Genomic DNA, 60,948 nt, shown 5'->3' with positions numbered 1-60,948 from the left:
GGAAGAGGAGTGTGCAGTGGCAGGAATGTGCCGGGCACTCCAGAGATTCCAGAATGCCCACACCAAGGGCTGGCTGCAGCACCTGCCTCTCACTCTTAACTCCCTGTTGAATTAAGGTGAACTTGACCTGAGCTGGGGGAGTGCTGATGTGGACCCTAAGCCATGTCACCCCAGAAACACAGAGGATGAAATACAGTCGACTAAAAGCCCTGTACTTTTATTCCCATCCTTCAAGCCATGATTGCTGCTGACAGTCCCTGTGCCCGTGCTCAGCCTGCGCTCAGGCTTGGTGAGCGTGCGTTATCCATGCTGGACCCTGGGAGCTGGTTACCAGCACACTGGCTGCTCTCTTCCCAGCAAACATAGCTGAGGAACAAAGTGGAGATAAAAGTTTAATCTTCCACAGACTGTAAAATCCTTGGGGGGAGGAACGTGGCTCAGTGTCACCGGCACCCTTTCCGCTGGCTCCCAGCCTGTGGCATGCTCCTACCCCAGCTGCAGGCTGCATGATGCTGGAGTCTGGTCCATCCCTCCACTAACACAGCTGCTTTGAGGGCAGGTCCTCAGTTTTGGGGGTGACCTATTGCATCAAGGCCTCTGTGCACCTTGTCAAGATCATGTCATGTTTGGACACTACCAGATTGCATCAGCTCTCCACAAGCAGCTGGTGGAACTGCTCAGCCCATGAGCCAGAGACCCCCTGGGGCAGACCCTGATGGAGCCCAGCACTGTCACCCAGGGTGCTCAGCAGCAGAAACACCACTTTCCTCCCCGCCCCTCCCCGAACCAGTCACGAGAGGCAGATGAATACAAGAGAGCTGGAAGGGAGGTCAGACCACAGGGCTGGAGCTGTGCTTCCTGCGGCACGGCTCGGGGGGGCACTGGGCTGCAGCTCGGGGAGAGCACCCCTTCCCCTCCCACACCATCAGCTGCAGTGAACTGAAAAAAATGAATTTAACAAACAAAAAAAACCCTGAATCTTTATTTCTTTGAGATGCCTGCTCCCGTGGGAGCTGCAGAACGTGTTCTATAAAGGAATCTACATAGAAATAAATAAGCAAGAGCTCCTCCATGAGCTGTCTGCTGCCACTTCCTCCTGCTTGTCGCCATCTCCAGGCTCAGCTTTGGGTACGTTTCCACACACATTGGGTTTGTCACCCCCAGCTGTCACCTCTCCACCCTCAGTTGGAGAGCGGTGCCACTTGCCATCAGCCACATGTTCCTTGCAGTGGGAGAACTGGAAGTACCTGAAAAGTCAGAAGTTGGTGTTCACATGGGGACAGTGGCCAGGAGTGGTTTTTAGTCAGGTCCCAGAACGACTGCCCAGTGAAGAGCCCAGCAAGGTGAGCTCCACAGAGATGGGGCCGTGGGGGTTATGCTTAGCTGGGTTGTACCCATGGATTTTTGGGGCTACCCTCCTTTTCCAGGTCAAGGTAACTCCTCACATTGGTGCTACTGGTCGCTGCTGCGTGGCAGATCTGCTAGAAACAGCCATTTCAGTAACCACTTGGGAGCAAGTGTTGTAAAAGGGTGATGTAAAGTGCTTGTGAAACCAGGCAGTGGCCCCTCCTGAGCCAAGCGGGAAGGGGACAGGGACCTGGTTACATATGGTGGGAAGAGGGGTTGAGGCCAGCCTGGCTGTGCTGAATCCTTGCAGAACCACAAGTGCCTCCATCCAGGCTGAGCCCGTTTGCTTGAGTACAGCTGCTCTGCCTGTTGTGGTGGGGATGCAGAGAGGTAATGGTGTTAGTGCAGTGCCCTGGGATGTCTGGGACACACGCTGATGCTCAGGTGTTCCCATGGGTGAGGCCAGGTGCCGTGTCCCTTCCTGCAGCTCCCTGCAGTGACACGTTACATTCCACATCTCCAAAGGTGCAGGCAGTGCAGCACAGCTGCCTCTCTCCAGGTACAGTGCATCGATGGGGATGGCGTTGGCAGAGGTTTTAACGAGTGACAGGCAGTGATTCCTGCTTCCAGGGCTTCCGCTGCCATCAGACACTGAGGTACAAACATGGACAGGGACCTGGGCTGCTTCCAGCGGGGCAGGGGGAGCAGGGTAGGTCATGCCCAACTCCCAGCTGAAGGAGGAGTGAGGGAGGGGACCTTCCCCCTGCTTCACCCGGCCAGGGGCTGAGCAACCCCTATCCCAGCACCCGGCCCAGCACCCTGGGGATGTTTCCCTCTCGACAGGAGGATTTCCCTGCCCGCCAGCATCACTTCCGAGAAGTTCGGAAATACTTAAAGAAACACCATAAAGGGCGCGGAAAGAGCCGCGTTCGGAGCGGACCAGCCTGGGCTGCAAAGGGGCGGCTGCCGGAGCTGGTGGGGGGGGTCCCCACTCGGCTTTTCACACCCCCCCTCCCAGAGTCCCCGGGGCTGCCCCGCGGAAGGCGGCGCCGGGCGCGGCGGCCCCGGGGGAGGCGGGGGAAGCGGCGGGCAGGGCGGTGCCGGCGGGAGGAGGCGGGTCCGGCGGCGGGGTGCCCCTTCCCGCGGCGGGCGGAGAGGTGCCGAGGCAGCGCCGTGCGAGCGGTGCCCCGTGTGCCCTCCGTGCGACCCCCGCCGAGCATCCCTTTCCCCCCCCCCCCTTCCCCTACCCCCGCCCCGGGCCGCCGCCGGGGCATGGAGGCGGCGCACAGCCTCCCGGTGCTCGACGTCCTCCGCCGCTTCGGGGTAACCGAGAGTTGCGGGCTCAGCGCGGAGCAGGTCCGCCGCAACCGGGAGAAGTACGGACCCAATGGTTAGTGCGGCGGGACGGCACCGGGGGCGTTCTGCGGGAGGGGGGGAACCGGGATGGGGTGGCCTGACGGGGCACCGGAGGGGACCCTTCCGCGGGGACTCTTCCTGGCGGGACCGGGAAGGGCTGGGATGCTGCTCTGGGACACCCCCCCCGCCTTCCCGGGTCTTCCCTCTCGCCCCGCGGCTTGCGGAGGAGCCGCGGGACACCTGTTGATGAGGGGAGCGCTGCTGGTGTCCATTGCGGGGCAATTACTGTGGGTACGGGCGGCGCGGGCAATTAGCGGGGTGTTAATTCCTCTGGCGGAGCGTCTGAAAGCGGAGGGGGGGCTGGATATGTCGCCGGGAAGGGGGGAAGGGAAGTTTCCCCGTTGCCTGTGGGTGAAGGAGGGAAGCCCCAGAGTCGGGGCAGGGGGTGTCGCGGTGGGGGGGCCGCCGCTGCTGGCTCACCGCAGCCCTGGGCAGGCTGTGGGTGCTGTGGCGGATGAGGAAGGGGTGGCCGGGCGAGATAGGGTGTAGTCAGGTCGCTAACTCTGTGTGCCGGAACTGGAGGGTTTTAGGGTGAGTTTGGTCCGGTGCTTTGGAGCAGCAAGACCTTTCCTGAAGTTGTTCAAGGAGCTAGATGTGTAAACTCTCCTGGGTTGGAGCTGCTTGTGCCTGATTGTTGCTCACAGCTGAGGCTAAGGAAAACCTGATTAGATGCTGGGGGGATTGCTGTGTGCATCTTTATTCGCTGGGCAGCTGTTCGATGGGGTCAGAAGGCTCAGCCTCCTCCAGACAGGCTCTGTAGGCAGCAGTCATCTGTGCTGGGCTGTGCTCAGGGTCCCCCTTCCCACCAGTGCTCCCTGTACTGGGCAGCTTCTGCTCTGTTTGCTGCATCAGCACGGTCAGGTCTGCTCTCAGGAGTTCTTGCCCTGGAGCACTCTGCAGAAGGTGTAAGTGATGGAGCATCACACCTGCCCTTGTTTGACCCGATGGAGGAGGGCAGCTGGGGACCTGCCTGGTTAGCCAGGAGGGGAGCGATCCCTCTGCTTTGGGAGGCTGAATGCAAACCACATCCGTAACTGAGAGGGATGCCTGTCTGGTTTCAAGGTGTAATTAATTGCTCCCAACACTTCTGCACCGTCCCTTGGCCCCGTGGGAACGCGTGGCCGTGGGGGTGGTCTGCACGCACAGCAGCACGGCTGCCGTGGGGCTCGCAGCGCTCTCGCCCTCCTGTTTGCCCAAGTGAATCACTGTCGCTGAGTCAGGCACGTTGGCTGCTTGGTGGCATCAGGCTCTCTGCCTTGAAAGAGGGAGCTCAAACGGATGACGTAGGTGTAAAGCAAAGGGTTAGTGGTGGCGATTAGTTTGTCTTTTTACTCCCTCCCCATCCCCCCCTTCCTCCTTTCCCTTCCTTCAAGCAGTGGCACACCTCTCTGCAGCCTTGCTTCCTGCAGGGTCTGTCATTCGATCTCTTGTTGTCTGTTGATTTGCAAGAACTTCTGACTTTGGGATGTCCCGTGGCTGTTGCCTCCGGGTCTCCTGTACAACACAGCTCACAGCAATGTGCACTTGTTGGGAGCTGTCATGTGGGCAGGGCGACCATCAGCAGAAATGCAGTGGAAGATTTTTAAGATTTCTCATCTTTTGCAGTTTTTGTGCCCTTATCTGTATTTTTCTCGTGGTGTGGATGAGGTACAGACAGATTAGCACAACTTAAAATCGCACAGAATGGGGTTTGTTTGGTTTAAAACCTTAATGTTTAGCAAACAGCCTTATTTTTCCAGCCTGGTGAGAACTTGCAGGTTGTGTGGTGGCAGCAGGAGCTGAGCTCCCCCAACACAGTGGGGAACCCTTGGGTGCCCCGTTTGGGAGAGCTGCAGGGCAGGGGTACTGCAGCGTGGCACGGCAAGCTGGGCTTGCACCAGAATGCAGGTCTTGGGAGATGGTCTGGCTTAAACTGCATTTTAATTCAGACTGGAGTTCAGCCCCAGCAGCGGAAGCACAGGGCAGTTTGGGTATTTGCTTGAGCTTGCACAGAAGGGGGAAGAAAATTCAAATCTTGCGTGGCTTGAAGTGCAGAGCAGACCTCAGGCTCCAGCTCGTTTCATTTTCACACCCTCCCATCTTGCTTTCATTCATTTCCTTCTCAACCTGAAATCAAACTGCCAGTGTGGCCATGAATCACAATGTAAAATACATCATCTGTCTTAAAAACTGCCTCCCGATGTACTTCAGAGAGCTGCCGTCTGCTGCTGCTTTATTGTGTCAATGCATCTTAAGAAGAAAGAGCTGCAAGGAGCCCCAGCACTGGGTGAGAAGCAGCAGCCCTTGTTGGGGTTTATATCAGGAAAAAACCCCAAGAAGCTTTGTTTTGGCAGTGTATTCTTTTGCAGCCTAAAATTGCTCGTTTCAGTCCCAGTGCTCACATTTACATTTGCAGGAGGAAACAGAGAGCGATACTGATGAAATAATGCCTCCAGCTCGTGGCTTGGCAGCCAAGCAGTGAGATATAGATTACTAGACTGGAAGAAGATATTTCTCCATTAGGAAGAGCTCTTGTTTTAGTTTCAGATGTGTCATCGGCGCTGTCGGCGCGGCCGCTTTATTTGCCAAGGAAACTGGAGACGCCACAGAACGTTTAGGTCTCACCATGGTGATTCCTAAAAGGCTCCTGTATCTCCAAAGTCGATTTTAAACTACTAAATGCTTTGGATGCTCCACGTGTGCTGGGCGGGCACTTCCCAACCACTCCACAGGTTGCTTTGACACTGCAACGCTTAAAAAAATGAATAGATAAAGTATAAAAGCACAAAATGCACATCTTTTATAACAGGCTGAGGAGGGGCACATGGGGCTGTAAACATTCTTCTTCCTAAATGTGAACCCAGGGGCAGCTGAAATTATGTCTGTTTTGCCAAGGAATGATGGATGTCAATGTGCATCACCCCACGGATGGTCAAGTGATCTTTCTGTTTTACCCAGAGCTCTGATTTCTCCCTTCTAAATGGATTTCCATGTGTAAATGAGCATGCATTTCAGGCAGGAGATTGCCAGCGTTAATGCATATGCATAACTCTATTTGCTTCATCGGTAACCTAAATGGACTGTGAATGTCAGTGGAGTCAAGTGCTTGGCTGGTTGGAGTATAGGGGCGGTTGTCTCCTCTTGCATTTCATCTCCTCTGGCTCTAAAGCACAAGCCCCGCTGCCATGTGCAGTCAGCAACGCTGATGAGCAGGGTAGGACCCTGCCTGTCAGCCCTCCTCGGGGGCTTGCCCATCCTCTTCTTCACCTTTACAGCTCCTAGGTGGTACCCGATGCTGTTTGGAACCCCCCGTGCCTCACCGTGAGGCGCAGTGGTAACGGTGTTTATGTGATGGCTGGTGTCAGTGTTCCCAAAACCAGGAGTAAACTGGCTTTTCTTCTACAACGTGCCTTCCTACATCTCCCTGAGTGCTTCCTTTCAGGATCTTGGAGCCCTGGTGTGTATTTCACCCTGCATGTGCCCGAGTTTGCCTGGGCAGGAGGAGGTGATGTCCCCAAGCCCGAATCCAGCCTGTGATGTGTTCCCGCTCTCCCCAAATCCATCCGGGCTCATTCATGAGAAGCTTTGCCACCCTTTGGTGTGAGCATTGCAGCTGAGTCTCTGCTTTGCTGGAAGCAGCAGAAAACACCCCCTGACAGATTCTTTCTTTCCATCCCCATGCCCAGGGCAGTGTGTAGAGATGCACACACCCCTGTGCGTACGCTAATTGTGGCGCGTTACTTAACGTGGGGTTAGCTGCTGGCGGTTGCTAACCAGCCAAGGTTACACTCCAACTCTCTCTTGACAATCAAAATAAAAAAAAAAAATCAAATTTCTCTTCCATGCTGAAATATCTGAGATGGAAGGAGAGGAAAGGCAGTATTTTCTGACTCATCTAACTCTGCTTGCTGTTCTTCTGCGCATCGCCCACCTTTTCCACCCCCGAAACACACGCTTAACAGTCTGATTCACAAACATGCTATGGGGTTGGTGTGGTGGTGTGTGGTTTTTTTTTTCCCCCTTCCTCCAAATCCTTTTCCCTTAGGAGAAATGCTGAGGCATTAAAACCTTTGTGAGCGCCTTGAAATTTGGGGAGAGACTAGAGAAAATGTTCCTAATTGGGCGAGAGGAAACTCGGGGTTTTCATCCCTGTGCCACGCTCTGAGGTTACCCACTTCCCACCTACCTTTCAGAAGAACTGTGAATAAAAAGCAGTGTTTGGGAAAACTGATGGCCACTCTCAAAACGCTGCAGGAGCTGCAGAGGGAAAATTTCCAGGGTGAGGAGGGGCAGGGGCTGCACGGTCGAGGAGGGGATTCTTCGTGCAGGTCTCGTGCGTGCTACCAGGGCTGGCCTCCTGTATCCTGCAAGTGTTACTTCATTAGTATTTTCATTTCGTTGCTGGTTTAAAGCTGGGGGTGGTGCAGCTGGTGCTACAAAGCCCTGATTTGAGGAGGGGATGGAGGCGTTGTGGATACCCTGCTGCCAGCCTTGGGTGCGCTGTTTCCCGGGAGGGCTGCAGCGGGTCATCCAAAAGCACTGTTAGCAAAGTAACATCCCCTTCCCCTCCAGCTAATCCTCTTCCCAGGTATTTGGGGTGCCTGCTGTGACCTCCCTGCTCCAGCCACATGGCTTTGGCCAGCCTAGTGCAGTTCTCCCCATCTCCACATAGCCACATGGCTGCTCTTTGCCTTTCCAGTGGCGTTGGTCTGGTTGGCTGTTTTAAGCCTTCTCCAGTTGCTGGATCTGATTTGAAGCTCTTGAGTCGTGTTTCTGTGGTCACATCCCTCCAGGGAAAATCCCCTGAAAAACACTGTTGATGTTTATGTTGCAAGTAAGTTTTCTTTTTAAAGCTTCCCTTCACACCCATTTTGCCTTGAGTGAAAAGCAACCCCCAGTGCCTGGTGTTGCATTTGCTTTCTTCCTACCAAGGAGAATTTTGATTTTTGAGAAGTGTCCAAGTCATTGCCTTTCCACTCTGTGTTTGATCTCCTCATGCAGAGATGATGGTGTGGAAGCAGGAGGCTTCTGGCTGCTGTTAAATCACCCCTGTCCTGTGGGTTGGGTCTGTGTTGGCACATCCACAGCCCTGGCAACACTTCTGGCATGGACCTCCACAGTAAATCCATGCTGGGTGCCCACACTTGCAGATGCTGGTGTGAAGCTGGGCTGAGTACAGGCAACTATGAGCAGATGGTGGTTGTTTTATGGTGGTGATAGCTGCCCTGTGCAGCACTTGAGAGCTGGGGTGAGCACAGCTGACCTCTGCCTTCCTGATGCACGAAACCTGCCCCAAGAGCTGCATTCCCCTGGCTCTTCTGCCATCCTCAGGGGGAATCTCAACTGGGTGTTGAAAGATGTGATAAACCTCATGAGGCTGCACGCATCCCTGAGATGCTCCTTTTCCTGGTCCTGAAGAAATAATGTTACTTGATGCATCTTCCAACATTCAGACCTCTGGAGGAGCCAGCTTGCTTTTCCTCCAGCACACAGCATTTGCAAGTGGGTGGGATGCTGATGCTGCTCAAAAAGGGGGTTTAGGGTTCCTTTTTTTTGTAAGCCTCAAGCCAGATGTTGAGTGTTTGCACCCTGTGCCTCTCACCCAGCTGGTCCAGCCCTGCTTCTGGGGCCTGTGGGGCATCTTCACCAGCCACAAAATCCTTCTTGTGGAGCTCACTTGGTGGGTCAGTGGGTGCTGCATCCCTGTTACTGTTTTGGGGCTGTGCAAAGCAGCATTAAGATGTTATGAGCAACACCTCCATGGGGAATTAGGGAAGTGAAAGCAGAGTGGCACATCTGCTTTGGCAGGTGAGGGTGAAGCAGGGTGTCTGCGTGCTGATACTGCAGAAGAATTCTCTAAATATCCTATTTAATTTTCTTTTCCCAAAAAAAGCTCATGGAAGTGCTTGGGCAGCTCTGGCACACAGGGCAGCACTCCTTGCCCAGCTCATTACTCTCTGCTGACCAACCAGCAGTGGTGGGAAGGAGAGGATGTGTTCTCCTGGGCTGGCTGGTCTGATGGGGGTCAGTTGAGTGACTGGCTGGCAGAGTGGTCCAATGGGGAGGCACTTGGGAGCGGGATGGGGACCAGCATGGACCGTGCTGGTGTTCACGTCTCAATTAGCAGGGAGGAAGTATTAAGGCAGGCTGTGATTGTCAGGAGAGGGATGGGGTTTTGTCCCTCCTATTTTTATATTTTCTTTAACTTTTTACTTCCTCCTTCCCCCCCATTTTTCATGTTTTTTTTCCCCCCTTCCCTGGGTTCTCACCCAGCGTTCATGGTGATCCCCACTGTACCTGAGTGGGATGAAGCCAGCAAAGGCAGCCTCCCCACCCCATCAAAGCGTTTGCCTTGGCAGGAGAAACAGCTGGTACTGGGGAGACTGGGAGGACTGGGGAAGGTGGAAGGGATGGAGGAGAGGGGCTCATGGCTGCTGTGGGAGGCCTGGATGTGGGGCAGAGCAGGACCAGTCTGTCTGGGGCTCAGTCCAACCAAAACCCTGAAAGCACCAACACCCCATCATCCCATCTCCACCTATTATTGCATATCTCATTTTCTTTTTTTAATTTTTTCTGGCTGGTGTTGTGACTCATGATCCTTTTTTGTATCTCAGTGTTGGTAGTGCCAGAGGTAGAAAGTATAACAGTAACCTCTATTAAAGAATAATATATATATAAACTACCGACTGCTGAGTCGAGCTGGTGTCTGTACCAATCACCTCCCTGGAAAACAGGTAGCAGAGAGCAGGGCTGGTAGTGCAGAAGTGTTGAAGCACCAGAGCCAAAAAGCAATAGAGAAAATTGTGGTTACTTGAGTATTTCCATGACGTGAGCATGCGCCAGAGGCTCCTCCGGGGGCGGTTAACCCCTCGCAGGCAGGGCTGCAGGCAGCTGCCTGCTCCACCAGCAGCAGCTGTGCAGGTAGTGGTGAGCAGTGCTGGGACAGGAGACTCATTATTCCTGATAGGATTAATGGAATTAATGCTATTGGGTCTTTTTCAAGCCTCCCTACCCAGGGGCGTTCTGGAGTCTCCATCTCTGGAGAGCTTCCAGCCCCGTGTGGACGCCGCCCTGTGCAATATGAGCTGGGGAGCTGCTTTGGCAGGGGGTTGGACCCCAGGAGCTCTCCAGGTCCCTTCCAACCCCTGGGATTCTATGTCTTGGTGGGTGATTTGACAGAGTTGAGCCACTCATCTCGAGGAAGGAGGGTTGGGTTTGAGTCCAAACTGTTGCTCTCTTGAAGAGAAGTTGAATTAATCCTTGCTAGCAATTGGCTTCATGTATTTGCTGGGGTTGTTTTTGTGGGAACCTCCCAGGTTTTGAGGTTTGGCTGCTCATTACCACTCCATAAAAGCCTTTTCTCTTTCTTACCCACTGAGGTGGTAAGTCCAAGGTCAGGCTGTGGTTTGGTAGCCATCCTGTCTACCTCCTGGGATGGAGTCCGTGCCCATATGCCACTTGGTCCAGCACGTCCCCAGGCATGAGGCTTCTTCAGGGCACGCAGTGGCATCTCTCTGTGACCCATGGTGGCTGAGATCTGAAATTTTGTACCTCTTTTTGAAGTCTAGGGATATAGTACCCCCAAATGCAGGTGTCTGCTTTGATTATCAAAATCCTCCTACAATTTAAATGGTTAACAAGTGCCAACAGAGCTTCCTTACCTGTGCTCTCCCATGAACCCATTTGAAATTGTGTGTGTGTGTGTGTGTGTGTATATATATATATATCCCATTTGAGATTTTATATGTACCTATCTCCTATTTCAGACTTTATATGTGTGTACATACATACATACATATATATATATAATATATATTTATATATATAAAAATTCCCCCCTAACATTTGCAAGTCACCTTTGGATAAAAGTTCCCTTTGTGGAGAGGAAGCAAATCCCAGGCACTGAAAAGCTGTGGGGACCTGATGGATCTGAGAGCCCATCTCCCCCTCTGCAGGGTGAAGGCACTCGAGGACGAGTGACACCGCGCTGGTGGCCCGGCCCAGCGCGGCGGGAGGGTCACCGCCAGCTTCGGAGGTGCAATGTTTTGGGGAGGAAATCCGCTTCTTGCTCTTGCGTGTCCCCTGTGCCCCAGGGTTCCTGTCGGCAGTATTTTTGCTTTGGGTGTTTCCTGCTATTTAGCCAGCGTGTGTATTTTAAACTGGTGTCGGAGGGGGAGGTGGGGAAGGGCTGCGAGTTAATTCGGATCAAAAGGAGGGGTTGTGTTGGGTCTCCTTGGCTGGGCAGCTGCAGGAGCAGTGGGGGACACAGTGCCAAGGGCAGCCCTGGTGCTGGTGGGTTTTGCTCTGTCCTGCTGAAACCACCTTTGGCACATCCATGTGATCCCCTAAACCACAGGCCATGGCCATGCTGCTTCTAGGAGCTGGGTGGCAAATCTGTCCAGCTGTCCCTCACACTGGGACCAGTCCCCGTGGTGAGACCCTTCCCCAAAATGCCTTTTTCTTCTTTCTTTTCTCTTTTTCTTGCCCCCCATCTTACCAGAGAAGGTTCCTGGGGCCTTTGCAGAGCCACCCTCTGAGGGCTGTGTTTTCTATGTTAGATATTTGCTTTATTGTATAGGTTGGCTTTTGGTGGTGGTGGTGGGACTTTTTTCTCCTCCTAGTTTGTAAACAGCCTTTCTTGCATTTGTTGCTGATAAAAATCAGGGTGGTTTTGGGTTGTTGTTTTTTTTTTTTTGAGCAGGGTGTGTGGGTGGGGGACATTCTCTCTTCTGCTTCCTTCACAATGGGGCAACAGAAGCACAGAGATCCTTGAGGAGGAACTCAACCCTCGAAGCAGCAGCTCTGGCCCCTGGGGTGGCCACGATGGCCCAGTCTCTGGGGATTTGCCCTTTAAAATATCAGCTCAGCTGGGTTTTGCTGAGCAGGTCAGCATAACCCTCCCAAACTGACACTTTACCTGCCTGTTTGCACTCGCCTTTTTTCCACTCTGCAACCTCCAAGTCAACAGAAGGTCTAAAATAAGGAAAATGTGGGGAGCCAGTGGAAAAATGAAAATAAAAAAGGCCAGCTCAGCAGTGTGGGGTGAGAGAGGGGCAGGGCTGGAGCTGTGTCCCTGGCCCTCTGGCTCCAGCCACCGCAGAGGGTTGCCCAAGGGCCACCGCATCCTTTTGCAGATTTTTCTGGGCTTTGGCATGCTTTGGAGGTCAGGAACCTTGTGTTGCAGGCAGGTAAAGGGAAACCCCATCAGAGGAGTGTTTTGATCCACTCCACAGTGGAGTGGAGTCTTGCAGTGACCCAGGAGGTGACAGGGATGCTCTGTCTATATAGAAAAGATAAAATTATCCTTTACCTGTAAAAGCCTAATTCAAATTATTCTTCCCTTTTACACGTGTGCTTGACATGAATTTATATAGGTATCTGTATGTGCCTATATAAAACAAGATTTTATTCTTATACACAAATGTACATAGGAGTGTGTGTATATATATATATATAATATTTCATCCTAGTAGATGCACACACAGATATTATGCAGTTAGAAGGAGATTATGGAAAAAGCCTAAATGGGATTCATGTTTCCAGGGATCTCAGTGTCTTGCTCAAGGAAAGGAATTGCTTCAACTCCACAGGGATGTGTGATTCCCCAGAGTTCATCATAAAAAGTATTAATTGTCCAACTCACCCCCTTTTCCCATCCAGAAGAACAGATCTTTTCTATCCTACAGAAATTTTTTTCTTCTGATATAATCTAAACTAAGGGCAGCATAGACTTGATTTTCCATGAAACCCCATCCAAGAGGATTGCTGAAAATAGACCCTGCTCTGAGAACAGATACCAGAAAAAGCAAGTGTGTGTGTTGGAGGGGGGTGGGGGGAACCACACACACGCTGGGGCAAAGAGTTCTGGCAAAAAAAAAGTAGTAATAATGATAATCATCATCTTGGTTTGAGTTAATTGAGTTGAAAAGCAGCTCATCAGTGCCCGTGTGGGTTGGGGCCAGAGGATGCACCACCCTGCGGATACACTGGCCGCGGTTTATCAGCCTGAGTTTAGTTAGCAGCAGATGGGAGATGGGCTGAGACACCGTAGTCAAACATTGGAATTCCACAAAGGTTTGCCGTGGCAGAGGCATTTCCTCCAGAAAACAAACAAGTAGAAAAAAAAACCCCTCCAAACCATCCCCAGACCTCTGTGCTTTCGGAATGGAGTCGGCTCCATTGGGCTCCAGGCTTGAGGCAGGGTCTTCTTCCAACCCGCCATGCCAAGTTTGGGTTCTGATCCATAAATACAGAGCCCAGCTCTTGTGCTGGGATTTGGCTACAGGTGGCAGCAGGATCTATTGAACTAATATCTATTGGGATATCTACTGAAATAGCAGGTTTTGGAGCAGAGTGAGCGAGCAGCTCCCTCATCTTAGTGGGGAAGTGTCGGGGAAGGCAGCAGGCCTGGCGGCGGCCTAGCTCTCTTCACCGAAGACACAGGCCCTGACAATATCCTCGTGTTCCCATGAGGCAGAAAAGGTTCCTCATGCTGAGAGGATCTTAATAATCACATTCTCAAAGCACAGCAGGCTTGGAGACAGGGGTACAGGCTGCCCTAAACCAAGAAGTTGTTATGGGAAGGTACTTGGGAGTAACGGAACATGTTAAGAAGGAGCCGTAATAAGATGGTAAAAGCAGACGGTGTGCAGCTGCTTTTAGGCATCAAAGGTAAACTAAAGATATTTAACCAATTCGGTTTCCTAATTTGGGGCTTTGCTTTTGGAGGGGTTCATCTTGCAGTCCCTGGTGGGTTGGCTCTTAGGAGTTTGTCCCAGGAGTTGGTGGTCATGGGACCAGTTTCAATTCAATCCAAAGCCTGACATGTGCAAGATGGTGAGCGGGGAAAAAAAGGTGGTAAAGCAAATGGTTTGGTGGGCTGTGCTGTGAGTGCTGCAGAGCGAGCCCCTTTCTGGGCAAAGGGAGGAAGTTTTGTCTTGTTTTGTGCTGGCAGGTTAACGTGGGAGGTGGGTGGGATGTCAGAGTGCTTCCTCTCCCGCCAAGGGCAGGTTTGGGCTGTGAGGGTTTGGTGTCAGATGCTGAGGAGGGCACCGTATGGCGAGGATAAAGCCAGGGTTACACTGGGGGTAGGAGGTAACCCCTTCCAGCTCGTGTCTTCCCAGGGCAGTGGCTGCTGGGTGTTGTGATGCCCAGAGTCCCCAGGTTGGCTGCTCCTTGAGCCCTGTGGGATGGTGACAGAGATGTCCTCTGAGCAGGGATGCTACCAGTGGGATACACCTGAGCTGCTTGGCTGCTGCTGGATCATTAACCAGGAGCCACCCGTGCTTTCCACAGCATGTGCCTGGCAGAATGCTTTAGTTACATATATTTTCATCATTTGCTCTTTATTGTTTTAATTTGCATGCTGTGCAAGTGTGACATCCTCAGGGGCTCCTCACAGAGGCACTCAGCTCAGCATGAGCACTCATCTGATCCTCGGGGAGGCAGTTTTGGGGGACTCTGTTCCCCAGCCTGAGCCACAGCATCCCTTTGCTGTGTGCTGAGCAGCATCTCTCCTCCAGGAGCAAATGAATCCAATGTTGAGAATGCCTCCTAGTCTCATTCCCTTACTTTTTTAGCCCCAATATCCCTTTCTTTTCCTACTTTTTAGGAAAAGAACCCCAAATACAGTCCCCTCTTGCTCTTTCCCAAGCCTTGCTAAGTTCAGCTGAAAAGTGCAGCCCAATTTTCGGTGCTGAAATTCCTCACCCAGGGACATTTGAAGTCTCCTGGGGCTCTGCAGGTTTTCCTGGTGCTGGCCAGGAATGGGCAAGCTGACCCAGCAGCATGGGGCATCGCCAGGGCTCCTGGCACTGCTGTCTTTGCACATCCCTGTGTTTGCTTTCCTAAACTGTTCCCTGGTGCTGCTAGGAAAACGTTTTCAGATGTTCTGTTGCTGGATGTTGGACTCGCTGTGAGTGGCCTATTTGTGGTGGAGTGTGGCAGTCCAGCGTGCCTGGAGGGGATATAAAGTCACTGGAGCATCTTACCCTGTCCTGGCTGATGCTTTTCTGCCACCGTGCTGGGTCAGAGGAGTTTTGGCTCAGGGTGTGTGTGGCATCACGTCTGGCTTGTGATGTGGGGGGCAGCTGAGAGCTGAGAGGGCTGGAGGCTGCAGTGGAGCCCAAAAGGGTGGAAAAAAATCCCTGGGCAAAAATCCTTGGTTTACTTAATGCTTATTACCACTGGTGTCAGTGGGAAGTTAGCTGAAAAAGTTGTTTTAGGACAATAAAGGAGGAAATACAGTGCTACCTGCAGGGTGTAAGATGAGGACATACCAAAATTGCAACGTGCCCCTTGGTTGGGGCTGTGGCAGTTCTGGCAGAGGGTTCCTGGATGTGGGAGAGTTGGTCCTGTGCCTCTCCCTGAGGTTACAGAGGGGGTCTGCTTGAACCAGAAGTAAGGAGAAGCTTAAAAAACCCAACATGACCCAAACTAAAAAAAAAAAGCCAAACCTAAACAGCAAAACGCCCCAGCTTAAGCTTTGTTTTCTTCAAGCTCCTGTAGTGTGGTTTGTTTTTTGGGGTTTTTTTTATTCTTTTTCCAAAACCTGTTACTATTTAAATGCAGATTTTTAGCTTTTCCACCCGGGAGCCGGAGCTGGAAATTCTTTCCACTGCGTTGGTGCAGGAGGGAACAAACCGCTGCTTTTAGTTTGCTCAAATAATCCATCCCAGTCTGGAGCCACGGGTTTCCTCCACCCCGCTCCCTCCCACTCCCAAACTGGTCCCAGGGATCTGCTGTGGGTGCTGACAGGGATGAGGCTGATGCTTGCAGCTCCCAGTTTTTTTCCCCCCCTAGATTTCCCCAGACTTTATTCTTGCAAACACCACACAGTCCCTGGAGCTGCTGAGCCTGAGCGGTGGCTTCATTTTGGGGGGCAAAATCTTTTCCTCTTATTTTCATAGTGTTAAGGAGAGGAGGTGGGTTATCAGCAGAGAATCAATTTGCTTTTCACTGCTGCATGGGAGAAAGATGCTCAGGGCCCACCAGTCTTCAGGACCACCAGCAGCATGGTGGGGGGAAGCTCGTGCTATCCAACATTTAAGGGACAAGCCATTTCCAGGAATAAAGGAAGGGAACTTTGGGGTGGAATGGGCAAGGTCTTCCTTATTTCACACTGGTCCTTGGACCATCGGTGTGATGCTGTGCTCCCTCCTCCATCCCTGTTCCCCTTTACCTGGACACCAGGATGTGGTGGTGGTGGATAATCTTTTGGCATGGGGACGTGCTGATTTTTCTGGTGAAAAGGAGATACCGTGGGGCCAGATTTCCACGGTGCTTCACTGCTGTTGAGGGGCACATCCAGGATAACTGTTTCTTGTCCCCTGACCCACTGAGACAAGCTTAGCTGGCCAGAAAAGGAACTACTGAGCCTTTCAGCTTCCCCTCCCCAGCAGTGGGACTGTGGGTGTTTGAATGTGCCTGTTCTCCCCGGGGACCCTGTCACCACCCTGGAGGGACTGGTGGTGTTGGGCTGGACTCAATACCGAGGCAGCCTAAGGGTAGGATGAGCAGTTGATCCAGAGTCCTCTCTGCCGTGGGAAGCCCTGTGACCCAAACTAGAATTTTTGGGGGGGCTGATTTTTATTTCCAGCCAGAAAACCAGTTGGGTGGTTTCACCCTAGAGCATCACCTGGAAAACAGCAAGGACGTTTCTGGCCCTTCAACCTCTGCTAACCATGCTCATGTCTTGCCTCACCAGCCCTTGCCAGCCCTAGGCTGCCACCAACCCCAGTGCTTCCTCCAGCCCTAAATTTGCTTATTTTTGGGGCTGTGGAGGTAGCCAGGAGGGGCCCTGGGCTTTTGCAAAGCATGGGGCAGGGCTGAGCACGGGGGAATTACAGGAACAGCAAACCACCCGTGTTTGCTATGGGAGGGGAGGGGGGGAACGACGTTGTATCTTGTTCCTTTCATCTCTCTGCTGCCTTGCGGAGCAGCCCTGAGCTGGCGGCTGTGGCGGGCAGCCAGCGTAACCAGAACTCACCCGCTGCGCAGGAAGGAGCAGCTGCGAGGCGGTAAGCAAATAAGGTGCCGGGAGCCGGAGGTGCTTCCCCTGCCTGTGGCACACCCGGGGTCACCACTGCCTTTCGCTCAGGAGGGAAAGGCTCAGGAGGAAAAGCACCCATGGATTTGGGGCCAGCGCCTCAAGGGCGATGGAGGACACGGGGAAGAGCTGGGCTCTCCTGGAGAGGGTTGTGGTGCAAAGAAGAGCTCTGCCATGGTTGCCGGGATGAGGAGGGGGATGTTCCAGTTGCTGTCCCTGCACCCAGGAGGGGCTTTGTACTTGCTCTTTGCCTTGGGTTGCAGGAGGTGCTGGTTGCTGCAGCCCAACAGGCTCACGTGCCGTACACACGCACCCGCCGCAGCTGCACCCACTCAGGGATGGGATTTCCGTACGTGGGTGGTTGGGGTGTATGAGCTGCTGCTCTGCCCCCTCCCTGCACAATGAGCCCACTGTCACTCTGCCAGCCCTGTCTCCCCCTGCACAACGAGCCCACTGCCACTCTGCCAGCCCTGCCTTTGCCTTGGCCCCTCTGGTTGAGGTTGGGGCCAGCAAGCATCCCCGTGACTGGGGTGCCCGCGGGGCGATTCGGATGGGTGACTCCTGGGGATTGTAATCTGTGGGGCTGCTTTGGTAAACAGCGTGCTCAGTTCTGCAGCAGCCTGATCTCCCTGTCTTGCTGCACAAGCACATGGGGTCTGTGGGTCTCCTGCAGCCAGTCTGGGCTCCAGCAAGCAGAGTGGTGTCTGGGGAGGGGGATGCCTCAGCCAAAGCCTGGCTTGTTCTGCAGAAGAAACCTCAGAAAGTCCCTTCAGCTGCATCCTGAATGGGACCGCATCCTGCCCTGGTGCATGGTCAGAACCTGGCTGAGACAGGAGGTGCAGAACCATCTCCAGGATGCAGCAGCATTCAGGAAACTCAGGTGTGAAGTTGCATGTAAAAGCAAAGCTGTGTGGGTGCATTTAAGTAATAAGCATCCGAGGCCTCTAGATGACTGTGCTTTGCCCTCTGCAAACATTGGGTGGTGTTAACACCATTGGGCTTGGGCTGCTTCTCATCCCAGATAAAGATGACACACCTGGGATTAGTTTGTAACTGCTGGGTGTTTTTATGCTTCTGCAGCTCGAGTGGGCCCATGCAAGCTGATGAGCAGCATCTCCATCCCCGGGTGGGATGTACACCGAGCAGGTGATGGGCTGAGCTTGCTTTCAAACATCCCAGCAGAGCCTTTCCTGGTTGTGCAATCTGGCAGGAGCCCCAGGGATGTTCAGTGGTGCTGTCACTGGAATGAAGCAGAGCAGATGTCCCTCCAGGACGGGATCCTTCCAGCGCTGCCGGTCCTGGGAAAGGCAGCCAGTTAAAATAACAATTTATTCTGCCTGGTGTCTTGCGGGACAGTGGAAGGATCCCAGAGTAGCCCTGACGGTGTTCCTGCTTAATGTCACGGGAAGGGGGCTGCTCTCCCAGCTGGGGATGCTTCAGAGGTTTTTGTACTCTTTTTACTGTGTTCTTGGGCCCTTTTTCCTGCCTGTTGGCAAAAGTTGGGATTCAGATGTGTGTCCATCATTTTGCCCATCCGTTTCCCCTTCCTTGCACGCAGGAAAAGGAATTAAAAGGGGGTGTGTGTAGGGGGGTATTATGTTTATGACATAGAGATGTGCTTGAAGGAAGCTGTTACTTGTAGCAGAGAGCTGGCTGGACCTGGGCATGATGCTCATCATTATCCCCCTCGGTGGGCGCTATGCTGTCACTCTGCCCACATCACTTGGTGGCAGAAGCATTTCCCATAGGCAAGATCTGTTGGTACCCTGGGGAAGCTCCTGAAACGGTGGGGGAAACAGCATTTCAGTGTTCACCTTGCAAGAAGTGTGCTTGGTTTGGGTCACACGCCGGGCCAGCTTGTGCACTGGGGTTTGCTTGGCTGTGTGCTGGCCTGGGAGAACGTGTCACCTCGTGCCTCAGTTTCCCTGAAAGCAGGGTGGGATGCAGGACCTCAGCACGTGATGGAGAAACGCTGGCTGCTGCAGAGCTGAGCTGCTCTCAGGATTATTTTTACAGTGGGAAAAACTTAACTGTTCCTTAAAGCAGCCCCAGCACCAGCCTGTTGCATTTTGTTTGCTTGCTTTGGCCCAGCAAGCGAGGCAGGGTCTCCTGGGGGGGACACAGGCTGTCGCAGAGCCCCAGGGCAGCAGCCTGCACCCTGTGCCGCGTCGCTCGTGGGTGGCACCCGTGTTTATTTACCTTGTCACCACCTGATTGCCCTGCCCTGCCATGCTGCAGGCGCCAGCCCGCGCGCTGCCAGCGCTGTTTGAGTTGGCAGAGCTGGAGATTAACCTCTGGTTAAAATAGCCCGACGCCAGCTCCGTGTCTGCGCGGGGTGGCCGGGCTCACCCTGCCCTTAGAGCATCTCATCTGGAGCCAGGGCTGCCTGCACTGCTTGGTAATCTGGAAGACAGCACGCTCCTCCACTGGTGGGAATGGTCTCCAGGGGTTACCACCAGGCACCCATCACCCTCCTTTTGGCTCCGCTCTCCAGAGCAGGAGCAGAGAAACCGCATCCTGGGTACACGTCCACAAGCTGCAGGTCCCACACTAGGGCCACTCAGCTCAGGAAGCTGAAAATCTCTGGTGTGAGCGGGCAGCCCCGTTTTGGGATGCTCTGAGCAACCCATGGTGCTGTGGCTGCAGTTGTCTTCTGGCCACGTCAGGGTGCTTGGGCACAGGATCTCTGTGCTGAGCTCTGAGCTGCTGACCGAAGAAAAGGGCTATTCAGGTGCCAGCCAGGAGTTTCCATTTCAGCCTGTCTGCCCTCATCGTGTTGTCCCAAGGAAATTGCAGATTTGGGCTTCTGCTGGTTCCCTGCCCGTGACGGGTTCCCCAGCCGGGTGGGACGTGGACGTGCCGCAGCTTGGCGGAGCGGTGCCAGCTCTGCTGCCCTGCCTGGTGCCACGGGGCTGAGTCACATAGAGCTTGGGTTTCTGGCAAGTGGCAAACCTTCTCATTTCTAGTGAGGCTTTGGAAGTGAGAGAGGAAGGCTGCAACCCCCAAATGTTCCTGTTTTCTGGCGGCTTTGATTCAGAGCCAAAAAAGTGAGTGACTTTTTTTTTTCCCCCTGCCCTTTTTCTGTGGGTATTTGGTGCAAAACGGGCACTGAGCTGCCACATGAAGGGTGTTGGAAGGATTCACGGATAGCAGGGGAGGTCTCTGGTTCTCGGGGGATCCTCAAAATTGGGATTTTTCTGGGGGAAGGCGCTTGCAAGCAGCACTGCTGAAATTTGGGGCCGGGTGCATGGTGTCACCGTGCCACCCGCGGCATCTTGGCTGGCTGCCCCACCGCACGTGTTTCCTCCTGAGCTCACAGAAACCCGTTCTCATGCTTTAACCAAGGGCTCATGCAAAGTCTCTGCTGTGCAGATGGCGTTGCTGCCGCTCTTCATGCAAACACCATGAGGGAGAAGAGCTAAGATGACCGCGGCGTTTCGGTGGCTGCTTGCGCCACAAAGTCACCCCCGGGCACCCCAGCAGAGCACCCCAGCAGAGGGGCCTGCAGAAGCCCTCATCACCTCCCTCGCTTCCCCTTAACCTGCTCCCCTTGCACGTTTGCCCCCTTAAAATGGAGCCAGAATGGAAATAGCAGCGGCTGATCTCTCCTACTTTTAATTTTGGTGGCTCTCTGGGCTGGGGAGAGGAAGCCGGGGGTGGAGAGGAGCCGGCTGCAAAAGGGCGAAGAGCCACTTTCCTTCTGACACGCTCTGCGGAGAGATTCCAAACGTTGAAGCTGCTCCAAGATTATATATATATATATATATAAAATTATTTTGGGGAATTTTTTTTTGCTATAAGAGTAATTATAGGCATCGTGTACTGGCCTGTCCATTTCTCAGAGGGCATCAGAGGAGCCTTGTCTAGGGGGGACATGGGTTTAAAACAGGTTGTTGTCAGAGTGTCTGTGAGCACAGAGTTGCTGATGCAGTTTGAAGCATAAACACCTTCAGGCTCCTTGTTTTCACTGGTTTGTTCAGCGAAGGTAGGTTTGGCTTTGGGGTTCTTTTTTGTTGTTGTTGGGTTTTTTTTTTTTTCTCTTTTTTTTTTTTCATTTCTCTGAATGAAAATAGATGATGGAAAACAGCCAAGCAGGTTTCGCTTCCTGTTCTGAGAGCTGTGTGCTGGGGTGCACAGAGACAACCCCAGCTTTGGTCCAGTGACGAGGCATCAAGCGTGTCTGCCTGGGGCCAATTCCTCTTGCACATCAGCTGGTGTCTTATGCGCTGTGCTGGTGCTGTGTCACGTTGGTGCTGGCACCCAGCTGTCCCCTGCAGTGGTGCACCATGCCTTTGAGCCACCAGTGCAGCTCTCCCCAGGGTTGGGGATGCTGATGGCTGTGGCTTGGGTTTCCCCGTGTCCAGTGAGCTCTGCTGCATGTGGCAAATCCGGGGTTTCCTTTCCTGTGAGGCAGCTCTGGTGTCTGTGTTTCCCTGCCTTGGGATGCTGGCAGAGGTTTTGGCCTGGCTGCCAGCTCCCCTGGGAGCAGCTCTGCAGGCAGCCAGGGGATTCACCCCGGATGCAGGAACAGCGGGTGCGAATGGGGATGAGCCCCCATCAGCAGCCAAAAGCAGGGGAGTCACTCCTGAGCCCACTCTGGGTGCAGGACCTCGCAGTCCTTGACCAAACCTTGCCCACAGCAGGGCCTGCACATCCTTTGCTGTGTGGATGAGGAGGCAAGAGCCATGCCCTTGGTGGGTACCAGGGTTTGTGCTTTGCCAGGTGGCTGTGGGACCCTTCGGTGCATGCAGCATGAGAAGGTTTATGGTCATCCCATGGGGATGTGGAGTCTTGGGGAGGCTCCCCCAAGCAAGCGTTTGGGAGCCCTTGGGGGTTTTCAGGTTGTGCAGGTGATGGGGTCCTGTGTTTAGCTGGGACCACTGGGGATGGAGGCTCTGCACCCACCAGCACAGATTTGGGAGGATGGCTTGGACCAGCTGAGCTCTGGCTTTGGATTTCTTTCCTAGATAGAGCATTGCAGGCTGTAAAGCACAGCTGATTAATAGCCAAGGTGGGCTGAAAGTTACAGTCCCCAGCAGGTCCATGATGGGTTTCTGGCAGGGCATTTTACTCCTGGGTGTGAAGGGGGCAGCTCATGAGGACTATGTTGAGGGCAGGCTGAGTGCAAGAATAAATGTTGCTGGAGCCTCTTGCAGCAGGGAAGTGATGTTTCCCCAGGCATCCAGTGCTGCTTCCTTTGTGCCTGGCTGAGAAGTTGGAGGACAAGCTCTCTTGATGTGGGAAGATGAGCAGAACAAGTTGCACTTTGGGATAGTGAGTGGACTGCTGGGGTGTAAGGGAAGGGATTGCTCGTTTGGGCCCAAATCACTAATTAATCTTTCTATTATCTCTTTGTTATGCTTGCTGGGCTGCCAATGAACCACCCCAGAGCTCCCTGCAGAGGAAGGTAAGTCATGGGCAGGAGGTGAGGGTGGCTGTGTGCTTTGAATTTGGACAGAGGATGCTGGCCATGAGGAGGGTGGTCTTTGGGGTCTTTTAATCTTGGTTTTAATCCCAGAGAAGGCTGGGCTGACAGCAGTGTTCTCCTGTCATGGCAAGGCTGCCCGCTCTGAATAGAAACACAGAGGGTTTGGTTTCTATAGTTAAAAACAGACAGTAAAACCAGGCAGTGCCAGAAGGGAAGGTGTTTAATGTCCATGCTGGATGTCCCCACCGGTGCCCATGGCTGATGGGCACTGGAGCAGCTCTGCTGCAGGCAGGGGACAGGGTCCTGTTGGCCTTAGTGGCTGCGGTGATCTAACTTACCTGTCTTGTAGGGTTTTTTGAGCACTGACCGTGTGTGACATCCTCTTTTCCCCCCAGGGAAGTCCCTCTGGGAGTTGGTGCTGGAGCAGTTTGAAGATCTCCTCGTCCGCATCCTTTTGATAGCAGCTTTTCTGTCATTTGTAAGTACCCCAGGCTCAGGGGTGATGGGTGGTGAGAGGTCAGACCAGCTCTTCAGGCCCCTGAAGCCAACTCAGGAACTCCAGGCATTACCTCCACCTCTGTTGGGGTGCAGGCAGCTGCCTGCAGTGTGCACATCTGCATGGGGAGGCAAAGATGGGGCTGGGAGTGTTTCCAAACCCCATGCAGCTGCCCTCCTCAGACTGAGGTCTCCCTACTGGAGCCCATCTGCTCATTTTTCAATTAAAAATGAAAATCCAATCTGTTGTTGTTTTTGTTTGGCTTTTTGGGTGGGTTTTTGTAATACTTTTCCCCTCCCTCTGGCTGAGCTGGACTGGCAGCGTTTGGGCTGCCTGTGTGGGAGGTGCCTCCTGCCTGCTGTTTGCTGCCCTCCCATCCTGCCCACCTGGCTGGGAGGCTTCAGAGGTCCTGGGCTGGTGATGCTCAGAGCAGGCACAGCTTGGCTGGGTGCTGCTGGGCACAGTGTGGGACATGTAGCTTTCCTTTAAACCTTTGCTCATGTGTGAGGCAGAACTGATGCTCACTGACAAAATACACCTCTCAGTGCATCATGGAGCAGGAAAATGTGATGTTATATTCAGGTAAGGTCAGGGATCTGCCAAGGATTGGGTTCTCCTTGAGTTTAGCTGGGCAGGAAGCCCAGCCCAGACTGCTCCTGCAGCTGGAGCTGCCAGTGTGGTGCCTTCAAGGTGGCACCATTCACCTTCTACTTCCCCAGCCAGTGGTCTTGCTCATCTTCCAATATTTCTGTCCTCAGTGGTTTATCTCCACTGCAGCAGTTTCCAGGGGGAGAGGCTGCCATCCCTACATGCCTTTCTTAGGAGGAGCTGTTCTACACCCCCAGCACCTCCTGGGAGCACAGAGCAGATTGCCCCAGGACATACAGGCAGCAGGTGCATCCCCAGGCTTGGTGAGCCAGTGCCTGTGAGAGCTGCTGACCTCCTCCACGCTTAATAATGCTGAGAGGTGATGTGGGATTGACTAAACTCAACATAAGCATGGTGAGCAAAGCTGCCTTGGTGGGTGGCACTGAGCAGTTGCACGATGAAACCCTTCATACTTGCCCTCTGTGGACCTCAGGAGCGCTCATCAGTGGTACCTCACTCCCCAGTTGCCAGTCTGAGCCCTACCTGCAGTGCCTGGGTACTGAGCCATCCACTTGGTTGTGCCCACAGTCTCCCTTGGGAGCACCTCTGCATCAGGAGACATTTCCCACAAAGCTGCTGGAGAATTGCTTAATTTTGTTTGAGTATGCCCAGGCTCTTTGGCAGCGGGATGGCAAAGCCAAGTCTCCTGTCCCCTCCTCCTTGATACGACCCGTGGGCAGATAAGGAGGGAGGCTGGTGTCCCTTGTGAGGTTCAGTACGTTCCCAGAACAACATGCAGCAGCCTGTTTGTTGGCAAGTTTGCAGAGCTGTTGTAATCTGCTTGATGCCTGAGTCTGCTGTGGTGGCTCTGCTGATCAGGAAAGCAGGTGAGAAGCCGTGTCAGAGGCCCTGCTGCGCAGCAGAGCGGCGAGGCTTTGCTGTGTTGACACAGTGCAGGTCGACAAGCTGTTAAATGGAGTGAGAATACTTGTGTGTGTGCTTCATTTGTAGCATGGTATGAGGCCTTCGTGGGATGGAGAGGGGGCTTGGGGTGGTGAGGAGCCACAGGGTCAGTCCCTGCTCTGCAGAGCTGCTCTTGCTTCAGCTACATGTGTAGCGTCACTTAACTTCTGCCCAGGCTTCTTGGAGGCTGCCCGTGCTGCAGGGGCTGCAGTTGCTGCCCAGCTCTCCCTGCCCATGTCTGTTGAAGTGGGCAGTGCTGCCAGGTTATTCCCACTCATCTGCTCCTGGCTGTGGTCTCCCAGTGGGGGCACTGTACAAAACCAGATGCTTTCCTGGTACAAATGCTCATGCAGGCTCTTCATGATGGTTTACTCCAGCTCTGCTCATCTGATGCATTAGGTTATCCTCAGCAGAAGAGTGGAGGCATCAGAGTTAAGCATCAGCAGTGGGATATGGCAAGTCCATGCTTTAACCAAGCTGTGAGGGGCTGACCACTGTTGTCTTCTCTCCAGCAAACACCCTGTGCTGGTTGGCTCTTGTTTTGGTCCTTCTTTTTAAAATGTTGGTGTGTTTTGTTTCAGCCACATTATGGTTGTTCTCTTCTTTTGCCTACCAGATCCTGGCCTGGTTTGAAGAAGGAGAGGAGACCACAACAGCATTTGTGGAGCCCATCGTTATTATTATGATCCTGATCGCCAATGCTGTGGTGGGTGTGTGGCAGGTAAGTCACATCCCCCTCCACCTGCCCTGTGGGTCTCTGCTCCTCATGGCTGTGACACTCCACCTGAAGCTCTGGTTGCTTCTTGCTGTTGGAAACTCATTTCTCAAAGGTTCAGTTTACGTTGGCCATGCTGCCCCAGGCTCCAGTGCAGATGCTCAGTTGTTGGATACCTCCTACCTTTCTTTGGCAACCTTTGCAGTTGGAGTTTAGGATCTTGCAGCTATTGGCCACCCAGGCAGGTTGTGCTTATCTCCTAGCTGCAGCAAAATGTCTTTTCTAAGGGAAACCTTTTGGCCTGTCCACCAGAAAGCCACAGTGGTTGCTGCCCCTCACCTCACTGTGTTCCTCCTGGGGGGATGAGCCTTGGCCAGCTATACTGCTGTTATTTATTCACTTATTTATCTGCAGCTTGATCTCATGTGGGGTTGCTGGATGGGGAAATGTACATCTGGGTGGGATGTTCTGCTTCCCAAACCAAGAGAGAGAAAATCAAACCTAAAGGTCCATGGGTTGTGCAGGGCCTGGTGTGCTTCAGCCATCCCAGAGCAGCTGAAGAAGACACACTGCTTGCCCCATGCACAGTGCGAATGGACTTCAGAGCCAGGGCTGGGTGCTCCTGGCTTTTCTGGGGGTGGGGAACCAGCCTGCAGCAACAGCAGTCCCATTGCCACAGCTCTGCCCCTCCTCTGCTTGCAGGAGAGGAATGCTGAGAGCGCCATCGAGGCCTTGAAGGAGTACGAGCCCGAGATGGGGAAGGTGATCCGCGCCGATCGCAGTGGGGTGCAGCGGATCCGTGCCCGAGACATTGTCCCTGGGGACATCGTGGAGGTGGCAGGTAGGCTGCTGTCGCCCCAGGGCATGGGGTGGGATGGGGAGGTGGGGCTGGCCAGGGGGACATTGGTGATGGGCACCCTGTGGTCCTTGTGGCGGGAGGGCTCTGCCATGGTCTCCAGCAATGTCTCCTCCAGAGGCAAGGCCATGGAGTCACCTCAGTTTTGCACACTTGAGACCTTTCCCCCACCATAAGGAGGATGTGGACCTCAGAGTGATTCCAGAGGAGGGTCAGAGGGCTGGAGTCAAACCATACATCGACTCTGTGATTAGTTTCTCTCTTTAAATCCAGATTATTTGGGACAAAGTTGGGTGTCACCAGCCAGCCAAGGCTTTGCCCTGAGTGTAGGGCAGTAGAGAACAGCAGAAAAGGGGAAAAAAAAAACCACAAAACCAAGCATATTTCCAGTGCAGGCTTTGTTTCAGGAGGTTTCCCTGTTTCCTGGAAGAATGTTGAATTTTCTCCCATGCACCTCCCCCAGATGCAGTGCTGTGGCAGCAGTGCCAGGGTTGCACAGCTGCTGGCAGGGGGGGATGTAGTGCTGCAGGCAGCAGCACTGGTCCTACCTGTGTGAACAGGATTCCCTGGTAACCCCATTTGTTATTTGGGAGGCTGAAAGAGGCAGAAGGGACTGGCTGCATGGTGCTTCTTCCTCTGGTTGGGTTGTGCCCCCCCCAGCCCTTCTCTTGGAGTTCAGCATTCAGTGAAGGATGCCTGGGGGGGTCTCCAGCCTGCCCCACCAGGATGCATTTCAGTTACCCCGTTTTGTTTGTTCCTTCAATGATGCTGTAAAACCCCCAGAGCCACAAAGCTAATCCTCTCCTTTCCTCCTCGTGGCCCTGCTAGTGGAAACATGCTGCAATCCCCCCTGCACCCAGCCAGCCTGCTGTTATTTATGTCTTCCAGTTGGGCTTCAGCTGGAAGATGAACATAAAAATAATGCAGGGAGGATCAAGCGGGGGAGCGCCGGCCAGATCCTCAGCTGGGAGAGCTGGCAGCACTCCCAACCCACCTCCGGCAATGCGCTGCAGCTGCTGGCCTGGCCTTTAATTAAATTAATTATTTATTAATTAATTGAATTCTACCTTCTTTCCCCAAATCAAGGGCTCGCTGTGTGCCCATCGGTGTTACTCTTTAATGGCACAACCAGCATCGCGACTGGGAGGGACAGAACTCAGCTCTGCTCTGGAGGGACAGAACTCAGCTCTGCTCTGGAGGGACAGAACTCAGCTCTGCTCTGGAGGGATTGGCAGGTGGTTGTAGCAAGTGGAGAGGATGTTGCCAGGCTGTCTGGGAGTAAAGTGAGGCAGGAGCAATAGCTTTCAACGTGTGGTGGACATCCAGGTGACATCCTGGGGGCAGCAGGGACGGTGTGGGCAGGAGGGACTGGCTTCTGCAAACGCAGGAAATTTGGCATCAGGGAGCAGACAACCTGCTGCTCCAAGACAAGAGGGGAATGGTGGATGCAAATTGGCAAGCCATGGAACCCAGCTGGTTTTCTGCCCTTTAGCAGCAAGCTCTGGTGCAGGCAGCTGCTCAGGGTGCAGCTTTCTGCCTTGCTCAGGGACCTCTGCCCTGCTCAGGCTGCCTCCTTTTCCTCTTTGGCTTTCAGCATGGGAGACACTCGCAGTGCTTGGGTGATCAGCACGTGTCTTATAGCAGCTTCCAGGTCTGTATGTCTGTCCTGAGCCATGCAAGTCCTTGGGATGCTGTTGCAATATCTGCCCTTGAGTGGATGCTACCCCCAGGGCTCAATGCTGTCTTCAGATGCTGGCAGCTAATGTTTGCAAACCCTCCTGCCTCTCCAGAGGGAAGAGGGGCTCTTTGCTCCCCTTAAGGGCCACAAAAATGATCAGAGGGCTGGAGCACCTCCCCTACAAAGAGAGGCTGGGGGATCTGGGCTTGTTCAGCCTGGAGAAGAGAAGGCTGCAGGGGGACCTCATTGCAGCCTCCCAGTCCCTGAAGGGAGCAGAGAAACAGGAGGGGAATCAACTTTTTAGAAGGGTAGATAATGGCAGAACAAGGGGGATGGATTAAAGCTAAAGGAGGAAAGGTTTAGATTAGATATTAGGGGGAAGTTCTTTGCAGAGAGAGTGGTGAGGGGCTGGAAGGGGCTGCCCAGAGAGGGGGTGGGTGCCCCGTCCCTGGGGGTGTTCAAGGCCAGGTTGGATGGGGCCCTGGGCAGCCTTGTGTAGCTCCAGGCCTGGAGGTTGGTGTCCCTGCCTGTGGCAGGGGGTTGGAGCTTTGTGATCCTTGGGGTCCCTTCCAACCCAGACCAGTGTATGATTCTATGATTCTAAGGTTATCCAGCTCTTTGTTTCCCCTTAAGGTTCTCCATGTCCCTCAAGGAGCTGCAGAGTCTGAGGGAAATGTTTGGGGGGGTGTCTGTGAGTTCCAGTGCTTGGTACCCCCCAGCTCAACCCCCAGAAACGGGTGCAATGGGGAGCAGGGCAGGTCTGGTTGGACAAAAATGTTGCACCACCCCCAGAGTGCTTGATCTGCAGCTGGAATAAATGGCTGGGCAGTGGAGCAGTGCCAGCTTCCCCTGCAACCCCTCCCCAGCACTCAGGGGGGAGTTTATGAGCCCTGGGAGGAAGTGCTCGTTAAAGTCTGGGATTTGAGAGGATAGTTAGCAGCCAGGCTGTCGCTGTTGTGTAACATGATGTAAGGAGCTGCAAGCCAGGGCTCCTTTTGCCTCAGTATTTCCGAAAGGCTGGAGCGTGGTTACATCCAGCAGATAAGGGAGCAGGATGAAGAGCCACTCCAGTGCCAGGGGGCTGGGAGGAGGAAGCCCAGTGGGAACAGCATGGGTTTTTTTTAAGGAAGCACGTGTGCCTTGGTGGGCAGTGATGGATGGATGTCAGTTGGCAGCGCTGCTTTCAGCTGGAACCACTGTGCTGTGCCAGGAGACCCGTGGATGGACTGCTGGGCATCTCAACAGCTTCCAGTCAGCCCCTGAAACAGGGTTAAGAACAGTGTTAGGAGGCCCAGGGTTCTCCAAAATGGGGATGTTTTGGGGTTTTTGCAGGGAAGAGAGGAGACAGGGATGCAACAGGGCAGGCAGTGTGTGGCGGCAGGCAGGACCACACCAGCTTTGGCTGGGCAGAGGTGTGATGCTTGCTGCCCCAAGGACTATGCACCTGCACCTCAGATGGTGGGGGCTCTGCTCCAAAAGGAAGAGGACAGATACCTGTCCTCCTGTTCACATGCTGGGAAGGGCTGTGGCATCCCTGTGCAGCAGGGATGGGCAGCTGACCCCTGCCAGACAGGGAGGCAAAGCTTGAAACATGCAGTTGGTCCAGCATGGCACAAATAACACCTTCAGCCTCAGCACTGCTGCAGCTCCTCTGCCCAGCTGCTTTTCTGCCAGGTAACCCCCTAAAGCTACAAATTCCTCAGTCCACTGCACTGCCCAGTGTCTGATGATGCCTCTTTCCAACTTTCTATCTTTATTTGGTGTGTAGCTGTTAGAAAAAAAAGCTTTAAATCCAGAAAGGAAATGTCCTGGGGCAGAACCCCAGTTGATCACAGGCTGGACACCTCGCTGCTGCGGGCTGGGTGCTGCCTAGGGATGTGGTGATTCTCAGGGGAAGCCTGGCCAGGCCCTGGAAACCAGACAGTGAGGGGAGATGTCAGGATCTGAGATGCATTTGGGGTTTGCTGTGGTGGTTGGGCACTGTTGGTCCTGCCTGATGGAGCTGCTCTGCTCTCACCCTTGTAGTTGGAGACAAGGTGCCAGCGGACATCCGGATCATCGAAATACGGTCCACAACCCTGCGGGTCGACCAGTCCATCCTCACAGGTGGGTGTATGCATGTCAGGGCAGAGATGGCTGCTGGAGGCAGAGCTTTCCCTCTGCTCTGTTCCCTCAGCCAAATTGTGAGGCTGGCACTGGGATAAGTGCTTTTCTGGGGTGGGAAACGAGTGGGAGAATGAGATTGAAGACTTGGAGAGGCCCCAGCGTCATCTGAAAGTCATGGCACAGGGAGATGTGAGGGTTGCTTGGGCATCCCTCCTGCAAGAGCACAAAGCATAGAGATTTCCCATGTGACATGTGAGTTTCCCTGGCCTCCCCCTGCCCCCCCATGCAGCCATTACACAGTGACCACTGGTGCACGAGGCTTTCTGACTTCAGGGAGACATGGTGAGATTTGGGGCTTTGCTGCTTTTTATAAGCACTGGAAAAGCCCATATAGCAGGTAATCTGTGATACCTCATAAATTCTCTCTCTGCTGTCAGGGAAGGCTGGTGAATGACAGATGACAAAAAGGCTTCTAGTATTTCAGCTCTCTTGTGTGATTTTGTAAAGGCATTGAGTTAGGAGATGGCAGCAGGGAAGGATAAATGTTAAAAGCATAGAGAGAAGAGCCAAGTCTTCTTCAAAAGTGGCTGTGCCTTAACAAAGTTCTCCAAGGGAAAAGGGCAAAGCTGCCAGGGACAAAATACAAACCTTCAGCAGAAGGGCTTTGGGCAGCTTTCCTGCTGTGCTGCCCTGCGATCTGCACCTGCCCAGGCAAACCTGCACTGCAGGGTCCCTGGCACAGGGGTTTGGCCCCATCCCTTTGAGCTGTGTGGGAGCTCGCAGCTGCTAATGATGGGCACAGGTCATTTTTCTGCCACTCTCATCCTCAGAGCACCTTGGCCCAGACCTGACATCCCCATGGTGGATGTTTTGATGGTTTGGTGGCAAAGTGCTGCTTTAGAAAGCTGCAAGGGTTGTGATTCAGACTCTCAGCAGCATCAAGTGGAGCCTGGAGAGGAAACATGGGTGGTTTGTGTCTCCCTTCTTGTCTCTGCAGGGGAGTCTGTGTCAGTCATCAAACATGCTGACCCCATCCCTGACCCCCGAGCTGTCAACCAGGACAAGAAGAACATGCTTTTCTCTGTAAGTACCTTACACCTTTCTCCACCTCTCCTGTGCTTTTCCAAAGCGTCACCAAGTGAAGAGGCTGATGGACATGAGAGGTTTGAGTATTAAAAGGGAGTGTGTGTGTGAGACACCCAAATCCCTAAAAACAAGGACTTGCTTTCATGGGATTTCATCTGGGCTGTGGCACGTGACACCCTTAAATGCCTTAGGCAGTCTCAGCAGGTTTTCTGTCAAGTAGGATGTGTTATGCATGGGGAGAAGGTTTGTGGTTGAGCCTGGAGCTACTGCAAATTTGGTTTTCCCCCTTGCTTGTGCTCCTCTCAGGTGGATGTCAAGTCCTTGAGGGGTGAGTGAACTCTCAGGAGGGTCTTCTGATACCTTAGGGTGGGTTTATACAAAATCTCAGGTTATCTTATTTTCCCCTTAACCAAGATCTCATGTTCTCCTTTCCCAATGAGTGACCCATGCTCAGGCTGAGAGGTTTCATGCCCACACACCCACTTTGGCTCCTTTCTTCCCTCCTAGGGCACCAACATTGCCGCTGGGAAGGCTGTCGGGATTGTCATCGCGACGGGGGTCTACACTGAGATCGGGAAGATCCGAAACCAGATGGTGGAGACAGAACCTGAGAAGACCCCCTTGCAGCAGAAGCTGGACGAGTTCAGCCAGCAGCTCTCCAAAGTCATCTTCCTGGTCTGCATTGCTGTCTGGGTCATCAACGTCAGCCACTTCAGTGACCCCGTCCATGGGGGCTCCTGGTTTCGGGGGGCCATCTACTATTTCAAGATCTCGGTGGCGCTGGCGGTGGCTGCCATACCCGAGGGTCTCCCAGCTGTCATCACCACCTGCCTGGCGCTGGGCACGCGCCGCATGGCCAAGAAGAACGCCATCGTCCGGAGCCTGCCCTCGGTGGAGACCCTGGGCTGCACCTCCGTCATCTGCTCCGACAAGACCGGCACCCTCACCACCAACCAGATGTCCGTCTGCAGGGTGAGTGACAGGGGCGTTTTGGGGTGCAGAGGGGATGTGCTGTGAGCCCCCAAACACCCCGCACCACTCCCCCCTGATCCTGCAGGGATGCGTTTTGCTGTCACCAGCGGGCTTGTTTCATGTGAGGTGTTCAGAGTCAAGCGTGGTCTCCAGGAAGCCCTGAGCTTCCTCTGCCTGATCAGGGTTTGATGGTTTCTCTTGGTGAGTTTGTAATCAGAAAACTCACTTTTATGGGCACAGCAGTTTGGAGGTGCCATGCTGCAGACTTATTTCAGGGCTCCCTCTCCAGAAAGCATTTCTTCCTGCTGGGATGAGCTGTTGAGGTAGGGCTCCTGGAGACACCAATGCAATCAGCCTCCTATGCCCATTTTCCCCCCATCTTTAAACAAACCAGTGAGAAATCCCAGACCGTGCAAACTTACAGTGTCAGGATCTGTGAGCCAAAACTTGGAGGGGTCATTGCAACGTGTGGGTCTGGCTGGCTGGGACAAGCTCGTGCAGAAATCCAGGGGTCAGGAGAAACTGCCCATGGCCTGGTGAAATAGTGCTCTGGTTTCCAGTCCTCACCTGGCAGAAGGTCTGTCCTCAGCAGTGGTGTGCAGCTGGGCTGGGGCCAAGAAGTGTGCCTGATGGAGGTTTGGCAAAGAGGGTGGAGGCTCCTGGTCTACCAGAGAGCGTTGCTCCTGTGTGTACAGGAAGGTGACTTGTTAGGAATGCCAAGGTTATCCAGGGAATTCTCAGTTTTCCTGTTAATCCTCCAGTCTCAGGAAATTCTTTCCTGGCCTTGGCACATTCCTGTAGAGCCCTGGGAAATATGTGGCGGTGGGGAAAGGTGAACCTGGCCACTGTCTGTTCTGTCTGACACTCAGGAGTGTGGTAGGAAGTCATCCAGAGGATCTGCTCCTGGAACTTGAGCAGAAGTGCCACCACCTCCTGTGGTGCCACATGGTCGGGAGAGGCAGGATCAGAGAAGACAGGAGGGGGACAGAGTAGGGCAGTGACACATGGGGGGGGTTTGTCATCGACCATCACATGCAGAATGAACTCAGCAACTCTGAAAAAGACCAACTCAAAACTCAGTGTATCCCCCATCCATCTCCCCAGGGTCCCTTCCCAGTATCCACGTTCATCCCTTGGCTGAATCCTTGGGGTTTGATACCAAGAGCCAGGCTGGCCTCAGGGTGCCCAGGCAGGGCTGTTAATGTGTAACACAGAGGGATCCCCGTGCTGATGTGGCAGCACAGAGTGGGTGGGCAAATATTTGTGCTGTGCTGCCTGGATGTGCTCCTGCACTGGGTGGCTGGCCCAGCCTCAGTGATGCAGAAGCCATGAAAGCCTATCAGTCACCTGGGAAAAGAAGTATTAATTGAGTGTGATTTAATTAACATGCACATTTAATTTGGGTGAGCGCAGCTGCTCACACACAGGTTGTGCTGCCAAGTGATGGTCACCCCTTACATCTGCTGCTGGCATCAGGTCTGTGGGGCTGCAAAGTGACTCTTGAAAGGCTTTGAGTCTGTTTTAAACCCCTTGGCTGGTTTTTAAGGGCCGTGCTACTGGCTCCAGGTCTCTCTTGGTGCCTGAGTCTGGTGGTGGGTGCCACCAGCCAGCTCAGCAGGATAGATGCCATGTGGGTAGAGCCCTGTGCCCCAAATGCCCGTGGACATTAAGTGCCCTCTGAAGGGCTTTGTGCCAGGAGACTTTGGTGCTTTTTGCTCTGGCCTTGGGGTTACAGCTCTGCAGAAATGCAGTAAAGTCACAAACCCACTTAGTAAATTAGATTAAACCCATGGTTTGTCTCACTCATGTCTCCAAGACCACTATGTCCCCCAGCCCAGGGTGCAAAGCAACCAGGGACAGCCTTTGCCCAACCATTAACCAGCCATGCAGGTGGCAGGGATGGGAGTCTAACAGCAGGGGAAAAAGGGCCACAGGAGCATTGCAGCTCTGCTCTTGCACGTTTAAATCAGGCTCACAGAAGTTGCAGTGCCCTTTTATGCACCGTAACTTAATTTGCCAGGAGCACAAGCGTGGTGTTTGGAAGTCAGGACCCAAAGCAGAGAGGCAAGCATGGCTGTGCTTCTGTGTGATGGGAGGTGGTTGAGTCACCCTACCTGGATGGGTTTAAAAAAGGGTAGATGAGGTGCTCAGGGATCTGGTTTAGCTTAGGATGGGAACGGTTGGACTTGATGATCTTAAAGGTCTTTTCCAACCCTGTGATTCTGTGTGATTCTGAGGTGCTGGTTTTTAATCTCCAGGACACTGTGCCTTGACTTAGCAGATTTGTCAGTCCAAAACTGTGGCTAATGACTGGGAGGTCTCACTGGGGGCTTCACAGGGGCTGTGGCTAAGCCCCTGGCTGTGCCAGCTGCTGTGGGTACCTGTTGGCTGGGGCCACTTGCAGCGCAGGAGGGAAACGCTGCTGCTCCGTGGGCTGACTGATGGATAAATGACAGATGATTACAGCCTCTCACCACCCCAGACAGCAATCCTCTCTTGTCTGCCTTTTGATGAGTAGTTCTGTTAAAGATGTTACAGCAAATACAGAAATGTGGAGATGTGTCTTTTGCATCCCTCTTCCCTGTGAGCCCAGATTCCCTCTGCTGCTCTGGGGACGGTGCAGCTGCAGCTGCCCTTTGCCAGCAGCGTGATGCAGTGCTGGGGCCAGGAGTGAGCTGTGGGGCAGGAGGAGCAGGGCACACTCTGCATACACATTTAGTAACACTTTCCTTTCCACTTCTCTATTGCCTTAACCCCCAGAATCACCAGGGTGGGTTTAGAAGGGCTCAGGATGGGGGGTAGGGGAGTAAGCAGGGGGTTACTCACTGGCTTCCCCGTGCTGGATGCTGGAGCTGGTGTTTCACCATGGCAGTGCAAGAGATTGGGCAGCCCCTCTGTGAGCATCTCTGTTCAGCAGCACCCCAGAACCACCCAGCCAAGCTGTGTCACCCAGCTGTGCCACCTCCTTCCATTGCTCCTGTAATTATTTATATTCCTTATATTACAGAGAGAGTGGTGAGGGGCTGGAACAGGCTGCCCAGAGAGGGGGTGGGTGCCCCATCCCTGGGGCTGTTCAAGGCCAGGTTGGATGGGGCCCTGGGCAACCTTGTGTAGCTCCAGGCCTGAAGGTTGGTGGCCCTGCCTGTGGCAGGGGGTTGGAGCTCTGTGACCCTTGGGGTCCCTCCCAACCCAGCCCAGTCTGGGATTCTGTGATTTTTGTGGTGGGAACCTTACCCATCCTCATTACAGACTAGGACCTGTCTATTTCCTCTGCACAGTTTCCACTGCCTGCAAACCCTGCTCAGCCTGGAAGTCTCCTGAAACATCACACCAAAAACCTACAAACACCTTTGCAAACCCCTGGCCACCCCCTCACTTTGCCAGTCGTGCAAGCTGGGAGCAGGCAGGAAATTTGATATAACCTCTGGTTGCTGTGGGTTACACAGCACCTTCTTAAATAGGCATGGAAAAATAAAGGGTCTGGAATGATTTTTTTTTTTCCCCTTTCTTTTTTTCCTTTTCCTTTTTTAATAAGAAAGTTGCTATTGTGAAAGTAGGAATTGTTTTGTAGCTGGGAGCATTTGAAAACAAACAGGCCCATATCAGGCAGGACCATCAGTGGTTGGGGTGGATGTTTTCAGATTTTTTTTTTTTTTAAAGAAAAATAAAGAGTCTGGTTGGCATTTCTGAGTGCAGGAGTCCCTTTTCTGAAGAGACCAGGAGATTTTTACAGAATCATAGGGGTTGGGAGGGACCTGGAGAGCTCCTGGGGTCCAACCCCCTGCCAAAGCAGCTCCCCAGCTCATATTGCACAGGGCGGCGTCCAGACGGGGCTGGAATCTCTCCAGAGATGGAGACTCCACACCCCCTGGGCAGCCTGTCCCAGGGCTCCCTCACTGGGGAAAAGTTCTTCCTCTGCTCCAACTTGCAGCCATTGCCCCTTGTCCTGTCCCCACAGACACTGAGAAGGGGCTGCCCATTCCCCCTGCATCCCATCCTTCAGATACTGATAAACATTAACCAGGTCCCCCCTTAGTCTTCTTCTCTGCAGGCTGAACAGCCCCAGCTCCCTCAGCCTTTCCTCACAGGGGAGATTTTGGCTCTCTGGAAGCCAGTGGGGTTGGACATCTCCAAAAAGGGTGAAGGATACCTGCCCTTGGAGGTCTATTTTGGTGTTGCAGAAGGCTGCACTGTAGGAAACTGTGGGGACACTTTGCCTCCATCCCTGGGGTCCATCAGCTCGGGGCAGTTCAGTTGCTGAATCAGCTGCAGTGTTTTGGCTCTTGCTGAGAGCCTTATCAAAGGACCTTATCGAGCTCCTTCCTCTGTCACTGCTTGCAGCTCCTGCTGCAGGAGCTCAGTGCCTCAAGGAGGGCCTGGGATGTCCTGAGTCTCTTCTGCTGCAAGCCTGGGGTTTATGGCTTTCTTTGAAACCCTTCAAGGATGCTGAGGGGCCCCGGGGATGGGCTCTGGAAAAGGAGTTGAAGGCAAGAGCCCAGCAAAGGGGGTATCTGCAGATAGCTGTGGGGCTGCAGGGAGGCTGCTTTGGGCTCAGAAGTATTTCTACAGGAGACACACGCTTTGAACCTCCTGCTTTGATTTGCCTAAACCTGTAAAACCCAGAGGTGAGAACACCTGCCAAGGTGTCTCAGGGCTAAATCTGCCATAAACATGCTTCCCTGAGCTTGGCCTTGGCTTGGCACCAGGCTTGTAGCCAGGAAAATGGGCTGTACAGCAAGGTCTCACCCCCATCAGCCACCTTCCTCCACGACTGGGGTGTCCTTGTATTGTTAACAGCAATGAATAATACTAGTGAATTAACCTCTGCTAGCTGCCAGAGGAAGTGCAGAGGGGAGAGAAGTCGATGATACCTAGAGCTGCTGCATCTCTGGTGCTGAGCAGTGCCCCCTGATACCTCCTGGGGAACATCTCAAATGAACAGGGGAAAATAAATAGGGAAAATAAATAGGGAAAATAAATAGGGCAACTAAATGATCTGAGACAGGGTGGAGAGGGGTGGTTGCCCCTGCACCATTTTCAGGAGCTGTCAAGCAGGGCTGTAGAGCTGAAGATACCTTTTCCTGTGGCCATCCTCCCTCCTGGCTGCTCCCTGCAGGCCCTTGCAGCTGGAGAAACGCCTTTGTCAAGCCGAATTTTTAAAATTAATTCATTTATTCTGTTACTTTTTGGCTTCAGCGTGGGTCATAAATCAAGATGAAGCAGAAACGAGCGTCGCCAAACTGTCGCCCCAGCTGGAATTGGGAACTGCTCTTGCTGCTGCTGGATGTGCCCCAAAGGGTGGGCTGTGCAAGGGGGGATTGGCAGAAGGGGGCTTTTTCACTGGATTTTGGGGGGTTTTGGGGGTTTGTTGCTCTCACTGTAGCAGCAAGAGAGAAACTGGAAGGAGTTTGAAAGGCAAGAATAACTAAAAATAGAACATGTGGGACTTTTACAGCTCCCTGGGGCTTTATGACTGAGCTGCCACGCTGCTGGTGCCCAGAGCTGAGCTGCAATCCCAGTAACTGCAGGTCAAGCCGGTGGCTGAGAGCTGGCTGGAGGAGGGTGACGGGGGCAGCTGGTCAGACCCTGCCCTGAGGAGGCTTTCCAGGGTGGCCAGGAGCGGAAACCCCCACCCCACTGCTCTGCTCCAAGGAAAACACAGCCACCTTCTTAGGAATGGGCTCGGCATCACTCCTCTCCACTGGAAAAAAAGAGCTGGAGGAGGTGAATGTGAAGAAGGCTGGGGAGAGCTGGAAGGATTTGGGAACAGCCAGAAGTGCCTGAGGAGGTGGCTGAGCCCAGTGCCGGCGGGGCCGTCACTGGGACGATACTGGTTGGAGGTTCTCCAGGCTGGGCACGCAGGTCATGGTGAATGAACCACTGCCTAATGCTCTGTCCCCATCTTTCCCCCTGGCAGATGTTCATTATGGAGAAGGTGGAGGGCTCCCACTGCAGCCTGCACGAGTTCAGCATCACCGGCTCCACCTACGCCCCTGAGGGACAGATGTGAGTGTGGGTCCCCTCTGCTTTGTGGGTGACCTGGGTGCAGGGGGGAGGTCCTGGGTTGGAGGGAGGCAGGAGGGGTGAGTTGCTGGGCACAGGTGGGGAGCCCCAGGCTCACCCCACTAGCTGGGAAGGTCTGTGCCAGTGAACCCTACCTCTGCAGATACCTGCTGGGCACTGGGTTTTGGCTGTGTTGGGCTTGCAGGCATCAGTGGGTGCCTTTTGCATCCAGTGGGAGCCAGGACAAATCGTTTCACCATCCCTTGCTGCCAGCTCCTGCCCCACACCATGTGGAGGGCACATGCCCTTGCTCTGCCTGATGCTCTCCCACTGCTCAGCACAGGGGCTCTCTCCTTCCTTAGCAACCCTGGTAAAGCAGGTCAGCTTTTGGCCTGGAGAACAGCAAGTCTGGAAACAGTGATGAATGAGGCTTCTAGCAGGATGTGCTCATCCTTCGAATTTCTGAAGCCTGAGCACTGTCAGTATCAGCTGGGAGCTGTTCCCTCCTGCCCCAGTCAGGCCCTGGGGCTGGCAGCTTGTCCCACAGCGGTGCCACTGGTGATGCCTGGAGGCATTTGGAAACAGACCCAGTCAGGAAAGCAATGCCTGTGTCCTCAGCAGGGATGGCTGAGGTGGCTGCTGTGCCTGGGGAGCGATCCTGCCAGCGTCACCAGACCTTTCTAGGGGAGGTGGGGGCTTTTGCTGCAGCTGAGGGGGAGTGGGAGCCAGAGGCTTTTCCATGCTGCACTGTTACACACAGGGGGGGTTCTGCTGTGGTTTGTTTGTTTATTCCCCCTCCTTTGAAAGGAGATGATGCTCCCAGGCACAGGGGAAGGCTGGGGAGGAGGAAGAGGAGAAGCTCAGCCGGTGGCTGGAGCACACTCTGCTCCCCTTCACTCTGCTGTGTGATCCCAAGCACGTTCTTTGCCACGGTCCCTCCTGCTCATCTGTGGAGCAACTCTAATTCATCCCAGCTTCAGGCTTAATTTCATGAATCTTTAATAGACCCAATTTGATCCTTGGTGAGGAATCTCCATTAAAAAGTGAGCCAGGTCGTAAGCTGGTGTCAATCAGTGACTTTCAATGAAATGAGGAGCACTGGGGGGGGCTGAGCTCGACACTGCCAACCTCAGCAGCTCAGTGTCCTCTCTCCTATGGGGACTGCCTGCAGGGAGGCTCCACGTTGGCCTGCAACAACTCACCTTGCTTTTGAGTCTTGCTTCAGCCCTGCACTTCTATTGCACGTCATGTGGGGGCACAGGAGCAAACTGAGGTGTCACAGAGGGAAAGGACCCACTCCCCCAGGGCTGCTGGGACTGGGATACTCGATTTGCTTTAGCCTGGCCTCAGCATGGGGGATATTACTTGCTTGACTTTGTGTTTGCCTTCATCCCTGTGTAGCCCTCAGCCAGCAGCACCTTTGCCAATCCTTTTCCCAGCACACAGGTCTCCAAGCAGGGACAGCCGATGAGAGGGACACGTTCCCCCATCCCTTTGCAGTACCACCCAGGGCATCACGTGCTGACAAAGCCATCCCTGGTATTTCCTCCTTCCCAACCATCAAACCCTGGCCCAGAATGTCTGCAGGCTCCCTCCTCTGCCCTCTCTCTTCCCCTGCTCCTGAGCCAGGGCTGGGCAGCATCCTCTGGGCAGGACCAGCAGCTCTCCCTGCCTGTTCGCAGCCCCGTGCGGCTCCTTGTCCCACAGCAAACAGCTTTTTCAGATTTTCTTGGCCGCTCCCTGTTTTCCACCCCTGAGCTGTAACAAGGGCTCCAAAATGTTCTTTCCATTGGGAACCAGCAGTGGAATAAACTGATCCTAATAAATGCCTGACAAATTATTTTTCCAGCGAGCAGATGAGCGGCTGGGTTTATACAGCTCTAACCTGCAGTTACCTCTCCTGAAAACCACCCCTGCTGGTTCTGCCACTGGGCAGTGGGTGAGAAGCAGCATCCAGCTTGACTGGTGTGGTCAGGGCTGCTCCTTTCCAGTGCCATTTGTGCTCCAGCAGCAAAAGAGCTGCTCTTCAGGAAGGAAAGGCCGCAGTTGGCCGCTTGCTTGGAACCAGCCACAGCAATACAGTTGTTAAATTGGTCTGCTGCTTTTAAATGCTCCCTCAGGCTTGTGAAGCAGCATCACTGGGAGAAGGGACTTGCTGCCAGTCTGGCAGCTCCTCTGCTTCCCCAACAACTGGAAACCCCTGGGGCAACAAACATTAACTTAAATTTCTTTGCCCCTTTTCTCATCCATCATCATTGTTCCCTGCTTTCATGCCCAAAGCTTCTCTGCAGCCCCTTTAAACTGTGGAAGTGCCCCAGAATATTTGTCTCCTGTGATATTTTGTTTGCAACTAGTCCTTGCCCCATTTAGTGTGGCACGAAGAGCAAACCCAAGCACTTACTGCCAAGCCCAAGGCTTTAACTGGGCTTTTTCTCCCTCTTTACTGAAAATTTTTATAAGGGATGTGTAGGAGAAGCTAAGCATTATTTGAACATTATTTGGGGGGGTTGTTTTCTCCCTGCAGCCTGAAGGATGAGCAGCCAGTGCAGTGTGGGCAGTACGACGGGCTGGTGGAGCTGGCCACCATCTGTGCCCTCTGCAACGACTCCTCGCTGGACTACAATGAGGTGCAGGGGGGCTGGGGTGGTGTTGGGGACTGGTGATGCTTTTCCCTGCACTGTGGGGCAAAGCCAGAGGGTGTTTGTCCCTTGGGATCCCCATCCCTGGCTTCAGCTCAGCCCACTGATACTCTGGGAGCCCCAGAGTGGTGCTGTGGGTGACAGAATCCCTGGTGGGAGCAGCGTGTAGTGAACGTGCTCTAAAGCTGAAGCCCCTTTGTTTTTCTGCCCTCTAGTCCAAAAAAGTCTATGAGAAGGTGGGGGAAGCCACTGAAACAGCCCTGACGTGCCTGGTGGAGAAGATGAACGTCTTCAACACTGACACCAGCAAACTCTCCAAGGTGGAGCGAGCCAACGCCTGCAATTCAGTGAGTGGGGAGAGCCCCCGGTGAGCTCCGGTGCTGGGGGATGGGATGGAGAGGAGGGCTCTGGGGCAGCTGTTGCTTGAGCAATAACGGCTTGCAGTGATCTGAGGGACTGATCTGCCACAAAGATGCAATTTCCTGGCTTGCAAGGGGCTGAGCAGTTATTGGAGCAGATAATGCAGTGGCCTGGGGGGGCTGTGGCCATGGCTGTGGGGACTAACCTGGGTCCGTGTAGAGATCCCTGAGGCTCAAGCTCAGCCCAGTCCCTGCTCAGCCAGGAGACCCCTCCTCAGTGACAGCCAGAGCTCCAAAGGTAGATGAGGAGGTTTGGAGCTGTGTAGCTCTGCAGGAAATCTTTGCACCCAGCAGTTGTCCTCAGCAGTGTGAACCAAGCCCTGTTCCCCTGAGCTGTGCCTGCCCAGAGGAGGCTTGCTCTTTGGAAACATCTATTTTTGATGTGAAAATATCCTGTGCTGGCTTTCCCCTGCCCCAGCTCCCTACTGTCTCCCTGCCTTCCTGCTGAAAAGACACTTTATTTCATGTCCAGATTTAGTTGGCTTTGGTGTCATGCTGTTAAATCTTACAGAGTCTTTGCTAGCTCGAAGAAAGGGCTCTCTCCTCTGGCATTGCTTCCCCAGAGATGGCCAAGCAGGTCATAATGAACCCCCTGACTCCTTTCTGATAAGTGAGATGGAGTTTCCCAGCTGGACATCAATCCAGCAGCTCCTTTGTCATGCATGCCCATCACTGCCCTTCCACTCAGCTGGCCAGGCCCCATTCAGTCACTGGTGCTTCTGTCCTCATTCCTGTATCTGGGCAGTGACAAGATACCCATCCCTGGAGTTTCCTGGCAGTGTTTCTTCACTGCTTGTGGTTGTTGCTCCCAGTGGCTCTGTGCTTTCAAATCTCCAGTGGGATTTCAGGGTATCCACAGCAGCTGGCTGCTCCCAGGTGTCCTTGTCACTGCCCAGCAGGGACAACACTGCTTTTGTGGGCACAACTTCCCCTGCCTACGTGTAGTCACTACACTCACACCCTGCACTGGGTTTGGTCTTCAAGAGCCACTTAGTGTTTGCCTGGTATATCCATGACAGCACTGTGTTTTGCATGGGTAAACCCCCTTTGCACCTCTCTCCTCCTCCCCAGCTCCCACTCCCAGCATCCTTTTAAGTTCAAACTCGCAAGGTTTTAGCCCAAAAGGAGTTTCCTTTTCCCCCTTCACCAATTTATTTTGATTTAAGTTGCTGTTAAAGCCCTGTGCAAAAGGCTCCTTGAGTCCCCATCACAAGCAACACTCTCCTGGCAACACCAAACAATAATGCTGTAAGCAGCTGAGCCCTACAGAGCGAGGGTGGCATTGACATCCCTGCTACTATCCCTGGAAAATGCTTTGGATCAGCCCCAGATGCTCTGCTCATGGCTATTTTGGGACAAGATGTGTCCTCCCAGGAGCTGGGCTAGGCTAAGGGATGCTGGTATGGATGCACAAGAGGGGGATTGATCTGAGGGGGCCTTGCTGGGCATTTGGCTTCTTAATTAACTGGTAGGGAGAGCAGAGCCTGGTTTGTGGTGGGGAACTGGGGTGTGGGAGCTGGTCAGTGGGCACTGCTTGTGGGTCTGTGCTGGGGCAGCCCCTGTGCTGTCCTTGCCCTGTGGACCTGCAGGTATTATCTGAGGGAAGGATTGCTGCTGCTAAGCTGGTAATTAGGGTAATTAGCACATGCTGGAGTGAGCCCAATTAGAATCTCAGCTGTGGAGCTGATTAATTGGATGGGAACCAATCCAGCCACAGGCAGTGCTGGTGCTCCCACTCTCACTGACCCCTGGGGGTGCAGGATCAGGACAGACTCCTCCTCGGTACAGAGTGGGAAGGTCTCCCCCACCTCTCTGGCACACTGGGCTTTATCCCATGCTATGGCAACTGCTTGGCATGCCATGTGGGGTCTGGCACATGCTGGCATGCACTGTGGGCTGGGCAGCAGTGGTCTAGTCAGGGGGGGTTGTATTCTCCCCAGAAATGACATAGGGAAAGCTCCTTCTGCTTTTTGCACTGTCCATCCCTTCTGGCTCCCATGGTTTCCTCTCTCCTCCCATCACCAGTGCTGTGCCAGCTCAGCAGGGTTGTTAACCAAGGTGGAGAGCACTGGCTGCCTTGTCCCTGTCCTGTCCCAGCTCAGCCCCATGCTGTCCCCACAGGTGATCAAGCAGCTGATGAGGAAGGAGTGCACCCTGGAGTTCTCCCGCGACCGCAAGTCCATGTCCGTGTACTGCACACCCACCGGCCACAACTCTGCTGGCAGCAAGATGTTTGTCAAGGTAGGGGAGAAAAGCTCTCAGCACCTTGTAGGGTCCTCCTTCTCCATTCACTCCCCAGCAGGATTTGGCCCCTAATGCAGCGAGCAGTGGTGCTTTGCAGTTTGTCTCCTCCCTTAGCTGTCTGGGGCCCAGGAGCCAGCAGATTAAGCTGGTGTGGTTAGGGAGGACGTGAGGTTTTGTAGTATCAGTGGGGAAAAAAGGAGGTTAAAGGATATAGAGGAAGGCAGAGGTGTGTGTGTGCTGATGCTGGGCCCAGGGGAGAGCTGCCCCTGTGCAAAACTTGGGCACCTGCCTTCATTAAAGGCTTGGACCTTTTGGGCACCAGTAGTACCCAAAGGGTGATGTCCAGCTTTCCACTGTAACCAGGAATAAAACAGTATTTTAAAGGGTGTTGTTTTTCCCCAAGAGAAGAGATGTGGCAGGAATTTCCCCCCACTGACTCTGTGCAGATTTATATATTGCTGGTTCTACTGGGAGATCTCCTGGGTGGGTGAACGCTGTCCTCTGGGTCAGGTTGGAACCCTGCAGAGCCAGCTCATCTATGCCTCCAGCAGTCTGGAGCGAGGTTATTTTTAAGAGGAGCAATAAAAGGATTGCAAGTTTTATATTAAAAAGCAATGTTGGGGGTCCTTTATAAGGGATGGGGCGAGATGCTGTGATGCTAAAGGACGTTTTCCTGTATCCCAGAGGCATCACAAGCATCTGCTGAGTATTCTGCAGGCAGCACGGTTTTTTCAGCAGAGATTTACATCCCTAATCCCCTCCGGGTCCAAGGAGGGGATCTGTGGTGCCGGAGTATCTCAGACAGACTTTGTGGGAGTGAGGTGGATTCCCCACAGAGCAGATCCTGCTGTCTGTTGACCTGCCATGGGTTTGCTTTGCACCACCGTCCCCGCACAGTCGGTGGGAGGCTGCCATCTAGTGTGCTGATCCGCTGTGCCGGGGTGCGTGTGCTGGAGTTTCGGGGAGATCCTTCTCCTTTGCTCAAACTTAGTGCCCTCCCTCCCTTCGCACGTCCTTCGGTGCTGGCAAGAGATGCTGGTTCGTTCCACCACTCAGCCCTCTGCTCCTCCCCAGGGCGCCCCAGAGAGCGTGATTGAGCGCTGCACCCACGTCCGTGTGGGCACTGCCAGGGTCCCGCTGACCGCCCCGGTGCGGGAGAAGATCCTGGGCAGGATCCGGGACTGGGGCATGGGCATTGACACGCTGCGCTGCCTGGCCCTGGCCACCCACGACTCGCCTGTCTGCAGGGACACCATGCAGCTGCACGACTCTGCTGCCTTCATCCACTACGAGGTACGGCACCGGGGGCTTCCTCCAGGAGCCTTGTCCCTCCTGTATTTTCCCACAGCTTCCAGGTGACAGCTGGATTCTCTGGGGGCAGCGGGCAGTGCGGTGACTCAGCCGCTCCCCTGCAAACCCCAGTGCAGAGCTGCATGCAGCCACATTGGTCCTGAGGACAACAGCCCCATCCCACTGGGCTGCCGACCCCATGGGGACCACCAAGAGGGATGGGGAGGAGGGGAGCAAGCGAAAAGGTGTGAGGAACAGCAGAGGGGATGGGGGCATCCAGTTGCATTGGGTAGATAGGGCGCATCTGGGGGGCTGTTGGCTGGAGACCTGAAAGTTTCCTCCCCTGGGGGAATCCCTGTGCCCAGGGTGGTTTCACAGCAGAGTGGGGAGCAGCTGCATCCCTGGGGATTAACATGGGTCTGGGGTTGTCCCCTTTCCAGAACAACCTGACCTTCGTGGGCTGTGTAGGGATGCTGGACCCTCCCCGCAAGGAGGTGACCTCCTCCATCGAGATGTGCCGCAAGGCCGGCATCCGCGTCATCATGATCACCGGTGACAACAAGGGCACGGCAGTGGCCATCTGCCGCCGCATCGGCATCTTCTCGGAGAGCGAGGACGTGTCTGGCAAAGCCTACACGGGCCGGGAGTTCGATGAGCTGCCCCCCGAGGTGCAGCGGCAGGCGTGCCGCGACGCCCGCTGCTTCGCGCGCGTGGAGCCGGCGCACAAGTCCCGCATCGTCGAGTACCTCCAGTCCTTCCACGAGATCACGGCCATGGTGAGTGCCCCGGGGACACCTCACCGCCTCCTGGTGCTGCCCCCTCTCTTCTCTGCCCAGACCGGTCCCTGGCACCCTGTTAATCGCTGCTCCGTGCAGACAGGCGATGGTGTCAACGACGCCCCGGCCCTGAAGAAAGCAGAGATCGGCATCGCCATGGGGTCGGGCACAGCTGTCGCCAAGTCAGCCGCTGAGATGGTGCTTTCTGATGACAACTTCTCCACCATCGTGTCAGCCGTCGAGGAGGGCAGGGCCATTTACAACAACATGAAGCAGTTCATCCGCTATCTCATCTCTTCCAACGTTGGGGAGGTCGTTTGGTGAGAGCCCCCCACACCGGGCACCGTGCTGGGGGGGAGCGGTGATGGGGCCACACACCCTGGGGCGGGTGACCTGCAGTCCTGTCCGTGTCCCCTGCCTGCATGTGGTGCCCAAACTGTAACCCCGGGTACCAGGCAGAGCAGCTCTGCCTTGTCTCATTCCCCAGGGACAGGGGGATTTTTCTTCTGTAGCTTTAGAACCACACCACCCTTGAGGAGCTCTTTGGTTAATGCATTGCCTGTTTACGCCTGTGCCAGCGTCTGAGATGGGTGCAGATATTTGTGTGCAGGCTGTCGCCACCAGGTCGCGCTGATGCACTTTGCACCAGCTCCTGGCCAGCTCTCCCTGTCCCTGCCAGCTCTCCCTGTCCCTGCCGGCTCCTCCCAGCCAACCAGTGATACAGGCACATCCTTGGGATCACTTGGGCATCCTTTGTCCTTGTGTTTGTGCTGGGAACAGGAGCATGCGTGCCCATGGGGACATCAAATGGTTGGGTTTCAAATGCAAAGCAAATTTTAGGAGCAACATGACCAAATTTTAGCTGCAAAAATTCAGTCCTGGACTTCAGGTTCCTGACTCAGGGGCTGTGGCTTCATCTGCAGGGCTTTGGGTGAATATTCAGTTGGGGGTATTGGGATCCAGGGTGCCTGCTCGCTCTCCCCTTGTACCACATGAGCACTTTCTCTGGCTGCTCAGAGTTCATCTAATTCAGCATCTCTTGTTTTCTTCTGCACAGCATCTTCCTGACAGCCATCCTGGGCTTGCCCGAGGCTCTCATCCCCGTGCAGCTGCTGTGGGTGAACCTGGTGACTGATGGGCTGCCAGCCACTGCGCTGGGCTTCAACCCCCCTGACCTGGACATCATGGACAAGCTGCCCCGCAACCCCAAGGAGCCCCTCATCAGCGGCTGGCTCTTCTTCCGCTACCTGGCCATCGGAGGTGAGACCCTACCAGCACCAGGGGGCAGAGGACAAGGACAGGCTGGGGGTTAGGGGACCCCTTGCTGGGTGCTGGAGGTAACAGTGTCTTTCTTGGCTGCAGTGTACGTGGGCCTGGCCACAGTGGGTGCAGCGACCTGGTGGTTTTTGTACGACGCGGAGGGACCGCAGGTCTCCTTCCATCAGCTGGTGAGTTGGGAGGGGAATGGGCTGACATGTTGAGCAGGCAGTTGAAGGCATGTGGATTCAGACAATAGGGTCTTTCCTCATGTGGATTCGGGCAATAGGGTCTTTCCTCTGCCTTTCTTCTGTGGTTATTGTGGTGCTCCCAAATTCCTGGTGGGGAAGTCATTAATTGAAAATGAAAAGCAAATTCTGTCACCTTTGTGTTTCCAGTCCTGCTTCTGCCAGAAACTGACTGGATCTAAAGAAGTTCAGAGTAGTTCCTGTACCTGATCCTACACTGAAAGGGATCAATTTATACATTACTGGAGGTCTGAACAAGGTGGTGGAAAACAACATACCCCAATATCCTGTACAATGGAAGATGTAGTTTTCATGGAGACACACATGTGCTCAAGCACCTTATTAACTGCATGTGAAAACACCTAAGCCACTGTCCAGCTGTAACCCCAAAGCCAATCACAGCAGAAGTTGCATCACTTCACACAGGTTTATCAGTTGCTCTGAACTGGGGGATGTTTAACAGCACCCCAAATAATCAAGGCTCACCATGTGGCCCCCAACCAGTCGCCCTCTTCTGCCTCTTCCCTGCTGCTCTGTCATGTATTTACAAGCAGTTTCCTCTGCCAACAGAGGAACTTCATGAGATGCACCGAGGACAACCCCATCTTTGAAGGAATCGACTGTGAGATCTTTGAATCCCGATACCCAACCACGATGGCTCTGTCTGTGCTGGTGACAATTGAAATGTGTAACGCCCTGAACAGGTAGGCTGGCCACAGAATTGCTCTGTGTGCTCAGTGTGTGACTGACTGTAGGGCCTCTTTGAGTGTACTTTGGTGGGTAGAGAACTTTGCTTTGACTCAGCAAAGCCATTTGCAGTGTTCTCACAGTGGACCGCTGGGCTCCCTGTAAATCAGCTTCCCCAAGACAGTGTGCTGCTGTCGGTAGCAGTGGAGAAGGGACTGGACCTGCATCCATTAGCAGTCTGGCTGTGTTAGCTCTGATCCTGGTCCATGTGTGGCTGGTTGTGTTGAGATGGGTGTCTGAATCCAAGCTGTGGTGAAGCCTGAAGCTGAACAGCCTGGAAGAGCAGGGTCTATAGCCTGGCCTTGGAGAGGAGTGGGAGGGCCCCGCTTGGGCAGGCGTGCAGAGCAGGAGGTTACTGGGGCTAACACTGTCCCTCCACTTTTTCAGTGTCTCTGAGAACCAGTCGCTGCTGCGGATGCCCCCATGGCTCAACATCTGGCTGCTGGGGGCCATCATCATGTCCATGGCTCTGCACTTCCTCATCCTCTACGTCAAGCCCATGCCTGTGAGTGTCCTGTGCCACCTCCACGTGTAGCTCAGGGGGGCTTCTGCTGTGGGTGAGGACATCCCTGCAGCAGTCTTTGGGTCTAGAAAGTTCTGGCATGGTTGTCCCCAGGACGTGCCCTCAGGACAAGGTCCTGTGACTTGAGGCAGTGTGGGGACCAGGAGACACCCTGCCCCAATGAGCCTTTACTTATGTCAGAAGCTCTCTGTATAGCCACACAAAAGGCTATGGATATCTCAGCTCCTTTTGGAGGCATTGCCTCCCTTTGCAGCCCAAGGCTGGTGGTGCCTTGATTGGTGCTTGAGGACACTAAGGTCAAGTGGTTATGCTGTCCTTTGTCCCCTGCTAAGTGCTTGTGCCTCACTTTCCTCCGGCAGGAGAGATGGAGAGAGTAATTTTTGACTGATCTTGACCACAAGCCACCTTGGGATCATGACAGACCTTGAAGAAATCCCATTCTTTGGGCTGTCTGGATCCTCCCTTCTTGGGAGGGATGACCCTTTCTCAACCTGTGCCATACAACAAACCAACCTTTAAAACAAACAAATCCCACCTCCTTCCCTACTGACAGGTCCAATCCTTTCCACCTTGCAGCTCATCTTCCAGGTAACACCCCTGAGCTGGCCACAGTGGGTGGTTGTGATGAAAATCTCCCTGCCTGTTATCCTGCTGGACGAAGGACTCAAGTACCTTTCCCGCAACCACCTGGACGGTGAGCATGGGGTGATGTTTGCTCCGTGGTGCTCTGCTTGGGGTTTGTGGTGGCTTCACAGGCACCTCACTCACCTCCTTTGCTTGCATGGTGTCTGCACCTGCATGTTCATCCACCTTCACTTACAGAAAGGGACTCTTTCTCCTACCCCCATCCTTCCTGAGTGCCACGCCAGGCAGAGCAGCCGGTACTTACATCTGCTTCAAATCCTCCCTTAGGAGCTGGAGCACTGGCTAAACCTGCCACGTGTGTTTATCCAACTCCTCTTGAACCTCAGGGAACTGCTTCCCTTCTCTTATCACAGAATCACAAGGTTGGAAAAGGCCTTTAAGATCATAAAGTCCAACCTTTCCTGTCCTATATCCCTAAGTACCTCACCTGCCCCTTTTTTAAACACATCCTGGGATGGTGACTCAGCCCCTCCCTGGGCAGCCTGTTCCAGGCAAAAGCAGAACAAACTGAGTACTGGTTTCTAACAGGAACCCTTCCTTTCCCTCCCCCCCCCCCCCCCCCTCAATCTTCCACCCCTATATGTCCATCCTTGTATTTGCTACTTGTGCATTAAGATCAAATGAGAGCTGAACACCTTATAAACTGGTTTTAATGGGGCTGCCCTTGGCCAGCACCTCTCAGGATCCAGCACATGTGGGGGAGCAGCAGCTCCTGTGACACTGGGGCAGCGATTCCCATGAGCTCCTGGGCTGTGGGCTGTAAATCCCAGCGTGTGCTTAGGCAGCCCTCCAAAGAGATGATGTCACCTTTTCTTTCCTCTCTTGTGAAAGATGGTGCTGTGGGTGATGTGTGGGCTCTGAGCTAAACCTGCAGCCTGTCCTGGCAGCAGCTGTGGGGTCTGTGGCTGCCCAGGGGGGCTGTGCCTCCCACAGGGCTGGCCCCTCTCCAGCAGCACGGGTTGGATTCATTTGATGGGGGGTGTGTGCCCCACAGTGACAGCAGGGAGGGCAGGGAAGGCACCATCCTTGCCTGGGAAGGTGTAGTGACTGGGGGGTGGGGGCAGATGAGTGACCTGAGTGTGGGGACTGGATGTATATCACCTTGCCCAAACCTTCTTTTTCCTCTTAAATAAGCAACAAGCAGCCTAGAGAACCCCCTGCTCCTGCCTTCATCCTTTAATAACGACCCAGGAAAACTGTGTGAAGCCACCCTCATGTTTTGGGACTGAAGGCAGGTCTGTCCAGCCCCTGCAGGCTGCCCAGAGAGGTGATGGATGCCCCATCCCTGGGGTGTCCAAGGCCAGGTTGGATGGGGCCCTGGGCAACCTTGTGTAGCTCCAGGCCTGGAGGTTGGTGTCCCTGCCTGTGGCAGGGGGTTGGAGCTCTGGGACCCTTGGGGTCCCTTCCAACCCATGCCAGTCTGTGATTGTATTTTTTGGGGCACCACAACAGCCCTGTTTGGTTTCTCATGGAGAACCATGAGAAACAAAGCTGGGAGCAGAGATGGGAAATGATTGTGAGCAGGAAATGATCACAAACTGCTTGTGCTCCCATCACCAGTCCCTGGCTCACATCACCTTTCCTCTCTGTGACAAGCTGACACATGGCCACAGTGGTGGCTCAGCAAAGCCTGGGCTGAGAAGTAGAGGTGCAGGGCTGCTTGTTTCAACTGACCAGGTAGAAATTGTTTCTAGCTTAGTTTTGTTTAACTGTTGCATCTCTCAACAGACCAGTAGGTACTTTGCATCACCCAGGCTTGTTTCATCATACAATCACAAGCCTGTAGCAGCAGTTGCATGGCGTGGCACTGGGCTGGGGCATAGGAGAGCTGGTTTAATGCCTGGCTGTTGTATCCCATGCATGCCCTCAGTCTTCACTTCACCATCTGTGATCTGGGGATGAGTCTTTCTTTCTCCCACACTTTACATTTCCCTGAGAAACTTGTTGCTGTTGGCTGAAGGGCTTTTCCTCAGCTCTGCCAGCGCAGCTCTGAGCACAGTGGGGTTTCTGGCAGGCGAATGACCCTTCTGAGTCTCATTGTACCAGCTCAGAGTGTTTCCTCTTCCTACACAGCACTCTCAACATGCTGAGCTGCCCTCATCCCCGTGGTCACAGTGCTGCTGATGCTCATGGGTCACTCTGTGTCTCACCCAGCAAGGGTTTCCCATCAGCTGTTCAGTCACGGCTGTGGGGCACAATCACGCTTAAATCATCACATTTGAAAGAGAGAATTGAAATCCTGCATCTTCCTCATCCATCTGGGCTTTGTAAAGCAAGAAACCAACACAAAAATGTCCCCAAAAGCCACGTTTCAATGTGGTGTTGTGATTTCTTTACCAGGCATTCTCAGGATGGTAAGACACACATGGAGCGGGGACCACCAGTTGAAAACCTGCAGGACTCCAGAGCAAGGGTTGGCTTTCTTCCATGTCTCATCCCTGAATTCCATATTCTGTGCTTCCTCCAGAGTCTTGCTCATGTGTGGTGGGGACCTGCTTGGATCATGTCTGGGTGAACATGGCTTGGAAAATCAGCTGATAACGGAGCCCAGGGACTCTGCACCCAGACAGGGTCTCCTTCCCCACACTGGCCTCTGTGTTTTGCTTGAAAATAAGGTCTAAAAAGCCCCAGAAGTAGCTGTTTTCATGGTGGTTTTGGCTAGGAGAACAGGTTACCATTTGGCCTCTGTGAGGTGGTGCTGGGGGATAGTCTCCAGCATGGGACCTTCTGAGGCTAAAATCTGAGGGATGGGCAAGGGTGTTCAGTTGAGGGATGCAAATGTCTGGCTGTGAGTTCTGCTGAGTCAGGGTTTGCATGGAAAACTTTCTCCTCTGATCAGATCTAGGTATGTTGTGTCTCCATTACACTGGATTTTCCTTGTTCTTGAGGCAGCAGAAAGGCAAGACTCTTTGGTTTTTGCTGTGGTCTCTGTGTTTTGCATTCTTCTCCCCACCACCCTGGTCACATCCAGGCTCTCATCCTGCATGCTGTCTGTGTATTTCTACCTTCAGCCATCTCTGGCCCCTTTGAGGTTTCAGCTCTCTCAATGTTGGGAGGCAGGGTGGCTCAGGCACAGAAGTGGAAATGCATGGCTGGGCGTGGTGTGCCCTGCAGTCAGCAATGTGATGTTCTCCAAGGCACTCTAAGGTGCCCATCATACAGACAGGACAGGTTCACCCTTGATGACCTCTTCCCCTAGTACTTTTGACATTTCCTGACCTCTCTGCATGTAAGTGCATTGCCTTCTGAGCCCATGGCGTGCCAAAGGAAGGTTTCCAGGCATCTGTGCCAACAGCATGCTGAAGGCTCTTTTCTGAGTGGTTCTCAAAGAGGTAAAAACTGTAGGGGTTGGAAGAGACCTCCAGAGATCAAGTCCAAACCTCCCCCTGCCAAAGCAGGGTCCCTAGGACAGGGCACACAGGACAGTGTCCAGACAGGGCTGGAATCTCCCCTGAGAAGGAGACTCCACACGCCCTGGGCAGCCTGTCCCAGGGCTCTGAGTGGTGCTGTGCAGCCTCCTGCCACCACAGCTGATGTGCCGGGGCGACGGCACCCTTGGGTGAACACCTCCACTGCCAGGACCTGGCCTCTTATCTGCAAGGTCGGTGTCATCTCTGGTGCTTTGACACCCTGACAAGACGAGGTGCCACCCAGGCAGCGGTGACAAGCGTGTCACACTCCCTGCCAGAGCCACTCAGGGCTCCGCGTCCTGAAATCTGCAGGCACCAGTATCTCCATGTCCCGTCACAACAAGCCTGCAGCACCGAGCAGAAGGGAGCTGCTTGTCCTCATCTCCTCCACAGTGGGGGACAGGGGCAGCCCACAAAAGCCCCCCAGTTGCCCAGGGGCTGCTGCAGCCACCCGCTGCCCCTGCGGAGGAGGCAGGCATCCCTCTCCGCGCTGCGGCAGAGAGCCGGGAGCGAGCGGCAGCGGCTGCCCTTGTAGGGTAATCTCTGTGCAGAGCTACCTTGGCTGGGCACTGGCACTGGGGCAGGAATGTGTCCCCACGGGCCAAGTCGTTCACTTGAGCTGTGGGATGCTCCGAGGGGGTGTGATGCAGCACCTCTCAGTGCCGGAATCCCTCCAGGCAGGATTTCTCAGCTCTGCTGCCTTGCTTGGTACTTTGCTTTTTATTTCCTGCTCCCTTCTGGGTGGTTTGTGCCTGTGCTGTGCTTCAGAGGTGCAAGAGCAGGGAGAAGCTCTCGGTGCTGCTGCCCTGGTGTTGCAAAGGGATGGGAGGAGTGTTGCCTGTTTGGGTTTCTCCTGGAGGTCTCAGCTGGAGCTGGAGGTGCAGTGGGGCAGACGTGGAGTTTTTGGAGTGAGAGGCTGTGGTGTTTCCCTTGCTGGGGGAAGCTGTGTGTCTCCAGCCTCACCTGTGCTGGGAAACTGTTCAGCAGGAAGTCAAAAGCAATGAGGAAAATGCCCTGAACAGCCTCAGCATTTCTGACAGGGCGCAGATCTTGTGGGAGATGAGCTAATGCTGTCCGGGTTCAGATGTGCAAGTCAGAGGACTGTGGGAACCTGGAGAACCTTGGTGGTGTGAGGCGGGATCCAGATGGGATTGGGTGGATCCCAACTACCCCATCTACCCTCCAAATAGGTCCACAGTCCCTCCTGCTGCCCTTGTTACCTGTGTGCAGAGAAGAGAGCCCAGCACTGGTGTTTGGGATTGGCATCCTCTTAAAGCAGGTGCTGGATGCTTGGCTGAGTGCAGCTCTCCCAGGAACACCCAACTCACTCTGTGCCAGGAGAATTGCCTGGAGGCCTGACAGTAACATTTTGAAGAGCATCCCCCTGTATTTAAATGCTTGTGGTCAGCACTGCAGCTGTGTCCCCTTCCTGTCCCTGCCTGCCCGACAGCTCGGCCATCCCGCTGTTGCACAACCACAGGCTGAACGAAGCGTTTGGAGAGGAAATGCTGTGGCTGGCAAATAACCGCCCGTGTGTTCAGCAAGAGGCACCCCTGCAACTAGGAGGAGATGAATTCTGACCCTTGCCATGAGATCTCATGCAGAGCAGCCACCAGCATCCCTGCTCTGCTCTGAACCCTGTGGTGCGCAGCTCACCCGGAGGGCTGCTGCCGCAGTTGATTTGATCTCAGGATGTGAGGGTTGGTCTCTCCAGCCAGCACTAGAAAGAAATTTTGGCAGAAGTTGCAAAAAGGTTTTTTCCTTTCTCTCCTGTTGTTATTTATTAGTTCCCCTGGCAGCTTGCTGGCAGCAGGGCTGGCAGCGGGCGCGGAGCCTCGCTGATAACCCCGGGCAGCACTGCTATTTATCAAGAGCACAGTAACAGCAGTGCTCTGAGACACATGCCTGGTGATGTGTTCAGTGATGACAGATAGAGAAATAGGGTTGAGACATTCATGATAAGTGATTTTTTTTGTGTCTCTTCTCAGAGTGTGGTGCCTTTTTTACAGAAAAAAGGTCCTGTTCTGGGCAGACTGAGCTGCCCCAGGCTGGGGAGTAGCTAGTGCCTTGGGGATGCTGCCACTGTCTCCTTGAAAATCAGGGATTTAGTTGGTGTGTGTCGGGCTGTGATGCTCGTGCTGCATGCTGTAGCTGTTTTTCAGGCCATGTGTTGCTGATTTCCTTCCACTCTGACTCCATCCATCAGTAGGGTGGGAGAGAAGGGCAGCCCTGGGGCTGGGGCAGCCACTGCAGTGCACAGATCGGTCACTGCTAGTTGTCCTGGAGGTGTATGTGGATGTAAATATATGTGTGTGTGTATGTGTAGTGTGTGTAAGTGGTGTCAGCCCATGGGGTAGCATTGATCCCTCTGGCTGTGGTGGGGACAGGCCTTTGGGATGGGCAGTGGGATGCAGTGAGTGTCCTCTGTGCTGGTGAACTTTCCCTGGGTGTTCCCTGATGCTCCAATCAGGGGCAATAACAAGGAATCCCTGCCTGCTCATCTCCCCACGGTTCCTTCCTGCACAGCTCCCACCCATCTCCTACCTCCTGCAGGCTGAGCCTGCCAGCCCTTCCTCTCCTGGGGACCAGCCTCCTCCTCCTCCTCCTCGAGGAGCATGAGCTGCTGCGGCCGCAGCCAGGCCAGCTCTGTGCAGACAGGATCCCAGGTCCCTTCTGGGATCAACCCAAGAGCAAACCACTCTTGCTAACAAAACCAGAGAGCTGCTGTGCCTTGGAACCCTTACCAATACCTGTTCTCTTCTTTCCCCTTGGTTGCAGGAGAGGAGGACAAGAAGTGAACGACTCGAAGGGACCGCTCCTGGCTAAAGGATCCCCGACCTGTGACTCGGACTGAAGCCTGCATGCATGCCCGTCGCTAGCAGCCAGCAGGACATGCATGTGTCCCACTATCAGAGAAATGCGGGTGAATCGTTGGCAAGACAACTCCTGACTTAGTTTTGTTCTGTAGCTTTTCCTCTTCCTGTACATAGAGTGCGAGTGCTGGACGGCTGGCGGAGGGTTTGGGGATGGAGCTGTGTGGACCCGGCTCATCCTCATGCGGTTCCTTGGAGATTTAGTCCTGCAAAATTTGAGACCCTCTTCCCAATTTTCACCCTGGCCCGGGTGAGCTCAGGCTTGGCATCCTCCACAGGAGGTGGAGGGGGCAGTTGGGGCTTCAGGCACCAGGCTGAGCGTAGGCGGGGGGCTGCGTGCCCCCGGCTGGGCAGGATGCGAGGGCAGCTGGTGGGGGCTGGGAAGGGCTTGGCAGGGGGGGAGGGAGGTGAAGGGGGGGACAGTGTGTTGGGGTCACTGACCCTCGATGTCCGTGGTGTCAGTGAGCCTGTTGCTGTGGCTGCTGCGCTCGGCTCCAGTGGGCTCAGTGCCCGTGGGCTGCAGCAGCTGAGGGCAGCGTTGTGCCAGCGGTGGGCATCTTGCAGGTGTACATCAAGCTCAGGTGCATGTGGTGGAAGGCCAAGCTCTCCCTGTTGTCATGCTGTCCCGTTTGATCCCTGTGTTTTGAAAAGCCACACACCTTCTCAGGCCCCTCCAACACCAAAGCCTGGTGTAGTCTTGTCTGTTCTCTGTCCAGCATCTTGTCAGATCCCTTCTGCACTATTGCAGCTGTAGCCCTCTTCCTCCTAGGGGCATCCAGCATGGGGGTGACTTGTGTTGTGTTCCCCACGTCTGCTGCTCACTCCTGATCACGCTTTTGTACTTGGTTGATCTTTAACTATTTTTCCCTAGCAGGAGCAGAGTGTAAATCCTTAGGAGCATGTCTGTGAGTTCATGTCCTCTGGCTTGGAGGACATCGCTGCCTGGCACAGGACACCCTTGGCATCGGTGATCTGCCTGGGAGACAGGATTGAATGGATGCCTGTACCCCCTGTAGTCCTCCCTGTGAGCAGTGTTTGCCATGGCATATCCCTTTTCACACAGCACCTGCTTTGCTTTATCCTCTTGGGATCTTCCTGCAGCAGCAGTGACAGGCTGCAGCGAGGGTTTGTGGATCAGGAGTGGATTTTGGGATCCAGTAAGTTGATTTTTCCCCACGGAGCTGTGTCAGCTGAGGAGCTGATAGCAGGTGGTTTCTTCTCCAGCTCTCCAAATCCTCCCTCCTGTTTAATTCCTGTTCCCCTGTGACCCATCCTGATGACATTTAGTTAGCCAGACCCCATTTCTTTCCTCTTAAATTCCAGCCACAGCACTAGAGACAGGGCTTTCTGTAGTGTTTCGCTCTTGTTTGTTGGGTTGTCTTTTTTTTTCCCCCCCTTTCTTTTACTATTCTGCCTCCTAAAAGCTGACAGTACTTTTCTATTTCTCTTTGACCTGGGCAAAAGCAACTCCTCCTCTCGACAGAGGTACCAAACATCATCCTTCCTTTCTTTTCTCCATCACCAGCATTGAAGACGAGCAGAGCCCCCAGACCAATGGGAATGTACAGAATTGTTATACTACTGAGCTGATTTAATTGTACAAAAAAAACCTTTGCATGAAATGTTGTTACTGTATTTAATATATAATGTATTCATGGGATTTTAATATGGAGCTCTTTAAGAAAAACAAAGATCTTTATAGATACTCTGTGGTTAGAAGGTTGTTGCTGATTTTTTTAAAAAATATTATTATACTTTGTCTTGAAGAAGTTTTATTTTTCAAATGTGTTATGTCTAATGGATTTAATTGGTGATCCCCACGGGGCAACCGGTTCCTCTTTAAAGATTCTCACCATGGATGAGACTCACCCTGGCACAGAGGACCAGGGCATGACCCTAGGTACTTCTTGAGCCTTCAAAATAAGGCTTCAGTAGGACTAATGCTTGTAGACTTGTGATTTCCCTTCCCTAAAAGGGTGGATTCCACCTGATGTTATCAATCGTCTCCAGCTCTCTGTGCAGGGGAAGAGCCGCCTGGAATTAAATCCAGTACCAGCTCGGTGACCAGAGGAAACTGCTTCTGTGTTTCCTTCAGGCTGCAAACCAGTTTGCAAGAGGCTGGACCTGATCCAGGGCACCCCAGCCCCGTTGTAGGGTCCTCAGGGCACCCCAGCCCCATTTGTAGGGCTCAGAGTGGCTTTCAGCTGCCCGATGGCATCTCCCTGGGATGTGGTGGCCCCTGTCCATCACATCTACAGGGACCTGCTTGGTCCTTCCGCTCCGTATTTCACCACCTGGGTTAATCTGGTCTCCCTGGGCTTAGGCTCTGGTGCAGGATTGTTAGTTTTACCTGGATGAGTATGTGTGTGGAGGAGATTCTCATGGCAAGGTGCCACTGGTGTGCACTGTGCAGTGGCTGGGGGGGAAGCCAGAGCAGCTGTCTCAGGTCAGAGATGGAATGGTGAAGTTTGAACTCGCTGTTACATTCCTGCTGCTGCCTTCTGCTCAGTCTGGCCTGGCCCCAGAGAGCTGGGGGTGGTTGTACCAGGCATCCTTCTGAGAACCTCTCACAGGAAGGCTGTGTGAAGAGATGCCACCTTTGTTGTTCTGTTGTTGAGGGTGATGTTGAGTTGCTGTTGTGTCACCAGGGCTGGAGATGCCACGCTGCAGCGAGCCCAGGCAACGTCTGTGTGTGCTGTCATTGGGTTGTAACTGGGAGTTCCCAAACCATCACAGGCAAGAAACCAGCACTGTGCCCCAGCCAAAGGCTGCTCTCCACATCCTGCAAACTGCCTTCATGTCATAAACCTCTAGATCCACCTAGAAAATGCTGCAGGGAACCTGCACAAAGGCTGCCTGGCGCAGGGAGGGACCGTTTGGGCACATCCCCACTTCCCCTTCTTTCTCCCCATCCTTTTAATAGCTCAGAGCACAGGTTTCACACTTTGCTTTTTCATTACAGAGGCTTCTAGTTCAAATATTTCAGCAAAGTGAAGAAGAAAAGTCATAGATGAAGTTAGTTTTCCTTTCTGCTTTGGTGAAAGCTCAGGATGAAGCACAGAGCAGTTGTCTGGTGTGTGTGTGTGTATGCTGGCAGTGCAGTGCTGGCTGCTTGTGAAGGCTGGAGCATGGTCCTGTGAATACCTGGAGATCCCAGGATTGAGTCTTGTGTCTTAACAAGGCATCTGACTGTGCAACACAAGGGAGATGGACGCTGGGTGGCTGTTTTCTCCAAGAGCTTGTGGGGGGAAAAGCAGCTGTGGGGCAGAGCCTCTGGGTTCCTTGCTTTTTTTACAACAGAGTTTAGGAATTCCCTTCTTTTTAGTTTTCTTTTTGACAGCACAGCCTGCCACATTCAGGGGTTTGAAGTAAGACTGGGGTCTTTCCAGCAAGATCTTCAGCATCCCTGGGCTGCTGAGGCAGATCCTCTGCGCAGCAGGGAAGCAGCAGTGTGGGGGGCACAGCAGAGGACGTGCTGGGTGGCAGTGCAGAGGTTTCCTGAACACTTCTCACTCTTTCCCAGGGGACAGGCACCGTGCTGGGTCACAGCCAAGGTGGGAGCTGAGGGTCCCACATCCCTGGGGGGTGCAGCTGTGGAAAGGCTTTTGTGCTGCTTTGGAACATCGTGTCAAGTTGGCCAGTTGCTGGAGAAGCCCTTTCCCCTGGGGGGTGTGATCCCACCAGGAGATGGGGAAGGGAGGAGCATCGTGCCCTGTGTTTGGTCTGTCACCCTCAGGGTCTGGATGAGGTTTTCCTGGTTTGGGTCTTTGAGGCTTTGGCACTGTGGAGGTGTTGGATGTGTGTTTCTGATGCTCTGCTCCAGTGAGGTGCCAGGGCAGTCTGGGGGAGGAGGGACAGGCTTTGCTGCAGGGACTGGGGAACGTTGTTCCCTGAACAGCAGCAAAGCTGGGACTGAAGTGGGGTCTCGGTGTGGGTGGCAGGAGAAGCCAGGGGAGCACTAGGACAACTCAGCAGCAATTTTCAGTCCTTTTCTACATCAGGCTGATGCTGCTGCTTCCCAGGCTGGGTCCTGCTCCACAGCACTCAACTAACCATCGTGCAGAGGTCAGGTTAACGCTGTCCTGGTTGGTGGGAGATGTTCAGCAGGTTTAGTGGCCTTGGGACCATGTCCCTCCTGAACCCCAAACACACAGGAGTTCCCAGTACTGCCTGCTAAGACTTACTGGGAGAGTTTTGGTCCATACCTAGCATGGCCATCACCTTCAAGGTGCCAGAGACTTGGTTGTCCCTGTTCAGCCCCACATGGGCTTTTCCCCCCCTATCTCAGCAGTGGCACTTTCTGGCAGGGCTTGTCCCCAGTGGGGAGATGCCCCAGGGGTCAAGGTTTTGGGGATAAGGAGAAGGCTCCACCCCATGCAGAGCTGGCACAGCACAGTTTGGCTTAGGGTTTGAGGCCTGTGGTGAGGAAGGGGACGCACAAGGTGAGCTGTGCTCCCTGGACCTGTCCTCCTGGTGCCCTTCAGGGAGCCTAAATCTGTGTGTCCCTGGAGTGATGGGGACACGGGTACCACCGGCCAGTGTCCCAGCTGCCGGTGCTGCTGGCTGGAGCTGGGTGCTTGGGACCAAGGGGTGGGCAAGTGGTGAGCTGCCAGCAGGTGCCCCCAGTGGCTTTGGGTGGGGAGTGTGATGGTTTTTCTAACAGGAGGTGCCTGAACAGCCACACTGAGAAATCTCTGAGTTTGTGCTTGTAGCAAAAGGGAAATCCTTATCTTTCGGGGGGTTGGGAGGGGATGGAGGGTGTTATTTGAGGGACAGAATTGAAAGAAATGAAGTTTCCTATTTTATTATGAGAGAGATATTTTTCCAGTAAATCCCCACTTCCCAAATCACGTCCTTTGTCCAACTGTAAATACCCAGGTGTGCTGTGAGGTCGTGGGGAGGCTCCTCATGGCCACATCTACACCATCCACTCTGTTCACACAATATTGGGCTGATTTGTTTTATACTTAGGAAATTACAGAAATAAAAGCAATTTTACTGGATGACTTTGGTGGCTTCGTTGTTGTTGTTGCTGTTGTTGTTGTTTTGTTAATAGGGGTAGTTTTTTGCTTCTCTTACTCGTTTTGCAGCCGATTTGGGGGACATTTGGGAGCCCACAGAGCTGGACAGGAGGGCCTGAGGGCATTCTTCAGCCCTAAAAGGAGTTGTGCTCACCAGACCAGGATTTCTTGTGGGTTTTCAGAGCAGCCAAACTAGAAATGGAGCTGAGCTTGTCTCTGGCATACGACAACAAAAGCAAGATGAAAGGAGTGGCATGATCTGACTGTTGGGAACTTTTTTAAGTACCAGTTAATTCACTCTGAGGGCACGAGAATACAAATAACAGTGCTAATTTTGACTGTATCCAGAATAGTCCTCACCTTACCTCCCCCAGCTGAGAAAGGAGGTTTAAATAAGCCCTGCAATGACCTCCAAATGAAATAATTAGGAAATAAGTAATAATTCAAGAACTTGGCTTCCTCTGGGGTGGCTCAGGGCCTCGGGGCTGCGTGTTTCCATCTCTGCATCACCCCAAGCTCTGCCTGCGCTCGTGTTTTCGGCTGCAGGCTGTGTGTGGGAGCAAAGCTGTGCCCATGGTGGTACCATGATGCTTTTTTTGCTGGGATGCAGCCCCCTGTGGCCCTTCCCAGTGCTGTGAGCAGGAGAGAGGTGCTGCATGGGGTAAGCCAAATCCTTGTAACCTGAAGATGACAGAGATGGATGTCAGACACTTGGGCAAATGCTGGGTTTTGGAAGGGGCTACTGCTTGGCCTCTGCTTTCTGAATGCAGACCTGGCCTCTAGCATTAGCTCCATGGATGGAGGGGACCTTTTGTGGTCCCTCATAGCAGCTTCTCCTGAGGCTGCAAGCAGCAGTGAAGGCACAGCCCCCCAACTCTCCTTCCTGATACCACATCAGTCCCTGGACTGCTGAGGACCATTATTGCTGGGGCTGTGTGTGTCTCCAGAGCTGTGATTCAGAAAACAAGTGTTACCTCTAAAAAAAACACAAGCCCAAGAGTCCCTGTGCCCCATGGCAAGTGCTCAGCTGCCCCATGGGGGTGTGTGTGCTGCACTCCCAACAGCTGCCAGGGGCAATAAGGTTGCAGATGCCTTTGGTATCCCAGCATCTTGCATTCTGGGGTTTGTTTTGGCATTGGTTACAGGGCTGCCAAGGTATTTCCAGGGAGATGTGTT

At 53.8% G+C, this 60,948-nt stretch overlaps 1 protein-coding gene across 1 annotated transcript; it reads left to right on the top strand.

Annotated features, from left to right (window-relative positions):
* Nucleotides 1-2,619: 2,619 nt before the first annotated feature.
* ATP2A3 (ATPase sarcoplasmic/endoplasmic reticulum Ca2+ transporting 3) lies at nucleotides 2,620-54,732 on the top strand (the record flags this gene model as incomplete). The annotated part of the gene is made up of 22 exons (XM_084273221.1): nucleotides 2,620-2,737; nucleotides 22,179-22,196; nucleotides 22,613-22,695; nucleotides 24,881-24,985; nucleotides 25,682-25,820; nucleotides 29,539-29,619; nucleotides 30,617-30,702; nucleotides 31,213-31,677; nucleotides 37,595-37,683; nucleotides 40,205-40,307; nucleotides 40,535-40,666; nucleotides 42,860-42,979; nucleotides 44,057-44,275; nucleotides 44,713-45,048; nucleotides 45,148-45,368; nucleotides 46,106-46,308; nucleotides 46,411-46,496; nucleotides 47,124-47,257; nucleotides 47,688-47,805; nucleotides 48,400-48,517; nucleotides 50,809-50,881; nucleotides 54,657-54,732. The coding sequence occupies 22 exons, from the start codon at nucleotides 2,620-2,622 to the stop codon at nucleotides 54,730-54,732; spliced, it is 3,123 nt and encodes a 1,040-aa protein (XP_084129347.1).
* Nucleotides 54,733-60,948: the final 6,216 nt, after the last annotated feature.

The sequence above is a fragment of the Gallinula chloropus genome, assembly GCF_964237585.1.
Source record: "Gallinula chloropus genome assembly, chromosome: 19".
NCBI classification, from domain to species: Eukaryota; Metazoa; Chordata; class Aves; order Gruiformes; family Rallidae; genus Gallinula; species Gallinula chloropus.
This window is presented reverse-complemented; position numbering and strand designations above follow the sequence as displayed.